This window comes from Scardinius erythrophthalmus, assembly GCF_964197995.2.
Source record: "Scardinius erythrophthalmus genome assembly, chromosome: 5".
Lineage (NCBI taxonomy): Eukaryota > Metazoa > Chordata > Actinopteri > Cypriniformes > Leuciscidae > Scardinius > Scardinius erythrophthalmus.
This window is the reverse complement of record NC_138225.1, coordinates 4,521,583-4,593,671: the sequence shown is the minus strand read 5'-3', so window position 1 is coordinate 4,593,671 and position 72,089 is coordinate 4,521,583. Positions and strand designations below refer to the sequence as shown.

Sequence of the window (72,089 nt, the reverse complement as noted above, 5' to 3'; positions counted from 1 at the left end):
GAATAATTATGCTTGACTTTTCATCTGAACATTTGTGACATTTATTTCATCTGAAGAGTTTTGAGGTTAAAGGATAATTTTGTATTATTATTATTAATTTATTTTGTCATTGGATAGGCCTATCCTTGATCTGGGAATTTATCTGACATTAAAGGTTTTTATGTCAGTTTGTTCATTGGGGACACTTAACGCACCATGAATATAATAAAATGATGAGTGGAACAGAAACTGTTAGCAGTCTTAGTGAGTTTGATTTATACATTAATAGTTTTTGTTAAAGGGATACTCCACTTGGGAGTTGTAAAATTAGCCTATTTCCAAAAAAAGTGGAGTAGGCCTATCCCTTTTCGTTAAGGTAACACAAAACACAAAATGGGTGCACTATTAATAATATGAATCAGTGCATTATCAATACATGCATATTAGTGCACCTACTCCTATTAGTGGGCCTACTCGTGTTACCCATGTTAATTATATGATGCAATGACCAGTTCAACACTGCTGCAGTTCATATTTAAACCGTTAATTAGCAACCGTGGTGTTTTTTTTCATGGGATCCCAATTACGTCGTCACGTCGACGTTACATCGAACGTGAGCGACTGAAAGGGAACTCCTCTCTAACTACTCAATGTGCTGTTGAAATTGATGTCTAAACAATTTTTGAACATTTCTACTCATAATGTTATTGTTTTGACTATAGGAAATGAGCGACTATTACAGACCTGATCACCGGCTGATCACAGAAACTAGCGATCTATTAGTTTGTTACCTTGCAGGTACAGCATGTCAATTTCAGGCTGCTTCTTGATCATAGAGCCTTTTTCAAACTGACTGCCAAAGTTGGAGACTCCCACAAACGCTCCAGTGAGAGAATAACCTGCTTCATGTGGAGTGATCTCGAACCAGGGGTCTGCAGACAGAAACACGTCCATATAACAGCTGACACAAACACATTTACTGTCTGTCTCTTTCTTTCACACAAACAGACCTCCTTCCTTTTGCTGTTTGCATTGCTTGTCGATCACTGTGTAGATGGGAAACGCGTCTTTACTCTGCTGGTTCCAATACTTTGTGGATGGTTGTTCATCAATCTATAGAGAACGTTATTGTAGTGGAGACCATAGACAATTAGATTTTTATTAAGAAAAGTATTTATAGTTTTATAACTAACTAACTAACTATATACAAAGAGTTGGAAGAGGAGTAGGAGGAAGAGGATGAGGAAGAAGAGGATGAGGGCAAAGAAGAGAAGGAAGGAGAACCATCTCTGATGAGATTAGGGCAACACTTGTTGATCATGTGATCAACCACTGTTTGACCATGAGAGAGGCTGGACCAATTTGAGTCGATTTACAGTGGCGTCCATAATTTGAACCTTCAGAAATTAGAACAGGTATGCAACTATTGACTATTTTAGCATTACAGTAATGTACTTTAAAATACGTATGACTGCATAGTATTGCATAAACATTTTGTAACTCTTAGCCATCCATTTCACTGCATTGAATGAATGAGGTTGGTTATCATGCTGTCCTACATTTTTTTGTAAATTGTTTACAGTTCCTGAACACATACTGTGTTTGAATTCTTTACAGAGTGGAAAGGCAAATAAATCATGGAGGACGAGGATGCTCGTTTACAGATGTACAAGAGACTGCAATTATAAATATGTTTTTGGCCAACAATGCAATTAGGATTCGAGAGATAAGAGAGCATATCTTGAATAATGACACCATATTTAACAACATCAATGCTATAAGCCTGTCGACCATACAACACATCCTCCAACGGCACCAAGTTACAATGAAACAACTTTACAAGGTGCAAGGTGCCATCTGAGAGAAACTCTGACAGAGTTAAGAATCTGCAACATGACTTTGTAGAGGTATGTATGCAACACTACTTCCAGGACTTCAGACATCTCTTCAGAGAGTATTGGAGATGGATGCCCATGTAATTCGCCATTGATTTATTTATGTGGATGAGGTTGGCTTCAACCTCACCAAAATCAGGCACCGCAGAAGAAATGTAATGGGACAGAGGGAAATTACCAATGTCCCTGGACAGCGTGGGGGTAATATAACTACAGTATGTGTGCTGCCATCACTCAAAACGGGGTCCTCCATCACAATGCCACACTGGGTCCGTACAACACCGGCCATATGCACTTTTCTGGATGCAATTTACACAATGCTTGTCCCTGATCCAGATCCTGCTAGATTTGTGGTTATATGGGACAATGTAAGTTTTCACTGGGCTGTTCTGGTCCAAAACTGGTTTGCCACCCATCCACAATTTGTAGTTTTGTACCTACCCCCATATTCACCTTTTCTAAATCCCATAGAGGAATACTTCTCAGCCTGGCATGCCGTATGCAGTGTTACATTTTGAAGGAGATGTGAGGCATTTTGCATTTTGTGTGTGCAGTTTTGGGAATTGTGTGTAGAGTTTTGAAAAAAGTGACATAGTTTTGAAAAAGTGTGTAAGCAGTTGGAAAAAACTGTAAATACTTATATTACAATCTATTAAAAATATTCAACAACTTGTTTACCTGAATGTGACCACATCATAAATAAGTCATGTAAGTCATGAAGCCTGTGTCATGAATAGTTACAGACCTCTTTCACAAATGTTGTGACGACCATCGCTGCCCAGAAGTCAGTCAAGCTGAAGAAGTCTTTCTCATAGTAATATTTCTTCAGTTTGGCAAATGAATCTCCCCAGCTGACTCCAGGACCGCTGAGTCTCTGGATGATCTTGTCTTTCACAGCCTCTAGTTTGGTGGACCAGTCTGGTTCCTGATATAAGGAGGCCATGCACCTTCAGAGGAACAACATACTGGTGTCATTTATGACATTCAACCCATCTCTCTCTCTCTCTCTTTGTGTGTGGTGTGTGTGTGTGTGTGTGTGTGTGTGTGTGTGTGTGTGTGTGTGTGTGTGTGTGTGTGTGTGTGTGTGTGTGTGTGTGTTTTCTCAGGGTTCATACCAGGTGGATCCAGAGACTCCGCTCAGATAAAGGACACAGTCCAGAAGATCTGCTTTCTGGAGCTGAACCAGGGATCCCAGCAAACCCACCATGGCTCTTTCTCCTCCTCCAGAACCCAGTAATGCAATGTTTGGCACTTCATCCTGAAACACACACAAACCCATTTAGTAGGTTATTTCAAGAAGGTCTAGCCTGACAGAGTTGTGAAGTATAAGATGTTTTACCACACTGCAGCGTATGCCGAGTTTCTGCAGGCTTTGTTGAACAGTGTTTCTCCTTCTGACTCTAAACATCTCCTCATTCTTATTCAGAGAGTGTTTGATTCTCACCTCACTGTTGCAGCGATCACACAGACAGACCATGAACATCATCATCACACATTGCTATTTAATATAGTTGAATTTCATATATTCTTGATTTGAATACAATTTAGTCTAATGTTCATTTTGAACAGTTATTCTCAGAATAATCCATTTTGTCATAGACATTAATTGTGTAAGTAATGCAGCAGTGTATGTAATGAAGTGCACTGTTTCAATGAGCAGGATTACCTTCCCTGGAGTTTGGATGCACTCATCTATAAAACAGAAGAATTAATCAGTTAATCAAAATAGCAAATCAGTCACTTTTGAAAAAAAATGTTTTCACAGGCTAAGTAGCCTAAATGTGAAAAACGCTAACATTATGCATGTCAAGCACAAGTGAATACATATTATTTCAACAATTTTATATTCCATTTTTATTTATTTATGAAATATTTCGATGTTCAGAGTTTACATGATAATGAATATAATTAATTTGGATGATAAAATGTCCTTAGAACTGTGTACTTTTTGTTTATTGACAGGTTATGGAGTCAGTCGCTCGCAGTATCTTTCGGCTATATAAGTGAAACGCAGGAAAGTGGTATGAAGTTCGAAGTTCACCCGCAGAGCACGAGTCCGTCTCCGGCACTAGAACCAGCGCTGATCCGGTGGAAATTGGATAACAGACTGGTTTATTACACTTGAATTAGGCTACCTGAATGTTTAAATGTTTCATTTGTACTTTTAAATGTTTGTTAAATGAGTTTAAATGAAGGCAATATTGTATACATGTTACAACAGTGTATGCTGTTATTGCTGTACTCATCGACAATAAAGGCCAATGTTCATGTACTGGTGGTTGTATGGAATACTATTTTACAAAGGTTTAGGGGAAATTTAAAAAAAGTTAATATTAATCATAAATAAAAACAGTTAATATTAATATTTAGGCTACTCCTAAATATTGTTTTTTAAATGTTTAAATGTTAAATTATTTATACTCAATTTTATTGAGTGTAAAAATGTTTCACAAAAAAAATAATAGTTAAACTTTTTAGAGTGTGTGTAAATAGTCCCAAAGCAACAACAATTGTATATGACACTTCAATATTTATCACTGATGTATGATTAATTGTGAAGCAGAGTCTATTGGAATGTGAGCACGTGATCTTTGTGTTGTGTGCTTGGATCTGCACATCAGATTCCCACAGGTTTAGCGGTCTTTATAGATGCACTTCATCTTCACATGATCTGTCAAACTCTCAAGAAGTCACCAAAGAAACAAGATAAGATTCTGACAAAAAAAAAAAAGAAAAAAAAAGAAACCCCAACAATGCCAACATGGAATAAGTTCAAAAGAGTGATTCATTCTTCATTGCAGCGTGTGACACTGCAATGTCTTGTCAAATGTCAAAATGTCATGTCTTTTAACCTTTAAATAATCAGTAATGGTGTCAACATCAGGGCCGGCCCTGGCCAATTTGCTGCCCTATAGGCAAGTTTTCACCTGGTGCCCCTGGAATCACATACAATTGTGTTCTGATCATTTTGTTCATAAACTTACACAGAAACCAACTGCACAGCTTTATCTTGTTTTTTTTATTTTGAAAATATTTTGGAAACACACACAAACACAAACACACACAATGTATTATAGATACAATATAAATGTTTATATTATATTATGTTATTGCAGAAAAAACTATATTACAGAAACCTTGCTTTCCTTGCCTTTCTTACAGCATATGTAACATTCCAAAAATTATAAATAAGAGCATTGCACAAAAAATAAATAACCATACACAAATTTGAATGCACTATGCAAAATGTATAGCAAATGTTCTACAGCCTTACTTGCCTTTCTAGCAGCAAAGTCATCTATGATATCATCATAAGACAGCTGTTGTGAGACCACATGGTTTATGCTAATGACTGACAGTCCACTGAGACGTTCTTGAGCCATTGTAGATCTCAGATAGTTTTTAATCAGTTTGAGCTTAGAGAAGCTCCTTTCAGCAGCAGCGACTGTCACAGAGTGGCAGAGATTCTCAGAGCGACCCACATATTGGGGTAAATTTCCATCAACTTCTTCTCGTGCAGGAAAGTCAGGAGCTCAAAAGTTTGTCATATTTTTTGATGGCAGATGTGGAAAGTTTTGCATTTCTAATACAAGTTCTTCTCTGCCATCAATGTCTGGCTGTCCATCATGGCTTAAAGCTGTGCTCAGGGTTTGACAGTGCTCTGTCAGTGGTTTTATTTCAGTTAGCCTAATAGCTGGTTTGATTTGCATTGAGAGATGATCTTATGGAAAGTACTCCATGCCAATCTCTAGGTATGGTGAAGGCTATGTGATGATGTGGGGCTATTTTAATTCCAAAGGCCAAGGGAACTTTATCAGGATGCATAGTATCCTGGATCCATGAAGTAACTGGCCTTTAAAAATAAAAATCTGCCTGCCTCTATGGGAATTTAACATAGGGGTGTCCAGACTTATGCACCCTGTATTTTAAGGAAGAACATTTATTTATTTACGATACATTATTCATTCACAAAGAAAATTGGTGTCCTTAACGGTTGGAATTTTCCTAAATTTTTTAATTAAGGCATTAAGTTCCAAAAGATGATTTTTTTATTCCTCTTTTTAGTCAACTTTAGCATGGGTGTCTAAACTTATGCATAGCACTGTATTTAGTTTTTCTTCGCTTCTGATGTCGCAATACATCATACTTTCATCAAATCATGCAACATACTCTACCTTGTCAGTGGACATCATTCACTCAAAGCAGGTGCTAGATAAACAGCGAGCGTGCATGCGACAGTAGGCTGTGGGCGGCGTAATTATTTACGACAGCGGTAATGGACAAATCCGCTTCCAAACTATAGGGCGACCGAAGAGGAAAAGTCCCTTAGTGTTGCTTTAAGGTTAAAGGTCCCGTATTATGCCCCTTTTCACAAGATGTAAAATAAGTCTCTGATGTCCCCAAAGTGTGTTTGTGAAGTTTGAGCTAGAGGTCTGCGCGGGACTGTTTTTTAAGTCCCGCTCCCGCCCGCTCCCGCTGGGGTTATATCCCGCACCCACCCGTTCCCGCTGCCTATACACTATTTGTTCACCCGCTGTCTGCTTAGAATAATTTTCTTCCCGACCCGACCATCCCGCTTTAATATAGATCTCCCAGAATTTTACATGTACATTTTCACAGAGAAAATAAAAATGTAGTCTGCACAAACATTTTTTTATTATTATTTTATTCGCCTTGTCAATATACAAAATTTAACATTTTGCTGCAGACAGTAGGGGAAAAAATATCGCAGTGAAAAAAAAAAAGAAGTGTAGGCTATTATTTTTATTCGTATTATCAAAATTCGTAACATTTTGCTGTTAAGAAAATACAATCAATGCATGACAGAAAGAACCGTTACTGGTCCGTGCGTGCAGCGCGTGCATAACGGTCCTGAGTAGCCTACAGGGCAGACTGTAGCCTATACCGGGTGGTCGATAAGATTAAGATTAGGTAAAGCGAAGATATGCTGTTCTGAAAGAACGTCGGCGTCGGGAACGTGATATTGAATGACCGACCGCTCCCGTTCAAATTACACCAGAGTTACCGACCGCTACCGTTTTTTAGTCGGAAATTTAATCCCGCGGCGCAAAATATCTGGTCGGGTCCCGCGGATCCCGCGGGACAGCCGCGGGAATGCAGACCTCTAGTTTGAGCTCAAAATACCCAACAGATCATTTTTTACAGCATGTTTAAATTGTCATTTTTTGGGGCTCAGAAAAACGAGCTGTTTTAGTGTGTGCCCTTTAAATGCAAATAAGCTGCTGCTGGACAACACAGGGGGCGGAGCTTCATGAGCTCGCGCTCAGTCTGTCAGGACAATTTCATCTCACGGAATGATGATAATATCAGAAACTCTCAGTAATGTGTTCATTTCGAGTCGGACAATAATGCCTACAGAGTCAGAGTGCTGTATAGAAATGAAACAGGTAGGTTATAGTTTAGTAGGCTAGTTTAATTACGGTTATTATAACGTATTTGTCATCTGCTTGTATGTATCCATTATTTATTAATAGCCTACAAGTCTGCTGTCTGAATGATGATCAAACATATACTGATGAGTTTAATAAAGTTTATTGTACATCACACAAAAGATGAAGCGTCAGTTTTACTTCAGAAAATCACCGTAAGAGCTGAGTAAACACAGTAAGTTATTAGAAGTGCGCAAGTACATAAACGAATTTCGGTAGAGATGAGGGAGCATTCCTGTGGGCGGAGGTAAGTCAAAAAACGGTTTTAATGACGTCATTAAAGAAGGAAGTAGAGGGATGTAGTCCAAACGGGCCGTTCGCTGTAGTCGACTTCTGTTAAATAAAATATCTCGCTTGGCATTGAACTTTGAGCTTTATCATTTTACAGATATTATTTATACTCTAACAACAACATTACACACTAACTAAAGTTTGAAACATGGGATCACGAAGAACGGGACCTTTAAAAAACCTCATAAAGTGAAATTTTCATGCAATGGGACCTTTAAAAGCAAATATCTTCCTTTGCTTTGAACTTTGAGCATTGTAACTTTGCAGATGTTGTTACCCTACCCATACCTACTTGTTTTCAGGGCCTTAAAAATGTATAATTCAGAAATTGTCGCGTCTGCGTAGCCACGCGAACCGGTATTATCCCGACAACGTTTTATCTGTATAGAGGTAAAGGGAAGGAGGCCTTCACAGGGGAGAGACTGGTTGACACTTCAGGACTGCGTTGTCGTTATCAACACCAAACCTCACGTTTTCATGTTTTCTCACTGGATATCATGTAGAATTATCATTAAAGTCACACAAGTAAATGCACATTTACTTGTATCTGTCACATATGTTCTTTTTTGTGTGTTTTTTTAAGCTTTAATAAAGCAACATTAAAAATGTCCCTGTTTGGGAATCACTTAATAACTAATAGATTAAAGGTACAGTTCACCCACAAATGCAAACTCTGTCATCATTCACTCACCCGTTCAAAACCTGTACGACTTTTCCTCTTTGGAACACAAAAGATATTCTGATGAACATTGTGGAACCAGTATAACCAATATTGGTGCCCCTTGACTTACATTGTACAGTATGTACAAAAAACATAATTAACAAAAAAAATATGTTTAAAAAAAAAATCACACAACTTTGAAACAACATGAGGGTGACAGAATTGTTATTTTTGAACGAACTATCCCTTTAAAACAACCCCCCAAAAACGTAATGTTTTTCTTATTGTATTTAGTGAGCAAAATATAGAGCAATGTTTAACAGTTTCGAGAATCTGAGATAAAGAATTACTACAAATAATAAACATTATATTAATAATATCTCATATACACATGTGTGGTTTGCAATCTTTGTGGAGACTATCCACAGACATAATGTTTTTATACTGTCCAAACTGCATATTCTGTCCCCTTACATTAACCCTACAACTTACCCATTACACAAAACTTTCTGCATTTTTACATTTTCAAAAAAACTAATTCTGTATGATTTATAAACTTTTGTACCCATGGGGACCGCTGTCTGGTCCCCACAGGTGATCTCAGGTTTTACTATCCTTGTGGGGACATTTGGTCCCCACAGTGTAACACACACACACACACACACACACACACACACACACACACACACACACACACACACACACACACACACACAACCGTCTTGTAGTCTTACCCGCTTGATGTCGAAGTCTGTCTGTGGTGTGACCTCAGAAGTAACAGCAAGGGCACAGAGCAAAACTCCCAGCAATCCCAGTACGGTGGTTGGCATGGCTACGCAGAGCTCAGTCTGGAGTGTGTGTGTGAATCTGGGCCTGGAGGGGGGAATTCTGAGCGGAGTCCCTCGACACGATCTTATATAGCGCAGCCCCCGTTACACACACCCCTTACACACACACACACACACACACACACACACACACACACACACACACACACACAAATGCACTTCAACATATAATACCTAACTGTTACGACCCCCAAGATAGTCTAGGGGTAGGCCTACAGGGGTCAAGAACATAGTTTGTCTCTGGACAGTGTTGTGTGAGGAAATAAATACAATAAATCACAGGACAGGTACATTAGTTTTGGAGGCTGGCTCCATTTATCATCAAAACAAAAATAAATTAGCTACAGATTATTTTACAGTATAACCTGAACAAAGAAATGGCACAGAGCTATAGAATTATTCAGGACATCAAAGAAGGAATGACGTTCAGCTATGTTAACTATGTGACAATTTCGCCTCGAACGCGTGTCTATTTCGCTTCAAACGCTCACTTTTGGACGCGCGAGTGGATTCACAATGTTCAAACATCCAACTAGACGCGATAGAAGCGAATTCGACACTCAATTCGCGTTCGGTGTGAACGCAGCATAACATTTAAAACTGAAATTAAAGATAAATACATAAAACTGTCAGGTTCCCAAATTAATGCAATTTGTTAGTGAAGTGTCAGTGCTATCGTTATTCTGTATATTGTACGAGATTAATAGTGTAGGCCTATGGCAATGTTCATAATTTTCTCTGAGCAGAATCAGAGATCAGTTGGCATGGAGCGAGCGGAGCGGAGCAAGCATTTTCAATTCATTCCTATGAAAGTCGAGCTTCACGCTCGCGCAGTGCATTGTGGGATTGACAGCGGACCGGAGAGAGCATTGAGAGCGTCAAAAGGTTGGGCAGTTCTCGACTTTATGCAAATATCAAGCGAAAAACGCGGTCGGTAGCCAATCGCTGTGAGGTTCGGGATGTGACGTCTGTCTTGAGAGTTTAAGAATATGCTAATTGTGCCGGAGTTTATACTGGATTTAGTGTGTAAATCGTTGTGTTTATAAATTAGACGCTTTGCAGTTGTTATATGTTAAATATTTCATTTTGGATGTGTTCATTGTGATTATACTGGCTGGGTTTGTAAAATTGAGAGGATATCTTCTTTGCTTGGGACATTTGTCAAACAAAGCTTGTCTATTTCCGAATGTAATTGCGTGCATCTCTGATGATTATGTGTGTGTGTTGAAAAACATAGATTAAACACACTCGCAACAGACACACCCCAAAGTGGAGGCGTTATAGCGTTCCCAGCGGCACTGAGCGGAGTTTTGCCGCTGTAGTGGACACGCACCGTAAGACTACAGGACAGATGTCAGGAGGTGTGAGAACATCACCCTTGGAATCGGCTACCCCAGCATTATCAGATTAGGCTACATTGTGTACAAAGTAAAAGCAATGAAAAATTACTCAAATTTACTGAGCCCTTTTTATATAAAAAATGGCATCAGTAAAATTATTCATCTCCTGTGATCCGTCGCAGTACACATATTAATGTTACAAGGTAAACTATACGACTAAACAAACTAAACTGAACGACTTCTAGGATACTTTTCCTCGCGTCAATGATATAAAAGGATAGGTAACCAAGCAACTATAAAATTTCGAATTTACACAAATAGGCTGAATTTCCTGTCGAGAAGAAATCAGGCAACTTCAGCGTCCGTTTTAAAATCCTTGCTCCTCATGAGAACTTTCCATCTTGGAAAAGCCACTCCAATATTGACTTTGGTCTTGCTGATTTGCTGTCGCGTTGACGTTATAATTCTCTCTTTCGCTTCCTTGGCGACTCTGTTACATGTCCTTGAGAATAGGCGTGATCCTCCATCTTCAGCAATCTTTCAAATCTGCCGGCAGTCGCAAGTAATCTACCCTCGCATTCGTAGCGGTGTCACTGAGTGTAAAACTGCAAAAGGTGAAGCTTGAATGTCCAGGTATGTCCCTCTTTGGCTAATTTCACGAGTTCACACTTACAAATGATCAGAGAATAAATATTTATGCGTATTTGGCGTGCTGTCCGGGGGGAGGGCTCCGAGCTCGGAAATTGGGCCCGAACCCAGAGTACTCCCCCCCGTATCTCTTGGTTAGGAAGATAACCCGGTAAGTGTGAGGAGATGGGGTGGTGGAGGGATGCTGAAAACTGTCGAGGATTATGGGTGAGTCGACTGTGAGTATTTATTGGCCTTTAATCATGCTCATTGAGTGGACCTGTTGATTACTGATTGCTGACAGCTGGTTGGAATGACTTGATTGTTTGATCATTAGAACATGTTCCTCCCGAACTTTGTTAATAAAACATCATGTAGTTTCAAGATGGATGCGCAACATAGTTACCGCCATTCGAGCGGCTCACGCGTATGTATACTAAATGGCAGATTCTGCGCTTACGAGAATACTTTATTAGTTGATTAAAGTAATTACACATGACTGAGCACTTTTGAAAGTGTGTTTTGAAGTGTTTTTTTGCTAAGAATCAACTTTAAAAATGACACAGTGTAGCTTTAATACAATTTGGGACTTTTTGTTCTAGGAACATTTTGTCCCCATCTTCAAGTAGATACTTAAAAGAGTTTAAAAAATAAACAATTTATTAATTTACTAACATTATAGAAATACATTTTAGAGTAAATAACATTGCTCAAAATATTTTCTTTTTTAAAATAATATTTAATATTTAAGTTCAACACATTACAAGAGCAAACACTGCCTGAGACATTGTAAAGGGGAAATAAATAAATGAAAAATGCAAGGTGACCTATCACTAATCCAAGACATTCAGACTCCAAGTAGTTAACAAGTTAAAAAGTAATCTGTCTTTTAATTTTTAATTTACAAGGAATATGTGACTCAATTCAATGACAACTTTGGACCAATAGGCTTTAATTATGTAAGTCTCATAAACAACAGTGTGCCTTGTATTCAAAGAATAGTGGAGAATGAATTGAATTTATAAGGTGTGATATGTAAGCTGTGTAAGATCTTTAGCTGAATCACTCTTGACAATTGGACTTAGCTGAAGTCCAAACCTTCTCCCGTTTCTCTCCTGAAACATCCATCCAAAACTCCCTCTCTCGGTCAATCTGTGCTTCAATGTTTTAACTCTACCATAAGAGCATAAAGCTTTATGAAAATAAGAGATCTGCTTCAGTGAAGAATGTTCAGGAGGATCTTCTCGACACAGTGTCGTGCTTTTGAACACACAGTCTAGAAGTTATAAGAAAACCATCATGAAATTCCCAACAGACTTTTAATCACCTTTAAAACAAGGTTTGATCAAGTGTGTTCAGATGTCATATATAGGCCTATGTCATACAGGATTGACTCATGCACTTTTGTTTAAAGGGACACTTCACCCATTTGCATTAAGCTTTGCATTGTTAGAAACCCAGTCATTAGAGCCCTGCAAGCCCGTCGGGGCCCGACGGGGCCCGACAGGCTAAGCCCATTCGGGCCGGGCTCGGGCCGTTTTTTTTTTTTACAGATCGGGCTCGGGTCGGGCTCGGGCTTATATTAGCTTCTCTCCTCATTGTGTATATAATTAACGTGCAGCAGAGCACACGTCACGAAGTGTGTATGAAATATTGTTATATTGATTATATTATAAATATTATACATCACCTAAGAAAGTAACACAAACGCAACACGCATACACGAACGCGCGCGCGTCACTCACGTGCATTAAACAGGTGACACTTCAGTTACTGAAAAGCAAAGAAAGGTAGGCCGTTTGTTTACTTATTTTTGCGGTTTGATCCCGTAGCACTATATTCTCCCTTCATGTTTATGCTTCTGTGTAATGGACGGTTTGTCCAATATTTTTGGGCATGATGTTTCAGGCCTATAATAAAAGTTTACCTCTTAGTAGCGTGTGACGTGTGTGTGTTTGCGTGTGTAGCAGAGACAGTGCGCACCAGAGAGCGCGCGATGTGTGTGTGTTTGCGTGTGTAGCAGAGACAGCGCGCATCAGAGAGCGCGCGACGTGTGTTTGCGTGTGTAGCAGAGACAGCGCGCGTCAGAGAGAGAGAGAGAGAGAGCGCGCGCGTCAGAGAGAGCTTAAAAGTGATTGATGTTGGTCTCGGGTCGGGTCGGGTTCGGGCTGAAAAAATTGCAGGCGTTGTCGGGCTGGGGTCGGGTAGGGCTTGAACACCACGGGCCAGGGCCGGGCTAGGGCTGGAGTTTTTGGCCCGTGCAGGGCTCTACCAGTCATACTATTGAATGGTCGTGCAACACTCTCTCATTTTCCCCTGAGACGGGAGAAATCTGTTATTTACCTCTTACACTTCCTCCTACAATGACGCAAAAATCGTCATTTTGCGTCATTGTAGGAGGAAGTGTAAGAGGGGGGGATTTCTGTTGAGACTACAAGCACTCATTCCTCATCTTTCCCAGGGTGGGGCGCGCTCACGCTACAGACCTATTACAGATCAGTGGGTGGGACTTTACTCTCTGAAACTGAAAGCAATATCCTCCATCTTGTTTGAAGCTAAGCTAACAGGCGCTGTGGAGACAGATGTACAGTTATGACAATAGCGGAGGAGAGTGCTCAATATGATATAGAAGAAGAGGATTTCGGAAGTCTGATGCTTGAATCAGGTGTTTGTGGCTACCTTTACAAGCCGCATTATAGCGAAGAGCAGCCGAGGCAGAAGACCTGCCTGCCGCGGACGAGGAGCCCGGACTGGCTCGAGTTAGGGCGGACTGGTGGCGCCGGTGATCTCACTATGCAATTCATAGACTGTAAGATGCAACTACGAACACAGAGATAGAGTCCGTCTGCGGCAAAGAATTTCAACGATGACAATTTCTCCTGGACGAAATCTCTGAATCAGACGAGGACACGGACGTTTGTGTTGAGAACTATCCTTGTTTCGCACCGCATATGTTCTGACTGAACATCCAGGTACCATGCAATAATTCACCTTTTCGAAAGAAATACAAACGAGGAGTAATGCACTAATGAGTTCGCCAACTAACTAGACATTTTGTGTGAATGTGAAATGAATTTCAAGCTCTGGTGGTAGCTAGCCTTGTAGACGGAAGAGTGATTTCTCTTATAGGTAGATATGCGCTTTCTGGATTAGTGGGAGTGGCTTGCGGAGCTGTGCAGTGTGGTGCATTGTGGGAGTTGTTGTCTTTCATACAAATGCGTCCTGAAGTTATTTTTTGTTTTTTCTCGGTCAAGGCACCAAATTCAAAATTTATTTTACATTTCGACTACATATATGGCCCACTTTCAATAAAAAACAATGTTCAAATGGGTGAAATGCCCCTTTAAATCTCTGTCTTTCTGCATTTACATTAAACATATTTTAGTGGACTGTCCCACTTTTATACATTATTATGTAAAGCTCACTTAAAGACTTGTTTAGTTAGTGTTACGTCCCCTTGTGTAGGGGCAGCAGGGAGCATATATTATTAAAAAGGAAAGAAAAGCTTATCTCCAAATTAAGCAAAAATGAGAGAGAGTTGGTACTTTTCACTTAAAGCCAATTCATTTTATGTGTTTTCTGCTGTCTTTTTTTTAACTAATAATATAGAATAATATAATTTGTTTGTCTATTTATTCAGGTGAAGTCAGACATAGAGAATCTGTCTGGAACTGATTTTGATGTTTACACTCCTATAAGCTTTGCTTCTCAGAAGCTTTATGGAGGAACACCCTGTGGTCAAGGTAAATTAGTGTTTTTTTATGGATTTGGAATTGGTATCACCTATTCCTTAGACTTTTGTTCAATGTTACATAAAATAAGGGACCACAAACACCAATGTCTTTAAATATCTTCACATACAAACTCATAATGATACCTACAATCAATAGTCAAACATCTGGATACAACATTGCATATCTCATGATAACTTTCGTTAGTAACACTGTAGATAATGGTCCGTCATTAATAAGTAACTATGCAGGAAGTAATGCAGGACTAATGAGTAGTATTGTTACGAACTGCTCCAAGACACGAAGGTGGAGAATCCAAATGCAGATTTTATTAAGGGGTAATCCAAAGAACAGGCAAGGTCAAACACAGGCAGGCAGTCCGTACAAACAAACACACAAAATAGGCAGGGGTCAGAGGCAAAAAGAGTAATCCAGGGAACAGGGCAAGAAATCCAAAACCAAGAGACATGAAAACCGGGAGAATGCTCAGAATTGCAGTGTGACACTAAAGGCCTGTTCACACCGGGACGTTTAACGCCTCATGACTAAACAAAGGGCGCCAATGTGAGTGTGCACACGATGTGAAAAATGGCACGCGTAAAAGCGCCATTTAAAAAAAAAAAAAACACCTCGGGTTCGTTTTTTTGGTTTGACGCGCCGTGTCAAAAACTATCCGAACAATGAGATTGGCGCTTTTGCTCACGTGTCTGGAGCTTCTGAAGTTACAGTAAAACACAACTTGGGGGCGCTCAAACACAAAACGGTCTTGCCGAGCACACATACGTAACGGCGAAGATATACGTCAAGTAGCGTCTACACTGCCGGGAAGAAATAAGACGAGGAAGATGCAAGGCAAAATGAATGTAGAGCTGCTGGTCTCGTTGGTGTCGGAACATAAAGAACTATATGACAAACGCGACAGCGACTACAAAAATCTTGTGTACCGGGGTATTTCTGTTTTACATTAAGCGCCTTCTAATGTCAGGGAATGAATTTGCATGTTCACTCGGCTCATCGTCAGCGAAAATCGCTTGGGTGTGAACACAAAAAACGCGTTGAAAAACGCTGGCGAATAACGCGCGCCGATATTCGTCCCAGTGTGTACGGCCCTTAAGGCTACGTTTACACGTGGATGGCTATTTTCATAAACAGACATTTCACCCCTCTTCGTTTTCAAAAATAACATCGTGCACACGAACCTGTGTATATGCTGTCAAGAGCATGCCAAACTTAGGTGGCAGTGTAACGAAAAGCTCAAGCCCACGTCAGCCAATCAGAATCCCGAAAATAGTCACATTCTGTGACGTCGCTGCCTAAAACTCAGTTTTTCTCAGTTTACATGCAAACATGCAAATGAAGTTTTCCAAAATCTCCACTCTGGCCAGTCCACTCTGGAAAAGTTTTCAGAGGCGAATTCTCCGTTTGCGTGTAAACGAAGGGCAATGTCTCCATTTTTCAAAATAGCCATGTACGTGTAAACGGTGCCCTAAAACAAGACTTCGCAGTGAGTGATGGGGTGAACCAGGCTTATATGGGGTGAACTAAACAAGATAATGAAACACAGGTGAATGTGATAATGAGTGCTGATGAGTCCAGGCAGAGAATGATGGGAGATGTAGTTTGTGAGTGAAACATGATAGTCTGGTGTGGAGTGCCCTCTGGTGGCTCTCAAGGGCACTCAAGCTGGTGACCGTTACAAGTATACATTAACACTTCAGCTACTACTATTAACTAATATGGAAACAAGCTTAAAGCAGCAGTCTGCAGTTTTTCCTCTTTGTTGCCATCTCTGTTCGAAATCTTCAATTACTGTTATTCGCGGAATTATCAACTTTACATGAGTTGCGCCTTGGCAAGGCACTGCGTGGATGAATCCAATGTTTTGAGGAGAATGTTACTGTCTGTCAATCACTGCGCTGGTGTGGATACTGTCATTCGCAATCATAGATTCTACTTTTTGGATCATTTTTAACCCAAAAAAGTTACGGACTGGAGCTTTAACTAATCAGTAAGTAATATCAAATTTAGGACTAACATAGTTCCTTATTAGGTAATCAATAATTACTTAATGAGATTGGCATCATTAAGAACTAATAGGTAATTAAATTGACAAATTATAAATAATTACTAATTAATTAATCACAACATTAAGTGTCTGAGACATAGCAATTGTCTTTTTTACTCTCAACGTGGTCATAAAATGCATCACTAATTACTCAATTAATTAGTGATGCATTTTATGACTATATTCAGAGTAAAAATGATGACTGATTACGTCTCAGACACACGTTAATGTTCTTTATAATTTGTCAGTTAGTAAATAGGCTAGTTATTAATGAGGCTAATCTCATTAAGTAAGGAACTATCTCTGAACTAAATTTGATATTACTTACTGATTAGTTAAGCTTGTGTAACACACTCGAGGAATAACACTAACTGCAGAGCGTGTTGAAATCAAGGTTATTTTACTGTCTGACACTAAAAGTGAAATTACAAAACATGAACAGCACATGGTAACACATTACAACAAATGCGCATGCGCCTATCATCTCGATTTACTTTAATATTTCCTTTGATCCATTCATGTCTAACTGACACCATAAACTTCACAATATAGACATTAACAACCGAGCACATTTCTGTTTTCGTCTTAAAGACATAGTGCATCAATATCAAAGACACCTTCTCACATAGAGTTACGGATTGATCTGATTAACACTCTATATTGGGCGATTCACCGCATATTTAACTTATACCTTAATAACCTTACTCCTTCACCTCATACAACAGTTTGTGCATGTATTTGAAATTATGAGATGGCGTTGCTCACGCAGGCACATGGTAACACATTACAGCAAATGTGCATGCGCTTCTCATCCACGACCCTTAGCTGTTAACTCGTACCTATCAGTACTGTCTAGTATGAGTAGAGGTTATATGCCTAAATTAATACATTTGTAACATTTTTACAGTATAAAACATTCTATACCGTATATAAACATAAAAACATCTGGGATGAGATTTCAATTAAAGATTACAAAATAAAGATTCTACAGAATTACACAGGGGGGTCTCATATTATACACTACATTCTTCACCATCCTACACTTGTTTCCATATTAGTTAATAGTAGTAGCTGAAGTGTTAATGTACTGCCTGCATTACTTCCTGCATAGTTACTTATTAATGACGGACCATTATTCTAAAGTGTTACCAGTAAATCCACTTCACCAGAGAATTACTCTTCGACAGCGATGCCAGAAATATACAGAGCTACCGCAAAAAATGGAATTTCAAACAAAATTATAAAGATCGCTGAGCGCTGGTTTCTCTGGCGAATGAACTACACAGTTCACTCTCAACTGTGTAGTGTTGCTGGACACACACAGATCTACTCTGCAAACCTCATGTTGCCTATCATGGACAATTTTACATCACTGCCAGTGTGAATGAAGTTCCCTGGAAAAGATCAGTTTTATCACTTGCTGCTTTATTGTGTCACGTCTAGTTAGGACAAGGTGTTAAAAGTTAAAAGTGTACTTAAATGTTTGTGTATTTTAAACCCATGTGGATTTCTCTCTCTCTCTCTCTCTCTCTCTCTCTCTCTCTCTCAGGTGGGCGTCAGAGGAGATGTGTGTGTTCACGCAATGAAATCTGCAACTCTCTGCAGCGTTGAAGTGACATTGACTGTGAAAGTGTGAATAAAGTCCAGTTCCCTAAAACCCTCAGAGAGCCTCTGGTCCCCTTCTGAACACTTCTAACCGCACACAGAAAATAGTCTGTCTGATCTAATAACAGACACACAATGAGCTGCCATACTGTATAGAGGTACTATTGAAAATTCCTTAATATTAAACTCAATATTCAAACCCTCAGTGTGCAGTGTCTGAGTCAGTGTGTTTATATGGAGATGTGGACAACACCAAAGTCACTTCACTTGTATACAAAAATTAATTTGTATGCTGAAATAACAGAACATAAATATTTCTCACTCCAAATCATTAAAAATCAAAAATAAAAGTAAATTGTCACCAAATCTCACAACATATCACATGCATATTCATTTTAAATGATTGCAATTAGGTTTTTTTTATGAATTTGAATTGGTTGCAGACCACAAAGTTCATGTAAGCTCTTGCAAAGTAACAGCACTTATTTTGTAAATCCCTGTTATTATACTCATCAACCATCATCAGTGTGGTCAATGCTCAATCATGAATTTATAGTGTAATTGTCTATTTCAGAGTGTTTGTTTCAGTTAGTTGGGAAAACATACATGAGCAACAAATCATCTAATGTGTCGCTGGGTCCATTTAGAGTGACAAAATCATATGACATAAAAACAAATAAAGTGTATCATAAACAATGCAATATTTATTGAGTCTTTGCAAAATATATATTAGACACATCTGTGAGATGAATACATTTTTGGTCTGTGTTGTCACTTTAACAGTCAAGTGCCGTATAAATTCATTGTCATAGTCTTGTAGGTCCTTGACGGAGCTGAAATAAGCTTCATTCCTCTGTTGTCAAGTTTCATGCTCGACTCTTTCTGCTCACAGACCTTCCCGCTGAATCCACTCGATGAATCCTCCAGCGTAATGACGGGCCCTGAGAGACAAACAGAGACATGGTCATTTGTGAGTGAGTAAGGATGAATTCACTGAATGATCTTGTCTTGATTTAAATCATAAAAAAATCATTTATTAGCAATATTTGAAGACCATTTTCTAGCCAATTAAATAATTAAGAGCAAAGCATAATTGACTATAGATATTACAATGACTCATGATTTTATTCATTTCCAGGCCTGACATTTCAAGTAATAATTGTTCAAATGCATTATATTCATTAAACCATTTATACATGAAAAAAGAACAGTCATATAATTAATGCCATTACCTATAAAACAAAACAAATAGAAAATGCAAGAAAGAAAATTAAAAATAGGACACCAAATCATAGAGGGAAACTCTCTTAAGGCCCTATAAATATCCATAAGTGATCATTTGTCTGCTCCAGCTCATGCTCCTCAAATCTAGTCACATGAATGACCTGACTGTAAATGCACTGCCTCTAGCGGCCTCCAGTGGCCACTTACACTGTCTGATCTAATAACAGACACACAATGAGCTGCCATACTGTATAGAGGAACTATTGAAAACTAGCCTGGGTTTCCCCATGCTACCTTGCGCGCAGCACGATTTTATCGGGGGGCAGGGTTTCATATTTTCTTGAAGCTTCCCCGGGCGCCGCCATTGATTAGCGGACCATCACCTGCTATTAGCATTCCATTGACTCCCATTCATTTTGGCGTCACTTTGACAGCGAATAACTTTACATCTGAGGCGTTTAAAGACTCCATTTGTCCATTATTTATTTCTAAAGAAACACGAAAATGTATAAAAGGCTCCATTACCTTGTATCTTACGATATGGCCCCGTAGAAGCAATTTTTGTAAAAATAGGCTAATGATTGCGTCATAACCACGCGACTCTCTGTTGCACAGTAGAGAAATTACAGTATGGACAGGAGGAGAAGCTCAAGGGCAATCGGGGGGACGTGGAGGCAAAATGACAAAATAATTAATCAGAATACTTAGCAAAAGTTTCTCCTGCTCCTCGCTCATGGACACCTCCTACTCACACTCTCCGTCTCTGCAAGTTTCGGAAGCGAATGATTCAGATTTCTCTCGGCACAGCTACTAGAAGACAGACGGGATGCTCACGTCACATCTACGTCGTCAAGATCAGTTTGAGTCTGCGCAGTACGCTCAGCCATCAGGAAGTAAGAGCTTCTAATTGACTTGTCTCCGTTGAATCCAATGGGGTCGCTGTGTCCAGTTTATATACTGTCTATGGATTTTATTCACGCTGCTAGTCAGTCTGGACACCATGGACCAGATTTCCCCTCAATCTCAAAAAGGGAACCAATCACAGAACGGGGAGGGAGCAGCAAGACGATGACGACGTCTATGTGACACACCGAAGCAGTTTGTTTATATCTATGGATCCAACATGGCATCAGATGCGTAGTTAGCTTTCGATGCAGCCTTAGATAGTGTTCTAAGTAGTGTATAACGCAAGTTTATTTCGTCTTCTTCCTCGTCGAATTTCTGTCGCTCTACATACGTCATCTGGTATAATTGAAACGATTGGCTATGAGCTAGATCCAGCATTCTGCCCACTTTAAATGATAGCATTTATTTTAATTAATTAGAGAGAGAGAGAGACTTTTTTTTACTTTTAACATCTCTTTAATTACAATCTATACCATAAATGTATACACCTTTAACACATTACTACATTAAAGAAAAGTTACTGTAATGTTAGCTTTTAGACACATCAAAGCTGCATGGGGAATTTACTTAGGCCAGACTTTGCTCCTGATGAGTTATTCTATAAGCAATGACTTAAAGGGATACTCCACTTTTAAATGAAAATTCTGTCATCATATACTCACCCTCATGTTGTTTCAAACCTGTATGAATTTCTTTCTTATGCTGAACAGAAAGGAAGATATTTAGAAGAATGTCAGTAACCAGACAGTTTCTGGTCTCATTGACTTCCATAGTATTTTTTTCCTACTATGGAAGTCAATGAGACCAGAAACTGTCTGGTTACTGACATTCTTCTAAATATCTTCCTTTTTGTTCAGCATAAGAAAGAAATTCATACAGGTTTGAAACAACATGAGGGTGAGTATATGATGACAGAATTTTCATTTTAAAGTGGAGTATCCCTTTAAATGCTATCTGTCTGCTCATGTAAATGTATGATAAAGTAATAGCATACTATATCTAATACCTCTCTATTTAAGATAAGTTGTCCACAGAATGCCATTTAATTACACTAATTACTGTAACTGCGCTGTGGATTGGTTCAATCAGAGTGTAATTTCACTGTGTAGTTTGGGTTGCATACAGTTTAACCCAAGAACCAGAATTTTAAGGTCATAGTGAAATTTGACAAAACAGGTTTGAGCGTTTCTCAATTAAAGATGATTTATTCTGCCAAATGATGTATACAATGTATGATATAAATCAACAATAAAAAGGCAGTATTCAAATAAAGGAAAATTAACAATGAAATCATGTTCAAAACCACAGTCAACAGTTACTTTTTGTTTATTGTCTACTTCGTGCAGGGATGGATTACTGACCGGGCCTATGGGGCCAGTGCCCAGGGGCCCTTGCCTACCAGAAGCCCGGGGGGGCCCTGGGGTTTAAGGCCACGCAATACAGTTTGGTTCAGAAAACCCATTAACAATGAAAACAAATGTTTATTAATTCTGTAATATATGTGTACCATAGCCTACACAAGGCCTCTTAAACAAGGCACTTGGACTATGAGGGCTCCCTGGAACTTACTATTGGGCCCTATGTGAATATGAAGGCCCTGTGGAGTTACAAATTTAAGAATCTAAATAAGATCTGCTGATCTTATGTCCTTACATAACATAACTAAGTTAGAGCAATACTAATTTAGCATTTAAGGTTATGATGATAATATCAGCTGTTAATCAAAGTTTCCAGCAAGAGATTTGTGCCAGTCCTGTTCTCTCTATTGTAAGTTAAATGAGTCAGATTGGTAGTCTAACAAAGATATCAATAGCAAGATTAGTTTTAACATTATGTGACCATTGCATATCGACATGATAAAAATATTCGTTCAAAATCATTTGTGCATTAATGCTGCATAATTATACATGAGAATGCTTTGACGAGTTTCCACAGCGCACGATGCTTAAGGGGACGTCTGCCAATTCCGCCAACTGCGGTAAACGTAGTCTATAATGTGTATTATTTAAAATTACTTTTAACATTTAAAAACAGACGTTTTCAAATTCCAAAGCTTGCAGAAGGTTCCTAATGGCAATACTGACTTAGGCTACAGCTTTCCTGGTAGCCTTGAGTCAATTAACTTGTCTAAGAAAATGATTCATAGAACGTATAAATATCAGTTGAGCCTATGTTTACTTTCGTCATTGACACAGACGAAAATGAAAAGACTAAGTTCAGCTTTAGGAGGGGAAGAAATAGGCCAGGATAAGAAGACTGGGAGAAAAAGAAATATGAAGATGAGGAGAGAGCAGGTATTGAAAAATAATCTAATGACAAGGTTTTAAAGCTAGCCTATTTCTTATAATTTTTTGGCCTTCAAAAGTCCTAAATTGCACATATGTAGATCAGAGAAATCCAAATTTTCTCGGGGGAGCATGCCCCCGAACCACCCTAACTACTTCGGGGCCTTACTCTTGATGCCCAGGGCACAGGAAATTGTTAATCCGGCCCTGAGCAACCCAATGAAACAACTAGGCTACTTTGGATTTCGGGGGTTTACATAGCAGGCTATTCTCCGGTTTCCCCCGCAAAATCGACTGACGCTGCGTCTGATCAAAAGTAACCTGCCTTGTCTTGTCTGTTGGTGTCAGTGGCCTCTTTGCTTCGGGATTTTTCATTGCGTGAAAAAAACGGAGAACAGTGTCAACACGATGCGTGAGATTTGGCAGCCCTGTCTTCACCAACAACATTGTGCATTATATTTATCGTAACGATTTTATTATCGAACTGAGGGGGGGGGGCTGGGGGGGCCTTTGGAGATAACTGGCCCCAGGGCCTTTACAAGTCATAATCCGTCCCTGACTTCGTGGGTGGAAGCATCAAAAAATGCCTTCTGTTTTTAAGGGCGGCAAATCGGTCTATCACTCTGTCGTGACTTAGGTGCTTCAGTATGTCATTTTCAATCGACATGGCTGCAAGATTGTGAAGCCTTTTCTGCCCCGTTGTTTGACGCAGCCAGGAGTGAAGCCGACGCAGTGCACTAAAGGACCTTTCACAAGAGCAGCTGCTAACAGGCACTGTAAGGGCAACTTGGATGGTTGCCCTCAGAGAGGGAAACATGTCTGGGTCTAGGAGGTTGTGCACAGCTAACATGTCTTGGGGTGGACATCCAGCCTCTGTTTTGCGGGCAAGAAAGTTTTCTGCGACGAGAACCTTCTCTGTTCTCTTTCATAGGTTCACTCAACGCTGCGGATAGCGCAGTGGGATATTCTCTGAATGTGCCGATTGTCTGAAGCCCTATAGAATCACGCCAATTCATTGACTGATGGCGCTCGCGCAATCTGGCTCCGCCCCGACCCGCTTACGTCGCATCATTATATATTCGCGCGCGCCATCTGCTCCTCAGATTTCTCTGCCTTCAGAACGAAGCGGTCACGTTTGCCCTTCGCTCGTGATTTTTCTGAGCTCGAAAAATACGACTTCTGGATTATTCTCGGCGCTTCTGCGACTGTTCAAGCGGAACTCTGTTTCTCCTTACGGTGAAGTTGCCATGGAATACCGACGCTGTACTCCGCCATGTGCTCGTTACATCGCTAACGACGACCCACGCAGTAAGTGATGTTTATGTTTGGGTTTTCACATGCGCGCGAGGCAGTCATAGGATCGTGTAAATGCAATTCTGTGAAAATTTGTTGCTCAAAACCCTCAAATCGCGGCTAAAACGCGTTTTTTTTTAGAGGGAATCATTCGTCTCCCCGTCGCGCTCCCGAGGCCTCTCGAGGATCCGCGACTTGGGGTTCGGATGTAGAGCTTGAGGATGTGGAGTTCGAGCAGACGAGCCCCACTCTTTCTCTCTCTCCCTCCCCTCGGCACGCACGAGGCATGCCAGTCGAATTTTCGCACGATTATTTGCGCCCCAGCCCGGGAGCACGCGACGCGGTCTCTTTCGGGCTGGAGGATGTACTTTTTACCGAGGCTTTCGGGCCTACTCTCGCCGACGAGGTTTTCCCGCCGAGCGGCCAGGAAGCGCGGCCTACTGCGGCCTACGCGGGGCTCGCTGACGTACTTTTGCGCGCTACGGAGAAGCTCGCTATTGATTGGCCAGCAAATGTGACTGGTCCAGTGTTTTCTGCAGCCAACAAGCCGGTTCCATTGCCCGCTTGCCTGCACACAAATGCCGCTTTCACGGCTACCCAGATAAATCCCCAAGAGAGTGTATTTTCTGGTTTCCCGGCCACGGCCGATGGTGTTTTATGTGTAAAAAAAAAAAAAAAAAAAAAAAGCCCAGCAGGGCTTGCGCACTTAAAATCGACTCGGATCGATTGCGCATTAAACGTGGTAAATGTGCCCACTACCCAGTGCCCACAAACACTACGTTCTGCATGTCTCAAGGTTTCTATAAAAACGAAACCAACGTGCATTCGCTTCACTCAAGCGGACAATGTTTTCAGTGTGGTAAATGTGCCCGCTATCCCGCGCCCACATCCACACACAGACATGACAGTCCCTACGGGACTCGCCCAGCCCTCCCCCTCTCGGTTGACCGCCGCAGAGGAGTCGAGCGCGGGCAATCTGCCCGCTGTTATCAGCGCACCCCCTGCCTCAAATGTCATGAGCGCGACGCTTATGTAAAAAAAAAAAAAAAAAATATATATATATATATATTTATATATATATATATAGGCCTCAACGGAGAAAGCTGCCATTTTTCAGTGATCTGCATCACCAGATTTCCAGATCCTGGATGCAGCCTTTCTCTGCGCGCCTCACTAATGCGGCAGCTTGAGGAGACTTAGCCGACCATCTTGCTCTGCGCCGTCCTGGAGGTCGCGCCCCTTCCTCCCCTCTAAAGCATGTAGGACTACTTCCTCTCATTGGGAAATCCTACATGGCGGCTGGGCAGGCAGGCATAAATCGCACAGTTCGGTTCGGCTACACTCTTCAGTTTTGCCGCAATCCCCCCTGTTTTAACGGGGTCTTTCCTACTGTAGTAGACAGCGCCACTCAGGCTTCTGTACTTCAGCAGGAAATTTCATTCCTCCTTCTCAAAGGAGCAATAGAGGAGGTTCCTTCAGGGGAAACCGAGCGGGGCTTTTACAGCCGTTATTTCCTGGTCCCGAAGAAGGGCGGCGGTTTGCGTCCCATACTGGACCTCCGCCGACTGAACTTCACCCTTAAAAAGGGAAATTCAAGATGTTGATGCTGAAAGCTATCATATCTCAGATTCGGCCAGGGGATTGGTTCGTGACAGTAGACCTAGGATGCTTACTTTCACATCCAGGTTGTACGGCGACACAGGCAGTTCCTCAGGTTCGCCTTTGGAGAAAGAGCGTTCCAGTACAGGGTCCTTCCCTTCGGCCTCGCTCTGGCCCTGAGGACATTCACTAAGTGTATGGATGCAGCTCTGGCCCCATTGCGGCTCCAGGGCATCCGTATTCTAAATTACCTGGACGATTGGCTTTTCTAGCCCAATCCAGGGAGCTAGTGACCCACCACAGAGACATCGTTCTGAGTCATATCCAGTCTCTCGGTTTGAGGTTGAACTCGGAGAAGAGTGTTCTTGCTCCGGTTCAAAGCACCGTTTTCTTGGGGGTGAACATGGTTTCCGTTCTCATGCAGGCCCGCTTGGCTCCTGCACGGATTTCCAGTCTGACGACATGCTTGGCCCGTTTTTCGCTAGGCCATCATGTGTCTGTGGGCACTTGCCGCAGGATGCTGGGCCTAATGGCCGCGGCCTCCTCCGTGCTACCGCTGGGCCTGCTCCACATGAGACCCTTCATGTGGGGGATGAAGCTCTCAGGGGTTCGGCCCTCCGGGCCAACCCTTCGCCTACTGAAGGTATCGCGCAGTTGCTTTCGAGCCCTGTCAGTTTGGCGGGACCCTCTTTTTCTTCGGAAAGGGGTCAGCATGGGTGCGGTATTTCGTCGCCAGATGATTACGACGGATGCCTCTCTCACCGGCTGGGGAGCAGTTTTTCGAGGGCAGACCAGCGTGTGGGGTCTGGACTGGCGAGACTCTCTCCTGGCACATAAACTGCCTGGAGTTAAGAGCCGTTTTTCTGGCTCTGCATCATTTTCTCCCTCTTCTGGAGGGACACCATGTAATTGTCAGAACAGACAACATGGCAGTGGTGTCTCATGTGAACTGGCAGGGGGGTTCTCGGTCGCGCACCCTAGACAAGCATGCGTGTCACCTTCTCCTGTGGTCTCAGAGCAGATTCCTATCTCTAAGAGCAGTTCATGTCCCAGGGGTTCTGAACCTCGCAGCAGATTTTCTGTGGAGGCAGAAACTCTGATCGGGAGAATGGATGTTGAACCGCCAGACGGTGGTGGAGGTTTTCGGAGAATTGGAAGTGGACCTCTTTGCATCTCAAGAGTCGTCCCAATGCCCGTTTTGGTTCTCCCTGAGTCCCCAGGCTCCATTAGGGATAGATGCGTTCGCTCACCCTTGGCCAACGCAGAAACTCTATGCCTTCCCGCCCATCAAACTGATCCAGGCGGTCTTGGCCAGAGTGAGAGAGAGCGGCGTCCGCCTCCTCCTGGTAGCTCCGTTCTGGCCGTCTAAACAGCCATGGTTTTCGGAGCCAATTCCTCTGCTGGAATCTTCCCCCTGGAAGATCCCGGTCAGGGAAGACCTGCTGTCCCAGCTGCAGGGCGGGATATGGCATCCTCGTTCAGACATGTGGAAGCTGTATGTTTGGCCGATCAGAGGCCGTTAGCATTAAGTTCTGATCTCCCAACCGACGTTCAGGAGACCATTGCGAGTGCTAGAGCCCCTTCTACAAGGAGGCTATATTCTTCCAATGGAAGGTTTTTGAGACATGGTGCTTAGCGCATGATAGGAGCCCAGTTAACTGCCCTGTTGGTTCAGTGCTGGAGTTTCTGCAGGAGAAGTTTGCTTCTGGAGCAGCTGCTACCACTCTCAGAGTTTGTCGCAACTATTGCAGCACATAGAGAATCGGACGAGATTCCCCTGGGGAAACTAAGGTTAGGTTAATTTAGGTTATTTAGGTTAGTTTAGGCCTTCATGCGTGGGGTTAAGCGCCTGAAACCGGCTCGCTCCCCTAGAGTTCCCTCATGGGACCTTTCTGTTGTCCTAGAGGGTTTGACGAAGGCCCCCTTTGAGCCCTTGAAGTCAGCTCCGGAGTGGATTCTGACTCTCAAGGTTTCTCTTTTGTTGGCTTTGTCCTCATTAAAGCGGGTAGGATACTTACAAGCTCTTTCTGTTAGCGAGACTTGCTTGGACTTTGCTCCTGGCTTGGTCAAGGTTTCCTTGAGGCCGAGACCAGGGTATGTCCCCAAAGTTCTTCCACAACTTTCCGCTCACAGGTGGTTAACCTTAACGCTTGCCACCCTCCTCCATTTTCTTCTGAGGAAGATAGGAAGCTTAACTTGCTCTGCCCAGTTCGTTCTCTTAATATATATGTAGACCGCTCAGGCGGTTGGAGGAAATCTAACCAGGTTTGCTTCGGTGCTGGTCGCCGTGGGCTTGCTGCATCAAAGCAGAGGATTTCCCACTGGGTCACAGAAGCTATCTCGTCGACTTACGAGGTGCGTAGCTTGCCTTCACCTCATAGCATTAGAGCACATTCCACCAGAAGTGTGGCATTTTCTCAAGCTCTTTTTAGAGGAGCACTTTTGGAGGACATTTGTGTTGCGGCAGGCTGGTCCTCTCCGCACACTTTTGTAAGTTTCTATAATTTGGATCTTGACATGACCCCGGGTTCCCAGGTTCTTTCTGTTTGAACTCATCTTGGTCGTTGTCTCATTTATGTACCAGTCATGGAAAGCGCTCTAGCTTGGCGAGTTTGGTAGTCCGTTCCCACTGCGCTATCCGCAGCGTTGAGTGAACCTATGAAAGAGAACGTCTCTGGTTACTTACGTAACCTATGTTCTCTGAATAGGGAACGAGACGCTGCGTTAGCTGCCAAGCTCCTCGCGCTGCTGACAGTTTTCTTTTCGGCAGAGAAATCTGAGGAGCAGATGGCGCGCGCGAATATGTAATGATGCGACGTAAGCGCGTCGGGGCGGAGCCAGATTGCGCGAGCGCCATCAGCCAATGAATTGGCGTGATTCTATAGGGCTTCAGACAATCGGCACATTCAGAGAATATCCCACTGCGCTATCCGCAGCGTCTCGTTCCCTATTCAGAGAACATAGGTTACGTAAGTAACCAGAGACGTTTTCAAGTCAATGCTGTAGTGTAGAGCCCTGCGCGGGACTGTTTTCTTCATCCCGCTCCCGCCCGCCCGCGCCCGCCGAATTGCTGACCATTACCGCCCGCTCCCGCAACCAGGGGCGTAGCAACCGGGGGGGACGGGGGGGACACGTCCCCCTCACTTTTAGAAACAGGTGATTCTGTCCCCCGCATTTTTTTTGACCCAGCGCCACTATTTCCGCCCGTGTTCTCTGATTTGTTACTTAGACTTGAGTGAACTAACATTCAGCCAATCACAGCGCAAATCATCTCTTGGGCGTGTCTGCTATGAGCTTCAAATCTCTTGTGATTTTTCGTTCGTTGTTTAGTCACTTTGGTGTTTGGCCGTCTGGGGTAAAATGAACCCCAGAAAAAAGCAGAGGACATTATATCCTTTTATATCCATTATATCCTTTATGTCGCGATGACATGAATCACGCCTAAAGTTTCCTTGTTGATTTAACCAACTGTAACGCAGTAAGACCGTCTATGAGTAAGACGTGTACGACAACAGAACCCGTATGGACCTCGTCACGTCGCGCCGGATTGTGCCGAGTGTGTGTTAAATGCTCTCCTACTTGTCGCTTTGGATAAAAGCATCTGCTAAATGAGACATAACAGATTATTCCCATCAGGTAACTTACGCAATGTAAGACGTTGATATTTGGTTAAATTTCGGTTGCGACGTCGGGTGACCAAAATAATATTAAAACTTTGGAAATACATTGATTTAGGTTTTATTGATAGCCTATATTTAAATAAAATCTCTGTTGTATAAAATTAGGGGGAAAATGCCCTTTATAAAGGTACAAAAAATGAGTGTTTTCAAACAGTGATGTAATGAAACATTGACAATTTGAAGGGAGTAAAGCTTCTGTTTATGCTATTAAGGAAATGTAATTTTGCCAAAAGAAGAACTTTTACTTTAAATAAATGTTCATTTTAAATCAGCCTACTTCAGTGTGATATGTTACCATATTGTCATGCTTAAGTTAACACTAAGAATTTGAATAATTGTAATGTGATGATCAGATGCAGATATCTAAATCAAAGAATATGGGTGGTTGGCGGGTGGATTATTTATTTTTAACAGTGGATTCGGGTGACTCAAAGTGAACCAGATTAATGAATTTATCTTTAAAATGTACAAAATTTTCTTCCGGGGGGGCATGCCCCCAGACCTCCCTAGAGGTACCAAGCTCCACCCACAAAAATAATGTGGGAAACACATTAGGGTATATGATGATCTACAAAAAAATACACATTTTCATTATTAGGATTTTACCACCTCCGCCTCATTTGAGCCTGGAAAAAACCCTGTTATGATCATCACCTTTGGGTCACATCCTATGGTCACATACAGCTTTTGTCCCCCCCACTTTTAGAATGGCTGCTACGCCCCTGCCCGCAACGTATGTGTTACACTCCCGCCCGCTCCCGCAATATGTATGTGCACTCCCGCCCGCAGTATAAACTTATGATGATTTACTAGAGAGGTGCTGAAAAAAGAATAGACACTCTCCAACAAGCTGAAAAGCTCCACAGCCTCTGAAACAGCCCTGCAAGTAGTGGTCGACCGATATATATCGCCAAGTCCGAAATATCGGCCGATATTTGGCATTTTTGAAATATCGGCATCGGCCGATAAGTTTTTCTGATTGGCCGATGTGTTGAAAGCGGGACTTTTATTTTGACGGGCGGCGCTGAGAACACCGGTGCCTGAGAAGAGAACGGCAATGGCAGCTCCTCAGATCAAACAGCGCTCACTCACATTCTCCGTCTTCATTTACGATCTCTGTCAGTCATATCTAATACTTTGTTAGACAGAACTGGTAAACAAAGTAAGTAAATATTAACTTATGCGAAGTAAGTAAAGTAAAGCGTTTGCTTTTATGTTATTTGTAACAGAAAAGGCAAACAATCAGGCTAAAATACTTTCTCATTTGCCGTCAACATTTAGAAAATACGCATCTACGTCATTTAAACAAATCTCTGAATATCTAATAAACATTTAATTTCACAAACCTTGCAGATTTGATTGAATCCAGCTGTGAGTGATATCTTGGAAAGTGTGCATTACTGTCTGCAAGTGCGAAGTGAGTGAATGCGAACAGAAGATCAGCTTCACAGGAGACGCCATCGAAAAACTTTTAAATCCTTCATTTTAAAATATGCTGATATATAACCAGTTGCCAACTGTGTCATATTCATATCGTTTTCACTGTGCTGTATGTAAAATTAGCGTTACCTTGTCTTTATTTGAAAAAATATGATTACTAGCACGAAATTACCAGATTACTGAGAGCCCTGTTACAGTGTTTAGGCTACCTTTTTTTTATTCACATATTCATATATTTCTAAACAATTACTTTGTGAAAAATACTGTAATAGGATTGCAAATTTAAGAAGTTGCCATCTAAAGTATAAAAGCATGTTTATTTTAAAAATGTGTTTTATAATTTATTTATAATTTATTAAATATTGATTAAAATAAATATATATAAAAATATCGGCTTTATATCGGCCATTGGCCACCCTGCTCTCCAAGATATCGGCATCGGCCATCAAAAAACCAATATCGGTCGACCACTACCTGCAAGTATGGCACAACACAGGTTTAGCTCATGGGCATAACAATGCACATAGATAGCCTCAGGATGGAACTTTCTAAAATATGCTTGCACACCTCCAGTGGACCCACACATCTGTGGGTCCACTGGAGGTGTGCAAACAGCTGCGCCATCGTATGCTTGTGCTACACACTTAAGTTCTGCTACACCATTCTTCTGGATCTGCTGCTGCAGCTCGTTAGCAATGGTCTGGGCATCAAATTACTTTATCACTGTAAGTGCTAGGAAACGTTCCTTCACTTCCCCCTCTGACACGTACCTAACACAAACAGCCAGCTGTTCTGACCGTGCATTTCTTGCCTCATCTGCCATAATGGCATAGATTTTGGATTTTGTCATCTCAGATACAATGACATTGGTCACTTCTTGAGCACAGCAATCAATAATCTCATTCTGAGATGTTGGCGAGATATAGGTAGCATTTGATGGAGGTTTATATTTTTGAAGGAACGGATCAAACTCCTTTAAAAGCTCCATAAAAGCAAGAAAGTTGCCTCTGTTTGGTTCGTCTTCACCTTCTTTATTACCACGAAAGGGGATTCCCTGTCTCCCTAACATGGAAGTGACTGCAACAATTCGCCTTTGATACTCTCTTCTCTCTGCTATCTCACTTGCATTTGCAGATACTATCATATGTGCAACATCTCCCTGTCGGCTAGTTGCCTGGCAGCTTTTCCATGCAACAACACTATCCTTATGTGTGTGTGCCATCTCATGCTTGCCAAATATAAACAAGGCTTTCTTCCAGTTCTTGCAACCACTACTGACCAAAGCATCATGTTTTATGTTTTTGCCAAACACTCGACATGGGAAGCAGAAAGCTGCATTATGGTTGATTGAATATTCCAACCAGTTGTGCTTTTCAAACCAGCTGTGGTGAAACGACCTGTTCTGTGTACCAAAGCTATCTTGTGGGTAGCTCTTCATCTTCACCTGTCGGGGCCCTGTATCTTTGTTGCCTAAATCAAGCACATTACTGGAAGAAGTTGCTGCAGTTGCTTCTTCATTTTCCTTCTCTAGGTCTGTTTGCTCCTCTCTCCCTGGATCAGTTTGGTCTCCCTCTCTCTCTATTTCCATTTGCTCAAGCTCCTCTGTCTTTGGACCCGCTTGCTCATCCTGCCTCAAGCAGCTTGCCTGTTGACCCTTTTCCTCCTCAGCCTCTCCTTCTGTCTCATCCTTTAAGATAAAAAAAAAAAACCTGATGCTAATTACATGACTTCGAAATGCAAATTGGTCACATGACAAATAGCAGTACAAGAAAAAGAAAAAAAATAGGCATCACTGCATACTTTATCATGTAAGCTATTGATACGGATCCTATTTAAAGTGGCTACTGTCTAAATAAAATAACCTGATGGTGGAAGGAATACAAATTTTGGAGTAATGATTACTGTATATATGTACTGTATGTAGGATTGATCATTTTAGTTTCACATGTGTATCTGTGGTCATTTGCTCACCTTTAGCCTACATTTAGGTAACATCTACTTATTTAATTTATCACAGCCAATGAATGCAGAAAGTTAAATTGGTATAGCTAGCATATATAATAAATATAATGAAATTATTTAGTTTAGGGCGGCTATGCATGGTATCTAGACCTGCCAACAAATGCTTATTCTTAGAAGAAAACAAAAAAATCCTTAGACCTATAGCTGCTAGACCATTACTGACCTCAATGACACCGGCTCCCTCAGAATCAACTGGCCTGCCAATCTCCTGCGCCTGCTTCTCTTTCTCTCTGCTAAAATATCTTCGAATATCCATCTCATCTGCTCAATTAATTAAATTAAACAACGGTAATAGCATTAACAGGGACCCTATGACATTTAGTTTTCAGTGACAACAACATTCTATGGGGATTGATATTGTTTGCTTATTATAGAGATAGGTTATATTATTGGCAAAGAATAAAGAGTTGTGATTAGCTTGCTAAGTTAACCATTTCTTGTATTTTGCTTGTTCACTCTATAGACTAAGTTACAGTTTTCCATAGCAAACCAAAATATCCCCTTTCCTTTACCTCAAGAAAGCGTATAGCTAAAGGTAAGCAGGTAATTAAAAACAATTTCACTCTGTATCACGACACTTACCAATCTTCCTTTCACCTTTAGCGTGTGTATATCGGTGTGGTGTGTGTGTGGGCGTGGGCGAGAGAAACGTGCGAGGTGGCCAGCGGGGGATAGTTGAGACACGTGTATCAACTGTCTACCCCCAATAGAGCTCTATTACGAAACACACTGTTTAGTTGTTCAGTGTTATTATAACAGGTTAAACGTCGTAATTAGCTCGCATAGGACGCAAATGAAAATAAAATTAGATATTTGTGATATTTAAACTGTGTATTATTAATAAATATTGTTTCATATCTTGTTCCTGCTTTCTAAATTTTAATCAGTGCTAATTTAAATAAAATGGATGAATATAAATGGATGAATAAACAAAAATGTTGCCAATTGTTATTTTCTTTATTTGTCTTTATTTTTTATATTTACAATGAATGGTTAGTTACCTTTACATCATTAAAAATGGGTGTCTCAACTGTACCATGCACTGTCTCAACTGTACCACATATGGGTACAGTTGAGACAAAGTTGAGACAAAAAGCACCTTATTTTTATGATCTAATTGTGTAAATATACTTGTGGGTATTATTGATAATATCTTAGTCCACAAGCTAATGAAATGTCATGTGGCATGTCTTGTGGAAATTCACTTCTTTTCAGTGTCTATTTTTGTGTGAAAAATCAAAGTGTCTCAACTGTACTCAGTATATAAGGACAAAAACTGATTGACATGGAAAATATACCTTTTAACTTAAGTGGTTTAACCCCCAAAAAAGCGATGCAAATGCTTTGTGTGTGAAAAAATAAAATAAAAATGGTCTTTTTCACAATATCTTCAAACATTCATATGAGCATCTCAGTGCTTGTGTTCTCATGCATTTTCACCCTGCTTCTGGGTCGACAGCACGCATACATTGTGGCGCTCTTGTGTGTGTGCGTCAGCGATCTATATTTTGTAAGAAAATATGTAATTTTGTTTTTCTTCTTCACACAAAACATTTGTGCCACTTCATAAATTTGAGGTTAAACCTCTGGAGTCACGTGGATTTAATTTATTTCTGTATACCTTTCTGAACCTTGAAACTGGTAGTTGCGTAAGCTGTCAATGGAGGGACAGAAAGCTCTCAGATCTCCTCAAAAAGATCTTAATCTTTGTTCTGAAGATGAATGGAAGTCTTGTGGGGTGAGGAACAACGTGAGCGTGAGTAATTGATGACAATTTAAATGTTTTGGTGAACTAACCCTTTAATGAAATTCTCTTACAGAAAAATGGAATCAACACTGTAACATTTTACTCTACTATTGACTAATGAACTAAATTGATAACTTTTTTTAAACAAAAATGAAACATCACTGAACTTACTTAAGCTGCACTGTGACACTACACTCACCTAAAGGATTATTAGGAACACCATACTAATACTGTGTTTGACCTATTCTCTCTATTGGGTTGAGATCTGGTGACTGTGGGGGCCATTTTAGTACAGTGAACTCATTGTCATGTTCAAGAAACCAATTTGAAATGATTCAAGCTTTGTGACATGGTGCATTATCCTGCTGGAAGTAGCCATCAGAGGATGGGTACATGGTGGTCATAAAGGGATGGACATGGTCAGAAACAATGCTCAGGTAGGCCGTGGCATTTAAACGATGCCCAATTGGCACTAAGGGGCCTAAAGTGTGCCAAGAAAACATCCCCCACACCATTACACCACCACCACCAGCCTGCACAGTGGTGTAACAAGGCATGATGGATCCATGTTCTCATTCTGTTTACGCCAAATTCTGACTCTACCATCTGAATGTCACAACAGAAATCGAGACTCATCAGACCAGGCAACATTTTTCCAGTCTTCAACTGTCCAATTTTGGTGAGCTCATGCAAATTGTAGCCTCTTTTTCCTATTTGTAGTGGAGATGAGTGGTACCCGGTGGGGTCTTCTGCTGTTGTAGCCCATCCGCCTCAAGGTTGTGCGTGTTGTGGCTTCACAAATGCTTTGCTGCATACCTCGGTTGTAACAAGTGGTTATTTCAGTCAAAGTTGCTCTTCTATCAGCTTGAATCGGCCCATTCTCCTCTGACCTCTAGCATCAACAAGGCATTTTCGCCCACAGGACTGCCGCATACTGGATGTTTTTCCCTTTTCACACCATTCTTTGTAAACCCTAGAAATAGGTTGTGCGTGAAAATCCCAGTAACTGAGCAGATTGTGAAGTACTCAGACCGGCCCGTCTGGCACCAACAAACATGCCACGCTCAAAATTGCTTAAATCACCTTTCTTTCCCATTCTGACATTCAGTTTGGAGTTCAGGAGATTGTCTTGACCAGGACCACACCCCTAAATGCATTGAAGAAACTGCCATGTGATTGGTTGATTAGATAATTGCATTAATGAGAAATTGAACAGGTGTTCCTAATAATCCTTTAGGTGAGTGTATTTCCTTCTGGAAACTAACTTTTTAGCATTATTTTCCTGTTATCTCTGTAAAGCTGCTTTGAAACAATCTGTATCGTAAAAAGCGCTATATACAAATAAATGTGACTTGACTGAAGATTGGAGTAATGATGCTGAAAATCCAGCTTTGATCACATTAAAAAAAATACATTTTACAATGTATTACAATAGGAAAAAAAGTTTTTTGACGTTGTAATAATATTTCACAATATTACTGTATTTTTTTTTTTTTCTTGGTGAGCATGAGAGACTAAATATTACAGACCCCAAAATTTTGTATGGTAGTGTACGTACATACATAGCATGATGCAAACTGAACAGTAAATAACTATACGACTGCACAGAGCTGGGCAAAACTGGCAATGAGTTTTTGGCAATATTAATACTTTGTGTTAAATTATTTCAAAGATGTCATTGGAAACCATGCCTTGATTATTTTTATATCAAGGGAAATCTTTTGGAAATTCTGTTTAGATACATTGTTTCAAATAAGACTGTGCAGAAATAGATCATGGCATGTTTGATTATATCCTCTATATGTTTTATTTTTGTAGATGTTGGTCACTAGATGGAGCGGTTTAGTCACCTATTCAGCTCAAAGCCACAGAAACACCTGCTGGGAGGGTGAGGACCTGAAAACTCATGCTAACTTTAACCAAATATAATTGAAGCTAAAACCTAGCACCTGTTGCATCTTTTTTTTTTACTTTAAAAGAATGTTGTCAAATCAGCAAATCAAAATATCAAGAGCTATGCATTTATGTTTCCATTCCCCTGCCTGGTTACCAACCTGTTTGCCACGTTTTTAATTATTAAAAAAATGATTTAAAACAAAGCACCACTTCTCTACGTATTCTGTGCTGGGCTTGCAGTATTGTTTTGGAGAGGAGGGGGACTTGGAGTAAAACAGGTTGGGAACCACTGCTAGTGTGTGATCTGCATGCTGCAATTTAAAAAACAAAACAAAAAAACAAGTAATAAAAACTCAGTGAGTGTTTTAGCGCAATTTTCTCACCTCATGGGATCACAACACTAAGAGATAGTAAATCTTTTCCTGGATTTTTTTTGTGCGTTCCCGAGATTAGACCTTCCTTAACATAATGCCGAAAACCTGAAGTCTCTAGGTGGTCTGGTTGAGGAGTAGATAGAAGCGCAAGATTGGTGCGCACAGACGCACAGAACAGAAATCATGAGTTAACAATCGCAATTTGTCCGGTGGAAAATTGCGCTAAAAACATGCTGTGTGCAACATTTCAAAGCAAATTCAGAAATATCATTATACACAAAATATTGGCAAATGCTGAAAAATATTTAAACACATTATGTGATCTTTGGTCCTCTAATGGTAGAAGCACAAGTTACTTGCGGAGGAACATTGTTTTGGTAAGTATATGCGAGTTGTGCTCATGGTTACAGATTATCGCTTTATCAGCTTGAGAAAAAAAAAATACAGAATTATCATCACACTTTACATTTAATGTCCAATTTAGGATAGAAATTACATTTAATATTTTTATGGTTATACCTGTCCAAACATTTCCACTTCCTTGGGCAGAGCAGAGCTAAACGCTTCTCTTTTGCAGGGGAAATAAAAAAATATTTCTGTAGGTATTAAATAATACCTACTAATAAGGCTAATTTCATTTTCAAAATGCTGCTCTAGTGAACACTGAGAGAAGAAGAGAGATCATACAGGTTTGGAATGACGTTAGGTTGAGATGAACAAGATTTCCTTTCATATAATACAGTGTAAAATACGGACTGTATATTGGTAAATGTTTTAAAATTACATTCATTAAGACAGTCAGTGTTGTCTTAATATAAAAAAATATATGATTTTCCCTTTAAAAAAGTAATTCAATTAGTTATATCTTAAAATTAGAAAATTTGATTTTACATTATTTTATGTTCCTTTTTTTTTTTTCCTTTTTGTTTTTAAAGATTTGGAAAGATGTGGAATTTGTTTATGTTGTTTTATGTGTATTATTCCAGCATAAAAGTAAAGTGAATTTGGTGTAGTTCGCATCTTCACATAAACACATTGACACAATCACTGAGGGTTTGAATAAAGAGTTTAATATTGAGGAATTAAACAGTTTTCAATAGTTCCTCTATGCAGTATGGCAGCTCATTGTGTGTCTGTTACTTTATTAGATCAGACAGATTATTTTCTGCATGCTGTTTGTGTCTGACTTTCACCGAGGATTATTAGTGGGTCACTGGCGGTTTTAGGGTACTCGACGTATCAGCGCATGAACGCAGACTTAAAATTATTCAGCATGTCTCTGTCTCAGGCCCTACTCATGAGAAAGGACATACTCTGGACCTTGTTTTTTCCTTAGGTTTGTCCATTTTTTATGTCGATGTTGATACATTTTGCATTTCTGATCATATGCCTGTTGTTTTTAGTTTGAACATGCTGAATGAAATGAGACTGAGTCAGTCTTCATATGCTTGTTCCCGAACAATTATTGTCCGGGATAAATCCTAAAATTCCAGGATTTTGGTAAGATTATTATACCGATTCTGGTGTATTACAGTTGGAGTCTGCCCCGCCCACAGCTGATCCAGTGGAGTTACTTACTGTTTTTAACTCTGTTTGCTCTGATGTTTTGGACTTATAATATTAAATGTTATATGGCAAATCATCAGCCTTGGCTAAATTAACATACTCGTCTTTTTAGACAGCAATGAAGGCAGAACGGACTTGAAAGATAAATAAAGCACTGGTCTCTCATCAGAATTTACGGGCTTCACTTTTTAGGTTTCAGAAAGCTGTAAAGGACACTAAAGTGGCCTATTTTTCAAATATTGTTTTGCGGCTCTCAAACTCGCCTAAAATTCTGTTTCAATTTATTAATAGGTTTCTTAATTCCAATGCTGTACCTCCAACTTCAGAATGCTGTGATATGTTCTTAAGTGTTTTCACCAGAAAGACTAAAGACATTAGGGCAAGGTTGAGTGTGTTGGATGGAAGGGTAGAGGATGACTCTTTTAGTGTAAACACTTTTGATGAGTTTGATTTGATTTTGTCTACTGTGGATCCCTTGGATCTCACAAATTACCGGCCAATTTCAAAGCTGCCTTGTATTTTGAAAATATTGGAGAAAGTGGTCTTAAGACAGTTGAGTTCTTTTTTGGCTAACAATTATGTGCTAGATGTTTTTCAGTCTGGTTTCAGGGCAGGACATAGCACTGAATCAGCTTTATCACGGGTTACCAAAGACTTGCTACTCATTGGGGACTCGGGCAGTCAAGGAGCTCTAATTATGCTCAACCTTAGTGCAGCCTTTGACTTGATAGACCATGATATTCTCATTGAGTGTTTAGACTAGAGCATGCTGTGGGTCTGAGAGGAACCGTTTTAAAATGGTTTTCCTCTTATTTGATGGAAAGTTCTTTTTCAGTGACTGTGGAGTTCCTCAGGGCTCCATTTCAAGTCCTCTTTTGTTTTCTTTATTTTTGTTGCCCTTAGGCCTTGTCTTTAAAAGACACGGCATGTCGTATCATCTTTATGCCGATGACATTCAGATTTACTTGCCTTTTCAATCTGGAGGATCAACTCCTCATTCATCTTTGTTATTATGTCTTGAGGAGGTAAAGTGCTGGTTAGAACAAAATCGTCTCCAGCTAAATGTGACTAAACCTGAAGTTATCATTTTTGGGCCAAATCAAAGTGACAGAAACATAACAGATGTTTTGAGTCCATGGTCAATAAATGTGCGGCCCAAGATAGGGAATTTGGGTGTAATTTTGACTTATCCTTAACATTCGCTGATCAGAAAAAAAAAAAATCAGTTAAGGACTATTGCAAAAATGAAATCTTTTTTGTTTGCTGCTGATCTTGAGACAATGATTCATGCATTTATTTTCTCCCGCTGGATTATTGCAATGCAATGTATTTGGGAGCAAGTCAATCTCTTATTTCGAAGCTCCAATTGGTCCAGAAAGCGGCTGCAAGGCTCCTCACGAACACTAGGAAAAGGGAGCATATTACCCCAGTTTTGGTAAAGCTGCACTGGCTTCCGGTTATATATCAGATTCATTATTAGGTGTTACTCTATATTTATAAACCTGTCCATGGCCTGGCCCCAGAATATTTCACTAATTTAACTCCTATGACTTCATGTAGATCTCAACAAATTGTTCACTTCTCGCAATTCCTAAAACTCGCTTGAAAACTAAAGGGGATCAGGCTTTTTCTGTTGCCATCCCGAGACTGTGGAATACTCTTCCACCTGACATCAGATCTGCATCCACAATTGACAGTTTGATATGGCTTATAACTCTTGAAATTTGGCAGTTGTATTTCCCTTCTTTTTTTATTTTTTATTTTATTTTTTTATTGTTTGTTTGTTTGTTTGTTTGTTATGTTATTGACTATTGTCTTTTGATCGTTTTTTTTTTATTATTATTTGTTATTATCTGTAGACTGTTTTGAACTGTACAGGCTTTTGGTCTTCTTTGTAGTGGAAAGGGCTATAAATAAACTAGATTGAACCCCCCCCCCCCCCCCTTTAGAAAGTCATACAGACAGCCAATTAAATCTTAAAATTTAAAAAATTAATGTCATTTTACGTTGTTTTATTTTACTTTTTGCTTTTAAAGATTTGGAATGGAGATGTTTTTATGTTTATTTCATTGAGGAATGAAACAGTTTTCAATAGTTCCTCTATTACTGTACTATTTTCTGCATGCGGTTAGAAGTGTTCAGAAGGGGACCAGAGGGTTAGTTTTGGTTATAGGGTACTGGACTCCCTTCACAGTCAGTTTCCCTCCATCGCCAGGGAGAGCTTGATATATCATCGCATTAAGGTATGTAGCTAGTCCGACCTTCACCTGAGAGAGAGAGAGAGAGAGAGAGAGAGAGAGAGAGAGAGAGAGAGAGAGAGAGAGAAGAGAGAGAGAGAGAAATCCACATGGATTTATATGTGATCTCTTCCATGTAAAACTCTTTTCACATTGATAGTGACCTAAACACATTCATTTTCCATGACACAGCAAACATATTTCTATGAGTTCTGCTACAGTGATCGTTGCAGAGATTTGAGTGTCCAGCAACGCTACAAAGTTGAGAAAAGTTTTCTCTTATACAAATGCAGAGAATGGTCATGTTTGTGCTTTTTGATTAGGTCTATTTATTATGTGCAACATTTAAATTAATATTCAGAAAACGGGTAAAGTTACCGTTTGTTTTTCTGATTAACTTTTATTAGCCTGCAAACCAAAATAAAATGGGCCTAGGCTAGACTACTTGATTATTATTATTATTATTATTATTATTATTATTATTATTATTATTATTATTATTATTATTATTATTGGATGGGCTACCTCTGCAATTCTGAATTAACAGGTCTTCTGCAGAACAAATTGTATAAAAACGAATAGCATACTAATATTAATAATAATTTAAAAAAAAAATCATATAAAGATCAAGAAATCCAGAAAAATTGTTTAACAAAATTACGAAAATAAGGATAAATTATGTTTGACAGGGAACACATCTCAAGGTCGCATGCATAGACTCATCACCGAACAACAGGCAAATAAAATATTAAGCTAATTAATGTTAGAAAAGTTCAGTGAGTGATTTTCTTTTTTTTTGTTGTTCTTTGATCAACATTAATGGTAGCAGCGAGTATGCTGTCAGTGCACTGATTCTTCTAATGTTTATTCATGTTTATTTGATGCTATAAATTAACTAGAAGGATCATTTTGAGATATAATTGTGTATATGTCCGTGCGCTATATGAGAGGCGGCTCTTTTCGTGCTTTGTGAGTGCGCAGCACAGAAAACAGCGGGCATGCAGACGTGTTCTCTCGCATCTTGCGCTTAAAGAATGCTATCAAGAAGAACACCGTTCCTGTCCAGTGACGCAAGATCGGCTGCGTTTGAGGGGCCCCAATTGGCATGGGGCCCTGGGGCGGCCGCACCCAAGCACCCACGTTATCTCCGCTACTGCCAGTGACGCAAGATCGGCGGCGTTTGAGGGGCCCCTAATTGGCACGGGGCCCTGGGGCGGCCGCACCCAAGCACCCACGCTATCTCCGCTACTGCCAGTGACGCAAGATCGGCGGCGTTTGAGGGGCCCCTAATTGGCACGGGGCCCTGGGGCGGCCGCACCCAAGCACCCACGCTATCTCCGCTACTGCCAGTGACGCAAGATCGGCGGCGTTTGAGGGGCCCCTAATTGGCACGGGGCCCTGGGGCGGCCGCACCCAAGCACCCACGTTATCTCCGCTACTGCCAGTGACGCAAGATCGGCGGCGTTTGAGGGGCCCCTAATTGGCACGGGGCCCTGGGGCGGCCGCACCCAAGCACCCACGCTATCTCCACTACTGCAGAGAAACTTTATACAGTGATGCATTTTATCTTTCAGAGAGGACAGATAAATTACTGGACACCCATCGCACCCATTTAGGACACACAGCCACAACCGGCTTGTTGATTTTAGAAACATACAAATTGTGCCGAAAGCATTTCAGTGATTAAAACATCAAGCTCAAAATCCATAAAAACAATACAAAACACGCATTTACCTTGACCACATAGTTTGTTCCTGCCACAATCTGATACCTATAGGCTTTAGGAATGAAAACATCAAACTTGACTCCAGCCTGCTTCACTACCTGAATAAACAAATGCACATTTTATTAATCTATATAATAATTATTATTATTATTATTTAAAAAAACAAATAGTTTATTGGTCTCGGAGTTACGTCTATCATTCAGAAAACTCATGTAAAAAGTGAAAAGTTATTTTAAAAATAACAACAAATAATTTTCTCAACACAAGTCATAGCACCAAAATATGTAATTTAACTAGACTGTGTTTTAACAAAATCTGCATTTACTATATGAGTGATTTTCTGTCTCCTACCTCAATGCAGATGTTCTCCACGTCTTCAGTGACAGGCACCTCTTTGCTCCATCCTCCAACGATTGGCAATTCTGAAACCTCGTCAGTGACAGGCTCCACTGTGCTCCATCCTCCAGGGTTTTCTGAAGTCATTGTGCTGGTGATCAAAGTCTGGATGAAATAAACTGTATTATCAGGCAGTGTGTCTCACAGATTGATTCTGATCCACTATTTATGCTGCCAAAATCGCATGACATCAGTCGTCATTGTAATTCCATGTGATCACATCAAAGAGACTGAATGAATAGGTGGAGTTTCACTTTGGGGTGTTACAGTATTACAGGCTTTTAGATAAATAAGGACTCAACAGAGCAAACAATGAGTGAATAACATATGCCAGTTTAGGCCAATACAGTTTTTTACTCTTTGATGTCTTTAGCTTTATTTCATTTGCAAAGCTACATTGAATTTGAATAGTTTGATTAGTTATTACAAGTTATTTCAGTACTGCAGCCTGTCAACTACAGCAATGCCTGAAATAAACAACAACAGATGTATCTGTGGCCTAATAAAATGTAAATAAGCTCTGGTGTGAGTATTCTGTGTCATTTCTAATTTCTTGGTTATTTTGTATATAGCCGATGTTTCCCAGCCTCCACAGTCCCATCAGTAGCGCTCAAGTTCCCTTTATCAACACCAAACCTCATGTTTTCATGTTTTCTCATATTATACTGGATATATCATGTAGAATTATCATTAAAGTCACACAAGTACATTTTACTTGTATCTGTCACATCTGTTATTTTTATTATTATTATTTTTATTTATTTTTAAGTTTAATACAGCAATATTAAAATCGTTTCCATATTTCCCTGTTTCGGAATCACTTACCAAGTACTAATATATTAAAGCTCACCCACAAATGCAAACTCAGTCATAATTTAACCCGTTTGAAACCAGTACTAATTTTTCTTCTGTGGAACACAAAAGATATTCTGAAGAACATTATGGAACCAGTATAACCAATATTGGTGCCCCTTGCCTTACATTATACAGTAACCTGTGTACAAAAAACATAACTGAAAAACAATTATGTATAAAAAAAACCTTATATGTTCCACAGAAGATTCACAGAAGAGTCACACAACTTTGAAACAACATGAGGGCGACATAATTGTTATTTTTGAACGAACTATCCCTTTAAAACAACCCCCCAAAAATGTCATGTTTTTCTTATTGTATTTAGTGAGCAAAATACAGAGCAATGTTTAACAGTTTAGAGAATCTGAGATAAAGAACTACTACAAATAATAAACAGTATATTAATAATATCTCATACACAAACGTGTGGTTTGCTATCTTTGTGGAGACTATCCATAGACGTAATGTTTTATACTGTACAAACTGTATATTCTGTCCCCTTACAATAACCTTACACCTAAACTTACCCATCACACAAAACATTCTGCATTTTTACATTTTCAAAAAAATTCATTCTATATGATTTATAAACTTTTGTACCCATGGGGACCGCTGGCTGGTCCCCACAGGTGATCTCAGGTTTTACTATCCTTGTGGGGACATGTGGTCTTTAAGTCTTACCTCCCTGAAGTCTGTCTGTGGTGTGACCTCAGAAGTAACACAGAGCAAAACTCCCAGCAATCCCAGTACGGTGGTTGGCATGGCTACGGCAGAGCTCAGTCCGGAGTGTGTGTATGAATCTGGACCTCGAGGGGTGAAGTCCCTCGACACGCTCTTATATAGCGCAGCCACCCGTTACATAAACACACGCCCCTTACACACACTCAAGGCTATACCAGAGAATGTCTAATAAGGGGAGAAGTTCCACTCCCTCCCTCCCTCCCTCCCTTCCTCCCTCCAACACACACACACACACACACACACACACAAACTTGTGGCATTTTAAGCTTGATGCGAGAAATTCATTGCCACAGACTCTGACGATTTGTGGCGTACCCTGACAACCCTTTTTCCTCCTTTTCCTGTATGTCTACTATAGTCATGCTCTGACTGTCAAATGACGCCTTGAACCAGTCTTGGTTGATCTTCGGGCCACTGCTGTTGGCTGACAGCCAATAATGGGACCTGGTCGTCTAGCAGCTCGTCTTAACACTGCTGCATGTTTTGACACTGACATCCCTTTCTCAAAACAGTAAAATGCAGAGACCAGTTGGGTTGGGTTGTGCTGCATCTTTTCAAGCTGCTTGGCCATTGTAGTCATGGCATCACTGTAATTGGACTTTTCAGCCAGTTCACCAAGTAGTCCAAGCATCCTCTTCACAAGATAATTTGGTAGAGATGCTATTTAACACCGGTGTGGTGAACAAATTAGTCCTATAGAAGAGATGATTCCGTGTTTAGGACCCCATTAGTATGCCAGATCTAAATCTGTTCTCGCGATAACTTGTAGCTAACGTGAGCTGTTTTAGTGTTATTATGTGGTATTTTTATGCAGAATGCTAAATCCCGCTGCTATAATCTCAAGTTGCGTCAATAGCAGAGGAGAAAGACCGTGAAATAAATAAAAAAAAAAAAAATGTTATTGTGTCACGAAATGTAGTTTTAAGAGTTTTTCAGTCGACAATGTAGTTGTTTGAAGGTCAAATATGTTGTTTGTTTATACAGATAGCACCTATGTAAAATTTTGATCTGACGTTTTCGGAGGTGTGAGATCCAAGCGATCACCGGGTGCTCAGCGCTCAATTATCCCACCTGGAACAGCCTTACCTCGACTAGTGCTGCTGACGTTTGCCGCTGGCTGATGTCTCTAATCTAGTTAAAGGAACCGTATGTAAGAAATGTATTTCAATTAATCATAAAATGGCCCTGATATGTCACTAGACATTAAGAAATCATGTTCATTTCAAATACAACAGTAGTCCGGCCAGGATATTGTCATTTAAAAGTGAAGTTGCAGCCCTCAACTGATGTTGATATTGTCATGTTGTGTTTTGGCCTGATGCTCGACCCTCCACCTATATACCAATCATGAAGTCAGTAGTGTTTCGGCATCCGGGTTGCCAGCTCTGCTCTAGTTACCACAGCTGCAGCTACAAACGTGTCGGATAAAAAATGTACAGTACAGTACAAGTGCTACCTCAAAATAAACATTCTCTACCTTTTGGACTATGCAGTAAGTTAGTGTTGGTTTGGAAGCACTAGGCGCAATTCCACGGTAAAATAATTTTTTGTAAGGTCCATAACACCAATAAAAAAAACATTGTTGCCTATGTTTTGAATAATTTGGCCCACTTGGAACGTTTTGTAGCCTACTTGTTTTTCATGCAAGTTCTACAGCCAAAAATACAACCCAAATCAGAAAAAGTTGGGACACTGTACAAATTGTGAATAAAAACAGAATGCAATGATGTGGAAGTTTCAAAATTTCAATATTTTTTTCACTATACAACATAGATGACATATCAAATGTTTAAACTGAGAAAATTTATAATTTTAAGGGAAAAATAAGTTGATTTTAAATTTCATGGCATCTACACATCTCAAAAAAGTTGGGACAAGGCCATGTTTACCACTGTGTGGCATCCCTTCTTCTTTTATAACAGTCTGCAAACGTCTGGGGACTGAGGAGACAAGTTGCTAAAGTTTAGGAATAGGAATGTTGTCCCATTCTTGTCTAATACAGGCTTCTAGTTGCTCAACTGTCTTAGGTCTTCTTTGTTGCATCTTCCTCTTTATGATGCACCAAATGTTTTCTATGGGTGAAAGATCTGGACTGCAGGCTGGCCATTTCAGTACCCAGATCCTTCATCTACGCAGCCATGATATTGTAATTGATGCAGTATGTGGTCTGGCATTGTCATGTTGGAAAATGCAAGGTCTTCCCACATGGAAATAACCTAAACATATATGTTTTAATATAGGTTTTGATATAGGTTTTTAATATATGTGACATATATAAATTTGCCCGTTTTCCTATATTATATGTACATATATGCACCTATGTTCACCTATATATATGCTCCTATATGTTCACCTATATATGCACCTATATATATGCACCTATATGTTCACCTATATATGCACCTATATGTTCACCTATATATGCACCTATATGTTCACCTATATATGCACCTATATGTTCACCTATATATGCACCTATATGTTCACCTATATATGCACCTATATGTTCACCTATATGCACCTATATGTTCACCTATATATGCACCTATACAGTATGTTTACCTATATATTAGTAAAATTATTCAAATCCATAGCTACTAGGCCTACACTGTAAAAAAAAAAAAAAAGAAAAAAAAATTTATACAAACGTTAAATCTCTGGCAGCAAAGTTTCCAGACGGATTCCGTTAAATTACAGCAAATAACCATTTCACAAAATTACAGGCAAAAACCGTGAAAATACAGAATTGGCTTTACGGTCAAAATTAATTAAATACAGTACATTACTGTTGATAATGGCTTATTAAACCATGGAAAAACGGATAAATGTAGTCAAATTACATAAAAAAACATTTAACTTTCAAGTTAAACTGTAAATTTAGGGTTTTATAAAGTTATTTTATAATAATGCTGTCTATCTACAGTAATTATCTTTTAATAGATAGTTTTTCTGTGTATAATAACTATGAAGTTATGTATAAAAATGCATCAAGTACATGAATTCAAATACAAAGTTTGTATATTTAGTTTTAATTTTTGCATTTCCAATTTCACAACTTTGACCAATCTCTAATTAAGTACTTAATAATAGCAAATGTACAGTCAATTTCTGTTAAATTAACTAAACGTACAAGTACAGAATGCCTGCATTTACAGTATTACTCATTAAACAAACACTGAACATCAAGATATGTGAATGATAGGAAATACAGTCTTAGTATTATATTTTAATATAACTTACTTTACACATTTACAATTACATTTTATCCAAAGTGACTTAAAAATTAAGAGAACAATATAGTCGATTGTCGAGTTCTCCACTGTTGCTTAGTTACCTATGATCATGCGCGTGAACTCGACAATCGACTACTATGGACTTCGACCGAAAACAGGATGTAAATACAGGTATGAGCGCTGGCCGAATTAACTTCATTTTTATTCATATCTTTCACATCTACTGCAGTCAGATTCACCCGTGTTCACTCTGAAGGAATCACTCACATGACCTGTGCACTTGTAATGACACATCAAGGATGTTAAGAGGCTAAAAGCAGGTTTAAGACTTGCCCCATTGAAGTCAACAGGGTGCAAATTTTAAAAAGAGGATAACACGGTGTAGGCAACACCGATTTTTGTCGTTGTTCTCTGTACTGACAGCACTCCAAATTTACATTGACCGGAGTTCTCCTTTAATAATCTGTAAGGACAACAGTCTTTTCTTTGTTTTCTAATTTCACAGAAAAAATCTGTAAAATATTACTTTGTAAAAATACAGACAAGTTTCTTTTAAAAAACGTAAAATTGATGTAAAACCAAAATACAAGCAATTACCTGTAAATTTAACAGCAAATAGATAAAATAACTGGTGGTAAAATTCTGTAAAAAAAATACAGACCATTACCTGTAAAATTACACTTTTTTTTACAGTGTAGGCAACATAAATAAAACCCCAAAATGTAGAAATTTACATTATTTATTTACAATCAAATAGTACAAGAACAAAAATAAGAAAAAAAAAAAAAAAAAAAAAACCTTTTTGCTCTTCTCAGCTCCGTGAGCTTCGAATTGATAGATGTGCCTATCTGAGCTAGGCATCATGTATGACAGTTGCCAAAGTGAGATATGAGCTACAAAATGACCAGATCCTGCCATGAGCTATATAGGAGACATATCTTGTATGTGCATATAGGGCTTATATGTGGATACAAAGAAGCAATACAGGAGACCTATATGGCCTGTATATGCACATATATGCACCTCAAGTTTGCCTATATGTGGCATATATATGCATATATGCAGCATATATATTATCATATTGTCCTCTTTAGTCCGGATGACATGGTGTCTCAGTTTTTCAAAAAGAACTTAAAATTTTGATTCGTCTGACCACAGAACAGTTTTCCACTTTGCCACAGTCCATTTTAAATGAGCCTTAGCCCAGAGAAAATGCCTGCGCTTCTGGATCCTGTTTAGATATGGCTTCTTTTTTTACCTATAGAGTTTTAGCCGGCAACGGCGAATGGCACGGTGGATTGTGTTCACCAACAATGTTTTCTGGAAGTATTCCTGAGCCCATGCTGTGATTTCCATTACAGTAGCATTCCTGTATGTGATGCAGTGCCATCTAAGGGCCCGAAGATCACGGGCATCCAGTATGGTTTTCCGGCCTTGACCCTTACGCACAGAGATTGTTCCAGATTCTCTGAATCTTTGGATGATATTATGCACTGTAGATGATGATAACTTCAAACTCTTTGCAATTTTTCTCTGAGAAACTCCTTTCTGATATTGCTCCACTATTTTTCGCCACAGCATTGGGGGAATTGGTGATCCTCTGGCCATCTTGACTTCTGAGAGACACTGCCACTCTGAGAGGCTCTTTTTATACCCAATCATGTTGCCAATTGACCTAATAAGTTGCAAATTGGTCCTCCAACTGTTCCTTATATGTAAATTTAACTTTTCCGGCCTTTTATTGCTATCTGTCCCAACTTTTTTTGGAATTTGTAGCTCTCATGAAATCCAAAATGAGCCAATATTTGGCATGACATTTCAAAATGTCTCACTTTCAACATTTGATATGTTATCTATATTCTATTGTGAATAAAATATAAGTTTATGAGATTTGTAAATTATTCCATTCCTTTTTTACTCACAATTTGTACAGTGTCCCAACTTTTTCTGATTTGGGGTTGTAGTAGAATGTCATGTAATCTTTCACATCACATATTTTAGCGTTATGGACGTGTACTGCAGGGTAAGTTAAAAAATACAGCTGGTCGCTTTCACTTATAGCCTCAGCTAAATGAATAGCTGTATCTTTGATATCTGTTACACATAGTGACTTAGGCTTGTGCTTGTACTTACGTTAATGACTAGGGATGGGTACCGAAACCCGGTATCAAACGGGCCACCGGTGCTGAATTTTGAAAGACCGCTGGATCGATAAGCTCGGACGTTATCGGTTCTGCTGTCGGTACTGGAGAAATTAAGAAAGTACACGTGCTAGCCTATATATTATTGCTATAAAGAAATTATTATCTTGCAAATTTAATCTCGCCAGCCACTTCTATAAATAATAATATTGAACCCTTTGTCTGTTATGCATTTTTGCTAAAGAGAGAGAGTGTGTGAGAGAGAAAGCGATCTTTCACGCGAAGCCACGGCGCGCACATCACAACAGCCCTGCTTAAAGGGTCATGAAACCCCCCTCTTTCAGCTCAAGTCTAGCTCACACTCTTTTTGAAAAATGCAACTTAAATGGGCGTGGTGGCTGTGAGAAGGAGGGAGGGGAGTGGGTGTGGTATGGCACGGCAGGGGAGAGGGGAGGGGGGAAACTGTCATCGCCAGTGGCCCATGCATATGAACTGCCACTAAAAATCAGTGGTAAAACATGAGGAAATGCTAGATTTTCTTTATAGCTGGCAAAGTTAAAGTCTAATGAAATACACCTTGTTTTTGTCCTTTCAAAAGTAACTGAATGCCCTGCTACATATTAGCCTACTACAGTAATCATTTAAACATATAAATGTACATGTATATGTATAATTATGTCATTATAAAATATATATTTGTTTATGTTATGTATTTGGAAACATAATACAAAATGTCTGAAGTATACCTAAAATTATATAAGTAAAATGGCACTATTTTCTGTATTTGAGTTAACTGTCATTATACTAAGAGTTCCGGTTGAGTGCAGCTTTGGCGCATTGATTTGTTTTGAATTTGCACTTGAACAGTAAAGAAGTTGTTCACTGTATCTCGTGATTCAAGTCATCATTTATTGCTGTTAATATAAGTGACGAACATAACAGTTTATATACACACAATAAATGCATATATTTGAAAGTAATACATTTTCCGCTTAAAAAAAAACGTTCCGTAGCCTACAGCCTAGATCTACGCGCCCCCTGAACCCACATTTATTGCTGTTAATATAAGTGACGAACATAACAGAATTGGCGACAAGGTTATATCGACCCATTACGTGTTCCGGACGGACTACATGTAGAGAAAGTCAACTCTATTGTCCTGTTTTTTGTTTTGTTTTTGTGTGGAATTATATCGTCGGCCTGCCCGCGTGTCTGCTGGACTAACGTTAGCTACCCGGAGGTGGGGACGTATGTATGTACACACAACGCCAAGGTAAAAAGAGGATGTGACGAGAGTAAATCACCTGGCACATAGTCAAAATGTTTGCGAGTGTGGGACATATGGACAGTTTTGATACCACCGTAAAAGACTGGACAACTTATGTGGAACGAGTTGAACAGTATTGTGTGGCAAACGAAATAGAGGATGAGAGAAAAGTGGCCGTCCTCCTCAGTGTTATGGGTGCTAAAACGTACAACTTGCTGCGCAGCCTCATCGTACCGGCAAAACCGGCTGATAAAACGTTCACGGAGATAACGGAACTTTTACAGAAGCATTTCAATCCAAAGCCGCTGGTTATTGCGGAGCGCTTCCGCTTTCATAAAAGAAATCAGCTGAAAACTGAATCCGTGTCGGAGTATATGGCAGAACTCCGGAGACTGGCAGAGCATTGTCAGTTTGGGGAGGGGCTGTCGGACGCACTCAGAGACAGGTTCGTGTGTGGGCTGCACAACGAGGGCACTCAGAGGCGGCTTCTCACAGAGGAAAATCTAACATTAACTCGTGCACTGGAGATCGCCATATCAGTGGAAACTGCAGCAAAGGATGCAGGCGAGTTACAAGGTAAAAACACTGAAATGTGCTCTGTGCACAAGTTACACATAAAGAAAAAGGATAAAACACAGCCATGCTACAGATGTGGTAAAAAGTCACATGACCCTGCAGATTGCTGGTTTAAAGATAAAGACTGCAGACAGTGTAATAAAAGAGGACACATACAGAAAATGTGTAAATCAAAATACAGTGACAAAAAGGGACAGTACACGGGAAAGAAGGACAGAAGAGTATATGGAGTTGCAGAAACGGACTCTGATGACTCAAATGAAGAAAATCTGTCATGCTTAGAGTTGTACTCAACAGAGGATGATGACAGCAGCAGTGTGATATGGCTGAAACCTAAAGTAAATGGAGTACCATTAAAAATGGAACTAGACACTGGTTCAGCACTGTCTATCATATCCTTTAAAGACTACAATGAAAAATTCCCAAAACTGAAACTGAAGCACACAAATGTGAAACTGAGAACGTACACAGGCGAGAGGGTCACTCCATTGGGAAAATTGAAAGTAAATGTGAAATATGAAAATCAGAAATGCAACTTGGAGCTATATGTACTGAGGGATGGTGGCGTACCACTATTTGGACGACAGTGGCTGAGGCACATCCATCTCAACTGGCATGAGATTAAAGCAATGCAAATTGCTAAGAAACAGAACGGACAGTGTGCAGATGAACATCTGACTCAAATTCTGGAAAAACATGCACAAGTGTTCAATGAGGGCATCGGCACCCTGAGACACATAAAAGCACGGATTGAACTCGAGGGCAATGCAAAGCCACGATTCCACAAGGCACGCCCTGTTCCCTATTCCTTACGCCCCAAAGTGGATGCAGAGCTCCAGCACCTGGTGGACCAAGGAATATTGTCAAAGGTGGATTGGTCGGAATGGGCGACGCCTATAATTCCTGTAGGCAAAAAGGACACTGAAAGAATACGCATCTGTGGTGACTTCAAGGTGACAGTTAACCCTGTCATACATCCAGACCAATATCCACTTCCGCGTATAGATGACATCTTCGCATCGTTATCACATGGTGAGCGCTTCTCAAAGATTGATCTTGCTCAGGCGTACCTGCAGATGGAAATGGAGGAATCATCACGGAAATATCTGACCATAGGGCCTATACCAGTATAGTCGGCTTGTGTTTGGCATCACCAGTGCCCCAGCGATCTGGCAACGGGCCATGGACCAGGTGCTACAAGGGCTACCAGGTACACAATGCTACTTGGATGACATTATTGTTACCGGGCCAGATGATGACACACATTTAGCAAACCTGGACGCAGTTCTGACAAGATTAGAGGAGTATGGACTGAGAGCTAAGAGGAGCAAATGTGAGTTTTTCAAAGACTCCATTGAGTACTGTGGACACAAGATTGATAAACATGGATTGCATAAGACCCAGGAAAAGATTGACGCCGTCCTGAGGGCTCCATCGCCAGAAAATGTGAGTCAGCTGCGCTCATTCTTGGGCCTTGTCAATTATTACCACAAATTTCTGCCACACCTGTCAACTGTGTTACACCCGCTGAATGCACTGCTGCAACAAGACACCAAATGGAGGTGGTCTAAGGACTGTGAACAGGCCTTCATAGCAGCCAAGCAGCTGATAATCTCAGATAAAGTGTTAACACACTATGACCCAAACCTCCCTTTGTGTCTAGCATGTGATGCATCTCCATATGGAATTGGAGCTGTTTTATCACATAGAATGACTGATGGATCAGAGAGACCTGTTGCTTTCGCATCCCGATCCTTAACACCTGCTGAACGAAACTATGCGCAAATTGACAGGGAAGCTTTAAGCTTAGTGTGGGGTGTAAAAAAGTTCAATCAATATCTTTATGGCAGACATTTCACCCTGATTACTGATCACCAACCCCTTCTTTCCATCTTTAGCCCCCAAAAAGGTGTTCCAGCCATGGCAGGTGCACGTTTGCAACGATGGGCTTTGTTCTTGGGAGCACACACTTACACCATCCAATATAAAGGAAGTAAGTGTCATGGAAACACTGATGGGCTCTCACGCCTTCCACAGCCTACTCCTGAGGAGGTTATTGATCCTGCGTTGGTAATGCACCTGTCACAGATGGAACCGCTTCCTGTTACCAGTGCACAGGTTCAAACTGAGACAAGAAATGACCCTCTCCTAGCTAAAGTTTATGACTTCACAGTGAATGGATGGCCAGCAAACACAGACATCCCACTCCATGACTATGCCAACCGGCGAGACCAGCTCTCTGTGTGCCAGGGTTGTATCATGTGGGGGTCACGCGTTGTTGTGCCGCCGAGGCTTCGCTCCAGAGTACTAACTGCACTGCATGAAGGCCATCTTGGTGTGGTTAAAATGAAAAACCTCGCCAGAAGTTATGTATGGTGGCCTGGCTTGGACAGTCAAATTGAAAACCTTGCTAAATCCTGCGAGGGTTGTCAACAAAACCAGCGCCAACCGCAGCCTGCACCTGTTCACACATGGGAGTGGCCTTCCACACCATGGCAACGCATACATGTTGACTATGCAGGCCCATTCTTAGATCACATGTTCCTCATTGTGGTCGACGCACACTCAAAGTGGCCTGAGATCTTTCCAGTCAAGACAGCCACTGCCGCGAAGACTGTGAACCTCCTGCGGATGCTTTTCGCTCGCACGGGCTTACCCCTGCAGTTGGTGAGTGACAATGGCAGTCAATTCATGGGGGAGGAGTTTCAACAGTTTCTCAAGAGGAATGGCATAAAGCATATCACCTCAGCTCCTCACCATCCAGCTACAAATGGACTAGCAGAACGCTTTGTGCAGACATTTAAACAGTCCATGAAAGCAAGCAGGAGGGAGGATGTACCTTTGCAACACAAACTAGCCAACTTCCTTCTGGCATACAGAAACACCATACATGCTACAACAGGACAGACACCTGCAATGTTGTTCATAGGAAGGAGTTTGAGGTCACGTTTGGATTTATTAAAACCGGACATACGCAAACATGTTCAAGAGAAACAGTGTTCTCCCAGCCAGCTACAAAGGAAACTAAGAACCTTTGATGTTGGACAGAAAGTACTTGCCAGAGACTATCGCAGTACCACCCAGAAATGGCAGGCTGGTGAGATACTCTCAAAGACAGGACCACTATCATACACTGTGAGTGTAGGTCCTACCATGGTCTGGCGTAGACACGTTGACCAACTTTTGGACATATCAGATGGAGAAGTTATCACAGAACCAAAAGAGTCAGATGCCCTTCCTGACTCAGAGGACATTGCCATAGCACCAGGTTATGCTGCTGGTAGCAGTGACACTCAGAACACAGAGACTATGGACTGTACAAGTCAGAATGTAAATGTCTCTGCAGCGCCAGAACGGCGTTACCCTCAAAGGAGCCATAGACCTCCTGAGAGACTTGACTTATAGTTGCTTAAAAGGAGAATGTTGATTGTTGACTCCAAAACAGATGATGGAACTGTTACTTGTTTGGAAATAAGAAAAATATTTTATTATTTAGTAACTTGGTTTTGTTTAAATTGGATAATGGTAAAAGTGCCTATTTATGTTTGACATGCAGGAATATTTTTGTTCGCTGTTGGCGTACAGTACTTCAAAGCTGGAAGGGAGGAATTGTTATGTATTTGGAAACATAATACAAAATGTCTGAAGTATACCTAAAATTATATAAGTAAAATGGCACTATTTTCTGTATTTGAGTTAACTGTCATTATACTAAGAGTTCCGGTTGAGTGCAGCTTTGGCGCATTGATTTGTTTTGAATTTGCACTTGAACAGTAAAGAAGTTGTTCACTGTATCTCGTGATTCAAGTCATCATTTATTGCTGTTAATATAAGTGACGAACATAACAGTTTATATACACACAATAAATGCATATATTTGAAAGTAATACATTTTCCGCTTAAAAAAAAAACGTTCCGTAGCCTACAGCCTAGATCTACGCGCCCCCTGAACCCACATAATAAAGATAGACAGTGACATAAAAGTTTGCACAAATTAAGCATACGTTCCATACAATTGAGGTATTATCGAAATATATACATTTTAATAACGAGTGATTATTTAACAAAAGGCAAGTAAAACGGTCAGGGTTACATCTGGTGCACTATCTTTGTGAGGACTCTCCATAGACGTAATGGTTTTTATACTGTACAAACTGTATATTCTATCCCCTTACACTGCCCCTATCCCTAAACCTACCCATCACAGGAGACATTCTGCATTTTTACATTTTCAAAAAAACTAATTCTGTATGATTTATAAGCTTTTGTACCCATGGGGACCTCAGTTTAGGTCCCCACGGTGACACAAGTCCCCATGAGTCTGTGTGCATTCAGGTTTAAGTCCCCACCGGTGTAGAAAAACATGTCCACACACACACACACACACACACACACACACACACACACACACACACACCTCTGAAGCGATAGAAAAGTCCTCGCGACCGTATCACTCGCAAGACGAAACCTGCATTGGTGTACAAGTCCATCATTCTCCAGTTGAATGGTTATGCTAGCCTACACACACATAGATGTGTCCGTGGTTGATGGGCAACCAACCGCCCGCAGTCAGAGTCCAGCCCGGGCAGCATCGCGGGGAAAGATGCACTGGAACTTTTGCACCACGAAAACAAACGCGCGTCCCATCATTGCCTCTCTCATCTACTCCGCGATATCACAGTTTGACATGTCTGTCATTAGAAAGTTCCACGTGGTGTCATGAATAATTAAGAGAAAGTGTTTTCTCATTGGATAAGAAAACTCAGTATATGAATAATTATGAGACACCGATGAGTCATCAATGTACTATAGTGCTCTGCCACGTCACTGCCTGTGACGTGGACACGATGAAGATTTTAAACCCGGAAGACGAAAATAGCGGAAAAAAACTGAAATTTAACCATTTCCCCCCTACTATTAAATCTAACAGATGCTAACATTGTCTTCAATGGTGTTCAACACACATACCTCTGTTAAAATCTCAGAAAATTTGGTTTAGGGTTTCATGACCCTAATATAATAGAGTTAATATCGTGCTCAGGAGACCATGTGCGGACGCTGTTGTGCAGTAGCCTTGTCTGGCCAGAGGATGTCGCCATTGCTCCTTCTGTAAACCCCCTTTTATTATAGTTCATGTAAACTGGTGAAGCTCCTTATATTTCTCCAAAGAGTAATATCCTCGTTTATGTAATTGTAGATTGTGTTTAAAGAGACATAGTAATGTTTATTGAGAGATTTATGTTTGATGATCCTGATTTGTGTATTATGTGTGTGGATTTATTATTTACGTTGCATAATAATTTAAGTACTGTAACTGTTTAAATGATAGTTCCTAATGGTGATTTATTTGTTTTTTATCAGACTATAATGGCAATACTGGATATTGGAATGTTCTGATGAGTACTGCTGGATCTCAATACAGTTAATAGAAGAAATGACATCTCCTCTTTATTCCTGTGTCCTGACCGATACACCATCCTGTTTACTGGCTGAAAACCTTGATAAACTAGCCGTGCTAGAATACCTCTCTAACAACAGTCTTAAAATTAAGAAATCAATGTCATTCACACTTTATACTTTTTTATGTAAATTTTTTTAATGTTTATTGTTTCAGCATAAAACATTTTTAGTAAAGTGAATTGAATGTGGTGTTCGCATCTTCACATATACACACTGACACAGGCACTGAGGGTTTGAATATTGAGTTTAATGTTTAATATTGAGGAATGAAACCGTTTTCAATAGTTCCTCTATACAGTATGGCAGATCATTGTGTGTCTGTTATTATATCAGACAGACTATTTTCCGCATGCGGTTGGAAGTGTTCCGAAGGGTTCCAGAGGGTGACTTTTGGATTTAGGGTGCTGGACTCCTTTCACAGTTAGGCAAATGTCTTGAGTCACTTTACCTCCAGAAGCGGTTTGACATAGTATCACATGAACGTGCTTATCATCTACTCCGACCTTCACCTGAGAGAGAGAGAGAGAGATTTTCACACTTGAATTTTAAGTGATCTCTTACAGTATATGTAAAAGCCTGTTCACATAAAGACCTAAACACATTAATTTTCCATGACAGCAGCAATCATATTTCTACGAGTTCTGCTACAGTGACCATTGCAGAGTAGATTTGAGTGTCCAGCAATGCTACAAAGTTGAGAAGCTTTCTCTTATACAAATGCAGAGAAACTTTATACTTGATTCACTTAAGATTTTCAGAGAGGACTGAAATATTACTGGACACATCACATCCGTTTAGGACACACTGTCACAATTGGCTTGTTGATATAGGAAACATACAAATTGTACCAGAAGTATTCCATAAAAAATCCATAAAAAACAAAAAAATACTCATTTACCTTGACCAGATAGTGTCCACCACACCGTGGCTCAGACCTATAGGTTTTAGGAATGAAAACATCAAAAGGGACTCCAGCCTTCTCCTCTATGTCTGGCTTCATCTGAATAAACAAATGCACATTTTATATTCATCTATATTATTATTATTACTTTAAAAAGATTTCGTTTATTGGTCTAGTGAGGTACGTCTATTATTCAGATATCAGAAAACTCATGTGAAATGTTTTGTGACTTTAAGTGAAAAGTAAAACAGTTCTTTAAAAAAATAACAAATAATTTCGCCAACACATTTTACAGCATCAAACTAGATCATTTTACTAGGCTGTGTTTTAACAAAAACTGCATTTACTACAAGAGTGGTTTTCAGTGTCCTACCTTAATGCAGATGTTCTCCACCTCTTCAGTGACAGGCTCCTCTGTGCTCCATCCTCCAAGTTTTGCCGCTTCTGTAGTCATTGTGCTGGTGATCAAAGCTGGATAATAAACTGTATTATCAGGCAGTTTGTCTTACAGATTGATTCTGATCCACTATTTATGCTGCCAAAATCGCATGACGTCAGTCGTCATTGTAATTCCATGTAATCAATAAGTCTCAGATAAAAGAGACTGAATGAATAGGCGGAGTGTCACTTTGGGGTGTTGTGTAATATTCAGAAAAACTGTTCTTTCTTCTGTGGAACAGAAAAGAAGATATTCTGAAGAACATTGGGAACCAGTTTAACCAATATTGGTGCCCTAAGTCACACAACTTTGAAACAACATAAGTGCGACATAATTGTTATTTTTGAATGAACTATCCCTTTAAAATTGACCCACAAAAGCATCATGTTTTTCTTTATTTAGTTAACAAAATACAGAGCAATGTTTAACAGTTTAGAGAATCTTAGATTACATGTTTTCTGTTTGAATATTTTGTAAAATGTAATTTATTCCTGTGATAAAAGCTGAAAGTGCAGCATCATTACACCAGTCTTCAAAGAATTGATGAATAAAAAAATAAAGCAAACTTAAAAGAATCAGTAACTTCTACAGATCATACATTGAAATAAAAACATTTAAAACTGCTTTTTTTGTACAGATACAGTACACTGTTAGACTTTTCTGTAATTTCTACAGTTATTTACTTTAAATCCCCCAGTATTATACTTCTATTTCTCTTTACAGTAAATAACTGTGATTCCCATTGCATCATGGGAATTTTCTGTTTGTGATTTGTTGTGTCGTGCTGGAGCATCCAGTGTAATATCACTGGGTTCTGACTGTCTTTTTTTGGATCGCGCCGTTCGTGTCTGGCCTGGGGAAGAGACGGAATTCACTTCACCGAGAGAGAGACCAGCAAGCAAGGTAAAAAACATTTTGTGTGTGTTGACAGGATTGTGCCCAGTTTAACCTATGTTATAACGTGAGCCTACTCGTCAACATGGCAGTAACGAACTTTACCACGGTAAACTGCACTAACGTTTCATTTTACAGACTTTGTTAGATTATTGAATTGTCGAGTTAAAAATATGCCAACGAGTAACGCTTAGTTTACATTAACAATAAATAAACTAATGTGAAATTCTGTTTTGGTTGTAGATAATGTTGGCCTACTGATATATAGTTTTAGCATTAGTTTGCAAACTATAACATATTATAGTTTTTTTTTAATGAAATGTAATATTTACTTCCATTTTTATATGTGTTTAAAGGCAACTGCAACAAAGCGCCAATTCGCGCAATTGACTTGTAGCAAGATTCCTGAGAATTAGAATTAGAAACCTTTATTTATCCCACAATGGGGAAATTTGTTTGAGGAGAAAAATACAGCATAACATGAGGAGAGGTGAGGAGAAAAAAGGCAACCCCCAGACTATGCTCCTGTAAGGAGTACAGTTTGGGAACAGTAAAAAACACCTCAGCAACATTAGCACATAATCAGTACACTCTACAACATGAACACACAAGACTTGCAACAGGGGAGGGGAGTGGGGAATGGAGGTAACCCCGCATAGACAAGCAGCCATCCGGTCCTGCAGCCATTACGGCGCTGGTCAGACCCGCCTGTCAGACTGGGGGTACAAAGCGTCGAAGGCGAGGGATGGGGGGTGGGGGAGGGTGATTGCATATCTGTGTATATGTAAGAGTTTGTGTATGTGTAGGCCTGGAGAGTCGCTACGCCTGACATCCTAATCTAGGTGCCTCAGTCCGCAGGATGTCATAGCGATACACAGCAGTTGCCATGGAGTCAACCTTGATCAGGTCCCAGACAGAGTCAACAATCAGCAGGTGTCTGTGGGGAGTGGGGGAAGGAACGCAAGAGCGTCTCGCTGCAGTGCTCTTCTGGAGGAGTTGTTGTTCCAGCAGCAGCCTCTGCCAAGGCCAGTGTTGGTAGAGGGGGGCCGAAAGCAGATAAGATATGCACAGGATTCCTGAGGTAGGCCATATATTTTTAGATAAGTTTGCTGAAATGATTAGCAATATGTGAAAAGTGCTTTGGAGCCACTGGTGCAGACTAGGTAGCTTACAATATCTTATAAAATCTCTATAAAATTGGCTAACTTTATATCAAATAAGTGACCTTTGCATCATGTCTAACTTTATATTTATTACACAGCAAATGAATCATCAATTTCAGTCTGTCTCTCTATGGATCTCAGCATTTTCGGACAGAATTTATGATTTGTAAGTATTTAATTTAATTTAGTTTTTTTGTATGCTATTTATTGACAAAAGCTGTTTACAAATATATATTCTTAAGTTTTTGTGAAAATAATAATAAAAATGAAAAAAGGAGGTTAAAAATAATTTGACACTAATATTTTCTCTCTCTCTCTCTCTCTCTCTCTTTGATGATGATTTTTACTCCTATGTTGTAGAAAAGATGGAGGAGTAGACAGTCAGACATTGATAATAATAAGAAATGTTTCTTGAGCATTAAAGAGACTTCTTTCAAAAACATTAAGACAATTAAATACTTTTTTTGGCCACCAGTGTACATGAATCCAACAATTTTTTGTAAATAAGTGAAATTATTTTGAAGGTGGGGTTATGTGTCATGTATTGTGAAAAGAATTGTGTTGTCCTGTGTTGGACATTTCCTTTTTGACTGCTTAAAAATGTATTTACATTCTGCAGTTTTATGAATGTAATGGTTTCATTTAAAGGTATAGCGGAGGATCTTTCCAAATTTTAGATAAGACCCGCCCTCTCCACTTTTTGAAAAGTTTGATTGATTCACCAGAATGATTGACAATTAGGACAATTAGGAGGACCAATAGTATAGGTTACCCACCAGGAAGTAAAACATCCTCCGCTATACCTTTAACAGTGTTGCCAGTAAGTTACTGTAAAAAACCCTTGAAAAGTCTAACAGTGTTGAATATGAAACCAAACCATTTCTGATTTCGAACACACACACTCAGCGTTCGGCTGGTCTTACGGCTGTCAGAGCAGAAACTAAAGTTGCTGCTCTCCGTATGTTTGTCCATTATTTCACATTTATATGTCAATTGCGTGAGCTTATTTCATCCATCAGATTGAAAGATCTGAAATCATAACATACTTCATAACATAACATAATCGATCATAACATATTTCTTGACAGGCTGGAAAACTGGGTGGGGCTTTCTGGGATAGTCCTAAAATGGTTCAGGTCATACTTAGATGGGAGAGGTTATTACGTGAGTATCGGAGACCATAAGTCTGAGTGGACATCCATGACATGCGGAGTCCCTCAAGGCTCAATTCTTGCGCCATTCCTGTTCAACCTGTATATGCTCCCAATGAGCCAAATAATGAGAAAGAACCAAATTGCTTACCACAGCTATGCAGACGACACACAGATCTACTTAGCCCTATCGCCTAACGATTACAGCCCCATTGACTCCCTGTGCCAATGCATTGACGAAGTCAACAGTTGGATGTGTCAAAACTTTCTTCAGTTAAACAAAGACAAAACTGAAGTCATTGCGTTTGGAAACAAAGATGAAGTTCTCAAGGTGAACGCATACCTTCACTCTAGGGGTCAAACAACTAAAAATCAAGTCAGGAACCTCGGTGTGACACTAGAGTCAGACCTTAGTTTCAGTAGTCATGTCAAAGCAATAACTAAATCAGCATACTATCATCTGAAAAATATTGCAAGAATTAGATGCTTTGTTTCCAGACAAGACTTAGAGAAACTTGTGCATGCTTTCATCACCAGCAGGGTGGATTATTGTAATGGACTCCTCACTGGCCTTCCCAAAAAGACCATAAGACAGTGTCAGCTCATACAGAACGCTGCCGCCCGGATTCTGAGCAGAACTAGAAAATATGAACATATCACACCAGTCCTCAGGTCTTTACACTGGCTCCCAGTTAAATTTAGGATTGATTTTAAAGTATTGTTACTGGTATATAAATCATTCAATGGCCTAGGACCTCAATACATTGCAGATATGCTCACTGAATATAAACCCAACAGACCACTCAGATCACTAGGATCATATCAGCTAGAAATACCAAGGGTTCACTCTAAGCATGGCGAGTCTGCTTTTAGCTATTATGCCAGCCGCAGCTGGAACCAGCTTCCAGAGGAGATCAGACGTGCTCCTACTGTAGTCACTTTCAAATCCAGACTCAAAACACTTGTTTAGCCATGCATTTAATGAATGAGCACTGTGCCAATGCTCGTCCGACTATCTGTACTGTACTGTATTTTATTTTTTATTTTTCTAAACTGTTTTAATTATTCTTATTTCTTTTTATTATTTTAATTTCTTCTATGTAAAGCACTTTGAATTGCCATTGTGTATGAAATGTGCTATATAAATAAACTTGCCTTGCCTTGCCTTGAAATAGTCCATACATTTACTCAGGCCCGATTCGAGACATTTGGAGGAACCCCTTCACCTTTCAAATGAACTAAAAAAAACATGTGAAACATAGACCTATATGGAATTCTTTCATATTCTTGTTTAAGGTTTATTTGTGTACCGTGTTTCACAATACACATTGTTTCAAAGTGATTGGCACTTTCATACAGAAAATATTTATTTACACCTTTTATTGCATGTGCAGCTAAAGTGTCAGAGGAGAGCGTTATGAACACCTGACATGTGAATAAAGACCATTATGTCTATATCAAATATCCCAAGCACATAAAAGAAGGCTTCAAAGACATTTAAAATATTTTGCTAACACAAACTAAATACAAAACTATTAAAAGTATTGGAAATGCCAGATACATTTGCACATTACATTTTGAGACTATTTGTCTATTTAGGTGCATCGATTGCCTCATTATTGTAGATTTAAGGCTGAATTCAGTGATTTCAGGATCACATGTATGTTGATGATGTGATGATGCTAAGAATCTAGTGGCTTTACCTTTAAAGTGTTAAAAGCTAGCAGAATGACTAGAAAAAAAACATTTCAGGTCACATTTTACGCATGTAATGCATGAAAATGCAAACTTATTTTTACAGATGTGACAGTTACCATCAAACAAGTGGCTTTAGTATAAATGATTTAAAGAATGTAATATTCAGATTGGACTGATTGCACCTACACTTGGATGGGAACTAACCTGAGCTGGATGATGACATCACTGTTTTTCTGCAGAACTGCTTTATAGATTAAATTAACTAATTTAATAATTGATGATTAACTGACTTAACTGACTTCAGCTGAACAATGCCGCTATTTTCTTTTAGAGCTGCTGTACAGCCGAAATGAACTCTGTTGATTCATCGAATCATTTTCCTGTTATCATTATAAAGCTGATTTGATCTGTATTGTATAAAACCCTATACAAATAAAGGTGAATTGACTTCAATGTACCTTCTGTTCTTCTGCAAGTTAGCTACATGTATATCAAAGGTGAAGTGCCATGCAGTAAGCACAAGGTAAATGAATTACAAATTATAAGGATGTAATGTCAAACTTTTCCTATCTGTGTTTTTTTACTTTTCTTTTTCTTTTTCTTTTTCTTTTTTTTACAAATGTATGAGAACCATTTCCACCCCTAATGATGTAGTTTAGTTTCAGAGCCCTATAAGGGCATTGGTAACACTTTAGAATAATGGTCCGTAGTTAACAAGTAGCTATAGGAAGTAATAGGTAGAACTGCATTAACACCGAACTTAATAACTAATATGGAAGCAATATTAACTAAGCAGTAAGTAATATCTAATTTAGTACAAAGGTAGTTCCTTGGTAGGTATTTGATTATTACTAAAGAAATATATGAGAACTACTTGTGAACTAAGAAAGAATAACCAATTAATTACTAATCACAAAAATAACATGTCTAAAAAGTGAACAATTGTGGGTTTTTTTTTTTACTCTTAACATGGTCATAACATTTCAGAAGCTTGTGCCTCAAATGGGTTCTTTGTGGAAACCAGGTTATGAATATTATATTCCCCCAAATACATTAGCTACATGTTGAGATTGTGACTACTACTCTTGCCAAAGGATGGACGTATGTTCTCTGTTTATTTCAAACTTAAACATAGAATAATACTAATAATGATAATTTGTTTAAAATTTTAAATAATTAGGAAGTGATGCTGACACTCATGATTGGATTAGTTCACTATTATGAGCTCTATTGAGTGTCAGTTCAGTATATCTCAGACTCCAAAGACCTACCTTTATGTTACAGTAGCCGCCTGAGGAGAACTTCTCTTTAGGATATGAATATAAACATTAGCCGCGTTTCCACCGAAATTACCCGGAACAATTTGTCCCCCGGAACATTTTTCCCAGGAACTTTTTTGCCCCAGACTGGTTGCTTTCTGCGTTTACACCGCAGTCTAAAGTACCGGGAAGGTAAACTGCGCGCAACTGCTCCTCCCAGTCTGCGACGGACAGTAATCAGTTTTGAGCGCCACATTTATAATAAGTATGGAGGAGATTCAAACTGTGCTGCAGTTATGTATTCGTTTACTAGCGAGGTAATTAACAAAACAAAATAGACGAGCACTGATACTAAAGCGTGTTCAGAAAACTCGTATGCGTATAAAATTAGACAACGTATGTTATCAGTTATTGTGAGATGCCTGGGACGAACGCGCAAAAATTTCCTCTTTCGCAAATACGCTTAAAAAAAGCCTGCACCCCGGCATCTATCAATCATAAATAGTGACAGTCTTGTAAATAGTTGTTTGTTACTAACCTCAAAGCGCTATTTAAATCCTGTTATAGTAAATTTATAACATGGTTTGGAGTGCCTTGCAATAGATGACAATGTGTAAACATAATGACTTAATAATAAAAGCTGTGGCAGAAAAGAGCCGAGCACTGATAAAGCGTGTTCAGTAAGCTCGTAATGCTAATAACGTTAGATATAAAATTTGTATGTTAATATCATAGACTGTAAAAAATATGGACAAAGCGTCTGTGACGTCACCCATAGACTTTCTGAAGAACGGGTTTGAAGCTGAAGCCTTTTATGGGGGGTATGGGCGGCGCCATCTTGGAAAATCTTGGGAAATCCTAACCCCGCCCACCTTCTGACGCAGCGCGCGTCACTCAGCTCGCTCTGCTACTCCGGTTATCTCTGTGTATATTTTAGGCAACGAAATATGTTATAAAACACCATACTAACTCTTTTCGTTTTCATTTAAAGAAATCTTAAACATTATAGCCACACAAATGTGGTTCAGGCAACGCGTATTGATTATATTCACTGCATATAGCCTAACGTTTGCCTATTTATGAAAAAACAAAATATAAAACACAAACCTGCCTCTTTTCATTTTAAATATAATATAAAAATATTAAACATTTTATGGTCCAGGCAATATGTGCATTTGTACTAAACAACAGATTTTGCAGTAAACAACATTACATATCATCTTCGTTGTATTCAAATTTAAAATGACAAAACTCAACCCAGTCTCTTTTTGTTAAATTTCAGTTTTATCAATATTAGCCATTATAAAAGTATAAGTAAAAGGTATAAGAAGCTATACAAATAAAGCAAACAATTCAGTCAAACATACAAAGTCAGCGCTCGTCTAACCATACAACAACGGTAAAGTTAAATAGCTTATAAAGTTATGAAACTTCCCCTCAGCCAAAACGATTGCCCAGGGAAAAAATTATAGATTCACGAGACCAAAAATCGCCCATTAGATATACACAAGACGAATTATATCTCATGTTTAACCACTACAGAGACGCCAAGAGTCCGCGGCATTGGCGGCAAACCTCAGAACGTCTAGCCGAGGAAAGGCTGCTCCAGGCGGGGTACATGAACGCCGAGCGCCCGGTCATCGCTGGATCAACTGGATAAAATTGTCATAAATCTTTAAATAAACCACAGATTTGAGCTTTAAACAACTACATTCTCGTCTGAAAAACTCTTAAAACTACATTTCATGATACAGAAACAGTAGTATTATATGTCAACTGTCTTAAAAAATGGCGCTTCTTATGTTGTCATTCTCCGTGGCGCTGCCTTGTCAGCTGTCAATCAAGCTGTTAATCAAAGTTAACCACGCCCTTATTGTCATACATTTTATATCTAAATACGATCTAAACTAACGAGTTAGAAAAAAATTCACCCCCCTCACAGTTGTCAGGCACTCGGAAGCTATCGAAATCTACAATAAAAGTCCATGGGACCAACCTGTAAAAACATGAATTTATGCTGTGAAAACAGACATTTTAACATGGGTGCTATGGACATTTGCTCCCTTTTGGGACCTCCCTCTAGCGGATTTTCGATGTATTGCAGTTTTTCGCACTTCCGGGTAGGCTTCATTTTTCAGATCAGAATGTTGCCGCTTGGTTAATATCAGCTATTGCGGACATTGACAGTGAGATGGCTGGGACGAACGCGCAGAAATTTTCCTTTTCCACAAAATAAAGGCTGAAACTCGTCGACAGTCCACCAGTTTTTTTTTTATTAAATTCCATATTTGCAGACAGACAACTCTTACTGCATGAAGCCACGACACGAACCGCAATAGATTTTTTAAAAAGGGAGGTTAAAAATAAATAAAATGCTGCGTGGAGTCATCCAACCAAAATGCGGCGTGAACACAACCAATCAGCTTGTGCAGCGCACAAGTCCCACCCCTGAAAGTTCCTGAACTTTGAAAAAGTACTACCTCGTGAGCAGGGACTATCGGAGGGGGAAATATTTACCCGGAACTTCATTTAGACCCTGGTTCCTGCGGTGTAAACACATCGAGTACCAGCCCAAAGTTCCTAGTTCCTGGGGAAAGTTCCTGCGGTGGAAACGCGGCTATTGATGTTCTCTTGTCAAAAACAATTTGCATCCTTAATGAAGAAATTGGCTGCATTTATGTTGCGATAATCGTAAAACCACATCTTCCAGATTACAATGTTTGTTAGAATATTACTAGTGCCTCACAGAAATGTATGCCTGTACAGTGTCAAATATAAAATTAAATAACTTGTATTGTGAAAAACATGCTAACTCCTCACTAATTACTCAAGCGTTACCTTGTCATCCCGCAGGAACTACTAGTGATGTGGCCCATTATTTTATGCTGAAAAACACTTTATAACACTTAGTGTTTTTAAACACTTCACTATTATACTAGTGAATCACTAGTGGTTCCTGCGGGATGACAAGGTAACGCTTGAGTAATTAGTGAGGAGTTAGCATGTTTTTCAGTTTACATGGTTTATCGCAACATAAATGCAGCCATGTTTGAAAATAAACAGAGAACATACGTCCATCCTTTGGCAAGAGTAGTAGTCACAATCTCAACCTGTAGCTAATGTATTTGGGGGAATATAATATTCATAACCTGGTTTCCACAAAGAACCCATTTGAGGCACAAGCTTCTGAAATGTTATGACCATGTTAAGAGTATAATTAAATAATACTAATACCAATTAAATAACATAACAATGATCTGCACACTAACAAATGTGCACAAATTCCCAACCAGTATGAGGGTGAAAAATCAGGATGATTTCACACTCCATACATCAACATCTGTACAATGTTACTTAAATATTCTATAAATAACTGTGTCTGAAACATACTGCTGCAAGTTTGAACCAATAATCAGAACATAAACCAGTCGAAGAATTAAAGGTCCTGTTATATGCCCCTTTTCACAAGGTGTAAAATAAGTCTCTGATGTCCCCAGAGTGTGTATGTGAAGTTTGAGCTCAAAATACCCAACAGATCATTTTTTACAGCATGTTTAAATTGACATTTTTTGGGGCTCAGAAAAACGAGCTGTTTCAGTGTGTGCCCTTTAAATGCAAATGAGCTGCTGCTGGACGACACAGGGGGCGGAGCTTCATGAGCTCGCGCTCAGTCTCTCAGGACAATTTCATCTCACGGAAAGATGATAATATCAGAAACTCTCAGTAACGGCGTTCATTTCGAGTCGGATAATAATGCCTACAGAGTCAGAGTGCTGTATAGAGATGAAACAGGTATGGTTTAGTAGTTTAATTACGGTTATTATAACGTATTTGTCATCTGCTTGTAGGCTATGTATCCATTAATAGCCTACAAGTCTGCTGTCTGAATGATGATCAAACATGTACTGATGAGTTTAATAAAGTTTGTAAGGACCACCCATTGGCCTAATGACGGAATCCAACGGCCTGGCGAAGGTTTAAAGCCTGTATGTCTTTTCAGCGATCCAGTGAAGTTCACTTAATTTATTGGAATTTAGTTTTAGTATTACTTCAGCTCTACGCTTAATCTGACTCCAATTTCAAATGATAATCAAATTTAGATCGTATTTCTGATTAGAAAATAATCATAAATATTGATTATGAATTAATTTAGATCTTTGATTATTCTGATTATCCCATACTTTCAATATTCGTTCATTACGGACATAGTGTCGCTTTGAGACGTCACGTCGCAACTGCGCGCTCACGATCACAAACTAGCCAGTCCTGAAATAGTCAGAGGGTGCAGTGCAAGTATTTTACCCTATGCAGTCGCGCACTACAGACCCATAGGTGTAATTTTTTATAATATTTGCAGCGTACAACATGCTAAGTCAGGAGATAGTCAGAAATCAGAAGGTTTTTCTAAGATGTGCCCCATGGTCCATTCAAAGTGCCTTCAGTTTGATCTATCCTGGACAAAGATTTGCGGAAACACCAGACTACACATTAATCTACTAAAATGAATGATTTCTAAAACTTCAGAATAATTCAAGATGTAACATTTATTTGTCAGGTAAAAATGTATCATGCCAATTACAGAAGTAAATGATTAAAAGCCAATTCAGAAAATACATAACATCATTTACTCAAAGATGTCTCTAAAAGTAAGTAATGTTTCCCTGACAAAGACACAGTAATGTGTCAGGGCTTTCCAACTGAAAAGCACTGAAACATTACTATGGGGGATGATCCTGGTAAAGAGTCCCAAAGTGTGTTCTATTCCCTCGCCTTAAATACCAGACCAGAACAAAAGGGGTTAAACAAATGTTGTTTAGAGTTGGTTGGGCCAATCCATGTACCCCAGGGGGGTAGCACCTGGTTTCTTGAGATATCGTAAAGAGATATCAGCCAGAGAGGAGATACAGGATTCTCCTAAGTTCTCAATCTTTTTCATTAAACCAATAACTGCAATGAAATTAAGACCATTTTACCAATCGCACTGAGACCCTTAAAATGATACCAAACATGAAAAGGAAAAAACAACACATTCACAAGATACACCATATGCGATATATATAGACATTCTTAATTTAACTTTCAGTGACTTGAGGAGGGAGAAGAGGAGGGAGAGGGGGGATGAGTTGAAGTCAAACAAAGGGACAAGGAGATAAGTTTGGGCAGGACAGGGTTCTGTGCTCTGGCTTTGCTATCTGCTGTCCAGGGTGCATTTTATGGCTTTATTGCAGGGTGAGTTTTGTTTTAGCAGGAAAATCAGTCCTTACAGTTTATTGTACATCACACAAAAGATGAAGCGTCAGTTTTACTTCAGAAAATCACCGTAAGAGCTGAGTAAACACAGTAGCCTAAGTTATAAGAAGTGGCAAGTAGCCAGTAGAGTTGAGGGAGCATTCCTGTGGGCGGAGGTTAGTCAAGAAACGTTCTAGTGACATCATTAAAGAAGGAAGTAGAGGGGTGTAGTCCAATCGAGCCGTTTTTTGTAGTCAACTTCTGTTAAATAAAATATCTCGCTTGGCATTGAACTTTGAGCTTTATAATTTTACAGATATTATTTATGCTCTAACAGCAACATTACACACTAACTAAAGTTTGAAACATGGGATCACGCAGAACGGGACCTTTAAAAAAAATTAAAGTGACAACAGCTGTATTATGGCCATTTAATATTATTTATAATAATTTATTATTATTATTATTATTATTATTTAAAAGTCACCTTAATTATTGTTCAAATAAACTTTTCATATCATGTTTATATTTTAATAACAGTAATTAAACAATTCAATTGTTTAGCAGCTTTTTAAGCTGAAACATTTATATTAAGCTTATCATCTCCTTTATTTACTTTTGGCCATTAGTCTAGGTTTGCATTCACTTGTACTTGTAATGTTGACCTTAAATTTCTTTTTTTTTCCCCCCAGAAGTTACTGATTTGCTATTTTGAGTAACTGATTAATTCTTCTGTTTTATAGATGAGTGCATCCAAACTCCAGGGAAGGTAATCCTGCTCATTGAAGCAGTGCACTTCATTACATACACTGCTGCATTACTTACACAATTAATGTCTATGACAAACTGGATTATTCTGAGAATAACTTCAAAAAGAACATTAGACTAAATTGTATTTAAATCAAGAATATATGAAATTCAATTATTAAATAGCAGTGTGTGATGATGATCATGGTCTGTCAAGAATGAGGAGAAGTTTAGAGTCAGAAGGAGAAAAACTGTTCATCAATGTAATACAACAGTAAACTAGGTGTGAAACAGTGTGATTTAACACAAACAATCACCGACAATGAACTGAAAACAAGCAGGAACTAAATACACAGAAGATAACGAGACAACAGCTGAAGACAATGACGATGATAACTGGCAGGTGCGGGTAATAGTAGAGGAGGTGCAGGTGTGGGCCAAGGAGGATCATGGGAACTGTAGTGCAAACGGAGACTAACAGATGACATTGACATTGACATTGACAGTGACAGTGATCGTGACAGTACTCCCCCTCCCTGCAGGCGTGACCTCGCGCCGCAGATGGCAAAACTAGGGAGGGGTGGTGGGCGTCCTAGAGTCTTCCACAGGGGGGTGAACTGGGTGAACAAGGACTGAAGACTTCAGGACGGTACCGGCAGTTCAGGAGATCAGGGCGGGTCAGGCTGAGCTGACGACCATGGTGGAGACGTCCCTTCAGGCGGACGTCCCTTCAGGCGGCCACAGCGGAGACGTCCCTTCGAGATGTATAGCCCCCCCCCCCCCCCCCCAAAAAAAAAATTTTTTTGGGCAGAATAAGGGGTTTAATCTCGGGGACAGGCTTAGAGGGTTTAGGCAGCGCGGCTGACCAGGTATGAAAAGTCTCTGGCTCAGCGGGCATGACGAGAAGATTCTCAGGCTCGGTTGATATAATGTGAAGACTCTTGTTTCTGGACTAGGATAGGAACAGGGGACTCAGGAAGGGTGGTCTCAAGTTCATCGCTGTTGGAAGGGCCGATGGTGAACTGAGAACCACAGTGGAATAATACCCACTCAACGAAGGCCTCAAAGTTCTCTTGAGGTCCGAAACCAGGCAGGCGTGCCTTTGTCTTCCCATTGAGACCTGTGTAAAAAAAAAAAACACTCAATGAAAAGTCAGGGAAGGAAGTAAGGCACGCCAGGTCGAGAAAAGCCGTGGTATGGGCCTCGAGAGAGAGCTGGTCCTGCTCCAGGAGAATCAGAAGAACCACAGGATCCATTTGGTAGTTTGGTCGGTGATTCTGTCACGCTGGGTTCTCAAATGAGGACGATGGAGGCAACGGGTAACAAAATAACAAGAAGCTTTATTTCTAACAACAATAGTGAACTAGGTGCGAAGCGGTGTGATTTAACACAAACAATCACCGACAATGAACTTCTTCTTCTTCTTCTTCTTCTTCTTTAGGGTTTAATGGC

General features: G+C 39.8%; 2 protein-coding genes across 9 annotated transcripts; both read right to left on the bottom strand.

Annotated features, from left to right (window-relative positions):
• Window positions 1–18,704: 18,704 nt before the first annotated feature.
• Window positions 18,705–44,547, bottom strand: LOC308690645 (uncharacterized protein). Of its 8 annotated transcripts, XM_081365252.1 has the most exons (6): window positions 44,420–44,541; window positions 42,839–42,988; window positions 42,496–42,585; window positions 33,105–33,202; window positions 32,565–32,606; window positions 19,172–19,433 (listed from the first exon to the last, which is right to left on the bottom strand). In XM_081365252.1, the coding sequence occupies exons 1-6, from the start codon at window positions 44,498–44,500 to the stop codon at window positions 19,379–19,381; spliced, it is 516 nt and encodes a 171-aa protein (XP_081221378.1). In that variant the 5' UTR covers window positions 44,501–44,541; the 3' UTR covers window positions 19,172–19,378. The 8 variants fall into 8 exon arrangements, with proteins under 8 accessions (XP_081221377.1, XP_081221376.1, XP_081221378.1 ...); XM_081365251.1 differs by lacking the exon at window positions 33,105–33,202 and having other exon boundaries at window positions 18,705–19,433; window positions 32,364–32,606; XM_081365250.1 differs by lacking the exon at window positions 33,105–33,202 and having other exon boundaries at window positions 19,171–19,433; window positions 32,408–32,606.
• Window positions 44,548–57,494: 12,947 nt separating this feature from the next.
• Window positions 57,495–58,511, bottom strand: LOC308691328 (cystatin-B-like; the record flags this gene model as incomplete). Its single annotated transcript, XM_081366404.1, has 3 exons — window positions 57,495–57,665; window positions 58,055–58,156; window positions 58,431–58,511. The coding sequence occupies 3 exons, from the start codon at window positions 58,509–58,511 to the stop codon at window positions 57,495–57,497; spliced, it is 354 nt and encodes a 117-aa protein (XP_081222530.1).
• Between the last annotated feature and the right edge of the window lie 13,578 nt (window positions 58,512–72,089).

What these genes read in the sequence shown, in the direction of transcription:
- LOC308690645 (XM_081365246.1), bottom strand. Translation starts at nt 44,500, where the DNA reads ATGCCAACCACCGTACTGGGATTGCTGGGAGTTTTGCTCTGTGTTACT. An exon ending in CACAGACAGACTTCAGGGAG is followed by an intron (nt 42,989 to 44,419) that starts GTAAGACTTAAA and finishes TATTTCATCCAG; the next exon opens with ACTTTGATCACCAGCACAAT. An exon ending in CAGCTGGCTGTTTGTGTTAG is followed by an intron (nt 19,434 to 31,689) that starts GTACGTGTCAGA and finishes TTTGTCTCTCAG; the next exon opens with GGCCCGTCATTACGCTGGAG.